The sequence below is a fragment of the Enoplosus armatus genome, chromosome 12 (genome assembly GCF_043641665.1).
Source record: "Enoplosus armatus isolate fEnoArm2 chromosome 12, fEnoArm2.hap1, whole genome shotgun sequence".
Classification (NCBI taxonomy): Eukaryota; Metazoa; Chordata; class Actinopteri; order Centrarchiformes; family Enoplosidae; genus Enoplosus; species Enoplosus armatus.
In genome coordinates, this window is record NC_092191.1 from 14,757,817 (window position 1) to 14,829,905 (window position 72,089).

The 72,089-nt window shown below is 40.2% G+C and overlaps 3 protein-coding genes across 3 annotated transcripts; 2 read left to right on the plus strand and 1 right to left on the minus strand.

Annotated features, from left to right (window-relative positions):
* The first annotated feature begins 1,605 nt into the window (after positions 1-1,605).
* psme4a (proteasome activator subunit 4a) lies at positions 1,606-25,127 on the plus strand. Its single transcript, XM_070915440.1, has 47 exons — positions 1,606-1,802; positions 3,017-3,157; positions 3,360-3,476; positions 6,352-6,396; positions 7,524-7,673; positions 8,872-8,935; positions 9,021-9,095; positions 9,504-9,626; positions 9,726-9,818; positions 11,134-11,399; positions 11,565-11,751; positions 11,847-11,936; positions 12,052-12,116; positions 12,280-12,430; positions 12,552-12,650; positions 12,764-12,833; positions 12,955-13,022; positions 13,142-13,357; positions 14,334-14,491; positions 14,660-14,755; positions 15,116-15,171; positions 15,291-15,347; positions 15,512-15,567; positions 15,938-16,036; positions 16,219-16,281; positions 16,363-16,458; positions 16,611-16,742; positions 16,863-17,072; positions 17,459-17,595; positions 17,857-17,910; positions 17,998-18,127; positions 18,268-18,349; positions 18,439-18,592; positions 18,686-18,755; positions 18,857-18,982; positions 19,077-19,229; positions 19,390-19,494; positions 19,614-19,705; positions 19,786-19,917; positions 20,020-20,228; positions 20,403-20,488; positions 20,617-20,745; positions 21,376-21,531; positions 23,203-23,365; positions 23,453-23,586; positions 23,748-23,888; positions 24,081-25,127. Exons 1-46 carry the CDS (start codon positions 1,606-1,608, stop codon positions 23,880-23,882), a joined length of 5,487 nt encoding a protein of 1,828 aa, XP_070771541.1. The 3' UTR covers positions 23,883-23,888; positions 24,081-25,127.
* Positions 25,128-26,692: 1,565 nt separating this feature from the next.
* On the plus strand, positions 26,693-28,342 carry gpr75 (G protein-coupled receptor 75). The gene has a single exon (XM_070916644.1). It carries the CDS (start codon positions 26,699-26,701, stop codon positions 28,340-28,342), a length of 1,644 nt encoding a protein of 547 aa, XP_070772745.1. The 5' UTR covers positions 26,693-26,698.
* A 1,693-nt stretch (positions 28,343-30,035) lies between these two features.
* On the minus strand, positions 30,036-35,409 carry erlec1 (endoplasmic reticulum lectin 1). Its single transcript, XM_070916037.1, has 14 exons — positions 35,127-35,409; positions 34,900-35,004; positions 34,046-34,126; positions 33,785-33,862; positions 33,623-33,686; positions 33,472-33,518; positions 33,153-33,376; positions 32,829-32,970; positions 32,577-32,738; positions 32,433-32,492; positions 31,795-31,919; positions 31,624-31,701; positions 31,440-31,515; positions 30,036-30,901 (listed from the first exon to the last, which is right to left on the minus strand). Exons 1-14 carry the CDS (start codon positions 35,265-35,267, stop codon positions 30,830-30,832), a joined length of 1,455 nt encoding a protein of 484 aa, XP_070772138.1. The 5' UTR covers positions 35,268-35,409; the 3' UTR covers positions 30,036-30,829.
* Positions 35,410-72,089: the final 36,680 nt, after the last annotated feature.

Here is a 72,089-nt window from a genome sequence, read left to right on the forward strand (position 1 = left end):
TAGAATTCCCAATAAAAGATTTGTTCAAAATAATAAATTATTTCTGAGTAGTTGTTTTGGCCTAAACGAACAGCAGATTTACGTTATTGGAGCAGAAAAGACATCCAAGGACACGAGGTCTTAAGTGGATTTCAAGTCATCCTGTTTGAGTGGCTAAAGGATAAGCATTTATAAAAAGCATGAATGGCGAGGGGAATGCTGGGAACACATGTGCAACTTGTGGAGCAGAAGAGAAAATGGACTAAAAGGAATATAGATATCATTGGATATTTGGTCCAAGATTATGTGAAGAGGAATTATTATAACTATATGCCAATATTTACTGATGGATCTAAAGATCCAGGGAGTGGACATGTTGGAACAGGAGTGAACATACCTGAGTCTGATGTAGTTATATGCAAAATTATTAATGATTATCTGTATTTACAACAGAAATAACTGCTATAATTTTAGGTTTGCAATGGATAGAAGAGGTAAGGCCTGAGAGAGTTGTCATTTGTTCAGACTCTACTGCAGCTCTTAATAGTTTGAATTCAAAAGAAACAATACAAAGAGTTGAAATTAGTACAAGTTTAGTTGGTGTGGTGGGTAATGAGAAGGCAGATGAGATTGCAAAGAAAGCTCTGAAACTAAATGATGATAAAATAATGTAAATAAAGTAATGTAAAGTGATGTTTGCAATGTTCCTGAAATGTTGAGCATGTTATTATGAGGTGTAGTGTATATAATTTACAGATGAATATGGGATATGGATGGGATTTTATGGATGGGTGAGAAAATGAGGCAATGTTGCTGGGCTATCTTTATTTATCTAAAAGATACAGAATTAGATAGTAAGATATAGCCTTTTTATATATTTTTTGTTTGTTTGTTTTCTTTATTTCTTTGATGTAACATGAAGTAGGTAAAGCACTGACGCTACACACTCCGATACTGTAGGTGACGGTATCCATCTATACACGTTGGTTTGTGGTCCGCAATTAAATCAGGGAAGAAGAAGAAGAAGAAGAAGAAGAAGAAGAAGAAGAAGAAGAAGAAGGGGAGGTACTGGGAATTGTAGTTCTTCCAGTAGCTAGCGGATATGACGGGTGTGTTGTGTAGCTTGTAGCTGGGTGTCGTCTGCCGTCTGCTTTGCCGTAGTTGGATGAATCAGTCGACGTTGACAGTCCTTGGGATATGACTGTGCTTTTGTAGTAGAGAGCTAACTTTAGCTAGACCGTTAGCTGGTTGTCAGGTTTTTAGGATTACGTTAGCCGAAAGAGGGGGATTTGAGTGCCAACGCGTTCTCTGGACAAACTCATGTTATTCGTTAGCCTTAATATTTTTACAAGATGGCATTGGTGTTGTTAATATTTTTTGGTAAAGGAATCTAACTTAACTTGAGCTAAATGGCTAGCTGGCGTGTCATCAACTTGTGAATCTCATAACTTAGTCACTGTGTGGGCCATAACAACCTTACGATTCATCAGAGAGGGTAGCTAGCCGGGTAATTGCTAGCCGTTATATTAGCCAGGTGGCATATCAACGTGCACTTGGAACCCAAACGAAGTTAAACAAAGTACAATTTGCTAGCAGAGGGTAGCTAGCCAGTTTGAAATTTGTAACATGAAAAAGGCACAGTCTGACACACTGGGATTTGTTCCTCAAAAAGACATTGTATACAACAAACTTCTGCCGTACGCGGATAGGCTAGATGATGAATCCAATGATATTTTGAGTAAAATAAAAGGAAACTTGGGCCGAGCTGTTCAGCTCAGAGAGATATGGCCCGGTGTGCTGTTTTGGACAAGGAAACTTTCCACGTAAGTATCTCTAATCTTTGGTATTCTAACGTTACATTAACAATTGTTGCTCATTTCATAATGTTTTCGATCTTGAGCCTTTTGAAGTAATCCAACAGTATACAACATTTCTTTGTGTATGTTATGTATTTGGCTGTAGGGCAACAGTGAAAATACACTGTTTATTAGGCTAACAGTTTGTTCTTGTGGCAACGGTACACACTGTGGTCAATGGCCGGCTCAGAAAGTCTGTAACATTATCGTTAGCTTATCTGTTAAGGTGGTGAACGCCTGTGTTGCTTAATAGCCTGGTGTGTTTTTATGGGTTAATAAGTGTTAGCTAGCTGTTTATGTCTAGAAACTACAAACTGCCCACTGTATCTGATTAGTTCTGGGTTTCATAAGTGTCGAATACACAAGCAGTGCAGCTCAATAGTAGGTCATTGTCATTACTGTTATGCTTGTGTTCCGGCTTTGACGTTTTCTCTTAGAAGCAGTAGTCAGTTGACAACTTATCACATATCTCAAAATAGAAATTACAAATTGTAATTATATGGACTTTGCTTTAAGGAATTCTTATATGCACCCATCTTTTGATATGCAGTGTCATGCTTGTAGAGAAGATGTATTTGCAGTGTTTCACCTGGTTTTAGTATCTGTTATATGATGGTTTACCACCAATAGATAACTCATGTCACTCTCCTAGATAAGATAAATTGCAGCAATGTTTTACATTTTATTTTACCCTTCTGCATTTATCTCTGTTATTTAGTAATGAGTCACATTGCACTAGCAAAAAAAAATGTCAATATGACAGTGGATTACTTGGAGTGCTTCATTTTGTTGGACTGGGTTGCTGGGCTGTCTTTAATCCGTTTCAGTCCCCAATGCTGGCGTATTCTTCTGTCCAAGAGTGAGTCACTGCCGGCTCAGAGAGATGGAAAGTTTACTGTGGGGTTGACCCAGATTCGATTCACTGGTATTTTGACATTTTAACAGTGATACACACTTTTGACAATAAGACTTTTGTAATGTTCAATTTCAAAGGCCTCAACAAAGCTTATTCAGCTTTAGTTGTGTTATTTAAAAAACGTATGTACGCTTTTAAAATTTGGATGTCTGAGTTTGTTATAATACTCAATACTCAGCAACTTAAGTTTGTGCTGTTCATACTGCTCACAGGGACCACTTTTTATGCATGTTTTATTATCCCTAAATCTGTACTTCTTATTTAGGTACATGAGACTGTATGGGAGGAAGTTCAGCAAAGAAGACCATGTGCTGTTCATCAAGTTGCTCTATGAGCTAGTGACAATCCCCAAACTGGAGATCAGCATGATGCAGGGCCTTGCTCGGCTTCTCATCAACCTCCTCAAGTAAGAATGGGCGCCATCTGTTTTACTCAACTCAACTGTACACGTGTTATTATAATTACTTCACACTTAAAATGTCACTGTGAAAGATCATTTTGACTGGTTTTTATTTTCTCCAAGAGTTAATAATTTTTTCATAGGGTAAGGCTGAATGATGAGCTGTGTGTTTATTCTCATCTATCTGCATGTCTGATTCATCTAACAGGAAAAGGGAACTTCTGTCAAGGGAGGACCTTGAGTTGAGCTGGAGACCACTGTACGAGCTGCATGACAGGATTCTTTTCTCCAAGACAGAACATCTGGGCCTCAACTGGTTTCCCAAGTATGCCTCTGTTCTTTACTGTTGTAGTTGATATTATTATTTTTTTTTAAAAGCATGCTCAACCATAGAATTTAGGAAAAGCTATTGGAGGAGGGTGCATTCACTACATTTAAATAGCTCACATTTTGGTGGTTGTGTGGTACATCAGATAATGTTTAGTAGCCACATCTGGAAATAAAAATTGTTTTACATTTTTATTTCCTTCAATTACACGCTCAGCAGCCATCAAGCGTCGGCAGAACTTCTGGAGTGTCTTCACATCTGATATTCTTTTGTTTTAAAGTAATTATTGAAGAAATACTGTCAAACAGACCAAATATTTTGGCATGTCTGTATTTTCCCACAGGGACAGAATTCCTAAAAACGAAATATTGATGTAATAAAATGGGTGAAATCACTGAAAAGGAAGTGTCATTGTGGGTAAGATTTATTTGATCTTGGAACTGAGCATAAACAGGGATTACTACCGTGTTGGGCTTACACTGTTGACCAATACATTGCCAACCATTTCTCAATTATCCAGATTATTAGAGTATCAGACAAAGGCCCATACATTTGAACTTTGGTTGGCTGCTTTTTCATTCAAAGTAGAAATCCCTATTCCAAGTTGTTTTCAAATGTTTTCATGTAAGTAATCCATCACTTATGACTTAAAATATTTAATTGAATAGCGACTAATATTTTGAGGGTCTAACCAATGTTACAAAACAAGGTTGTACGTTGTTCACTTAGTTCATTTAGGGCTTTGAGAACTTTACTTTAATGAAATGTAAACAGAATATTTTAGTCTTCATTGATACATACATAGCCAATTTTGTTATAACTTGGGTTAATCTTAGGTTATGGGTTTCAGTAGTTTGAATAAAATAGGATTGTGTTTGCGTAATTGGACCAATTGTTGGAGAACATGGGGGGGGGGGATTGCGCCACATACCCTTCTTAACTGTACTTTTTACAAGGAACAATGTCCACTGTGACCTCTACACTTATCACAGTTTTGGAGGGAAGTTTACATGTCGGTTTACCGGTGCAACACCCTTAGAAATTCTCTATGAATTTGTTAGCAAGCAGTGCGAGGTGCTCTTTTATGGTGCTATGGGAACATTGTGTGTTTGTCACGTAAATGCCTTGCCACAGTAGCACATCACTTTTACGTTACAGCTGATCAAAGCAAGCTGCTTCAGCTGATTGCCAACTCACCTCTTTCGAAACTATACTAATGCACACAAAACATGATACTCCTGATTACTTAATAAATTGTATAAGTTGATGCATAGTATGTTCATATTTTGAGTGATTGGCACTTTGTCGTGTGCTGAATGTGTTCTTTATGCCTTTGTCTCCTTTCACATTCAGTTCTCCACGGCCTCGCTCATCCTCTAAACTCATAATGATAAAATTGGTTCAGAGGTGGTAAGGACAATACTTCTCTTTGTGTTTTTACTTTGAATTCATCGTTTGAGGCACTTTTTTTTTTTTTTATACATTGCATGTGAAAACAAAAAAACTGGACACCCCATATGTAGCTTGTGACAGAAGAAAAACCAAGACTTAATCAATGTTAACATTTCACTCATATTGGAGACTGTCGCACTGCAGCTAAAAGGTTTTTTACCCTTCTCCTATCCCCTGTATCGATTATGAGAGACTGACAATAGACTTTGTAGTTTCTTTTATACAATAATTTTTGTTTCCCAGTATTTCATCTATAGTGGATCATGTGGCAGCAATAAAGTAACAAAAGGACGACCATATTAGAAAGTAATACAGTTTAATGATGTCGCAACAATTGTCTATATTTTGACCCCTGTTCAGGAGAGTTTTTACTGTTATGTATCCCTCCTCTTAGCTTGCTTTAGAGGTAGCCATACCTGCACTACTACACAGCATTTTCAGGAGTCATGGAGGAGCGCAAGCTCTTGTCACGTTTCCTCCCCTCCTGGAATGTGTTGGGGTGAACGTGAGGGTTCACTTCAACTCAGATCAAAGGTCATATAGTGTAGTCTGGGGTCCTTTCTCCTAGAGTGTCTGAACGCTTTGTAATGGGACACTCAGTTTGATTGGTTCTTGTTGTTGGTGGATTCGCAGTGCATGAGTTTGACCCTGATCTGTGGCCTCTGTGTTGTGGGCTTACAGTGCTAAACATTGGGCTGTACCCATGCATTTAGATAGTTGCAGTTTGGCTTGCAGAGTGTCACCCATAATTCAGCTATTGTCAGAGTATTAAATGTGGAGTATGTCAACTATGAAAATACTTGAATGATGTGGAGATAAATGACCAGTTGTTGAGTGGGATTGGCAGGGCATTTCCAACAAAGCATGGCTTGAGCTTGCATGTGAGCAGATCAGTGGGATTGTGTGTGGGGAGCTCAAAAGCTGTGGTTATATCGGTCCTGAGCTTTCAACACTGTTATGTGATCGCATATACAAGTGAAGACCATCTGTATGTGAAGATAATCATGGCAGGAGTTTGTCATGTGTAAGACGTTTTATTATTAGTTGTAAATCCAAAACCTCTTCTAATAAACACGTATTGATTGAATTCAAAGTGACATATTATGAATGAACAGTTAATGTAACTATTATATCAGTTTTAATGGCATGAGGCCAGTCAGGAAGGTCAACCACCACTGGCAACAATAACTATGTTTAATCTCAGTGAAGTGACTGCTGTCTCTTCATGACGTTTTATTACATTTCCTCACTACACAAGAACCCTTAAAGTTTCCTCGTTCACTGTACCAGTCAGGTGTGTAAAGAAGTTTCTGTGTGCATGCAATCAAAGTCAACTTGCATTGGTGTGAAGATTGTTTAACTCTAACTTCAGTGTTTCAGTGGTTGTTTTGACATTCCTCTTGTATTTTGTTTGTTACAGCTCTGTGGAAAATGTGCTGAAAACACTTGTGAAAAGCTGCAGACCGTAAGTACATCTTAATATCATTTATGCGTTTATGCCTGTTGTCTTTAAATTTAGGCTCCCGGAGGGTTTTAATAAGATACTGGGAATTCAGTCTTTTTGAAATTGATTTGAGTAACTTGGCAAGAGATTTAATAATAAGAAGGGATATATCCCAAATTACAATTATGTAAAGCTGAGCTGAGGAAAGACACCCCCTAAATGTAGGTTATAGTTGCTGTAGTGGGTGAACAATCCCAGTGTTGCGTGTTAGGCTTCACTAAATTGCTTCATAATTCCAGAGCTTTGCTGTCACCAGCAGGTCCCTGATGGTGTTCACCCTAGTTGTGCAGATATCTTAGGCAAGCACTAGGACTCGTCCCTCAGTTTGCACTTAGGCAGATAATCCTATTATCTCATCTAATTCTGTCTTGTGTGAGAGTTTCCTGTTCCCCTGTGAGAAGGGAGAGTGATTTGTGGTCAGCTGCTGCGACACTGTGGATCAGTGGTTGGGCAGAGGGAAGTAGCAGTTTTTTTCCCAAGTCCTCTAGAGCATGTGGAATTGCTGAGGAGGCTAGGTGACCTGAAATAACCTGCAGGGTTTACACAAGCGCATAATGAAGCATGAAAATCCCCCTGTGGGACTATGAGCCCAGTGGAACCACAGGATTTACCCTAACAGCTAAAAATGTGCCAGGTGTATGACTTGTAATCTCCTGTCTGTGGAACATTGCGCTCCAACACTGAAAATGCAGTAGCTGCTGGTTCATGTTTATTTCAGTCTCCAGTCTGTAATGTGAACAGAACACAAACTTACAGATGGTCCTGATGAATGGGAACTCAAAATGAAGACCAGATGATTCACAGTAAAGTTATCATATAAGTTCTTATCTCATATTTACATGAATGGAGCCTAGGTTATTTTTGAAGTCTGACAGTAAAGTTAGGCTGTGTGTCTCTGGCATCTGATGAGTTTTGTGGTGTGTGTGAGGATGTGATTTGTAAGGGACCTAAGAGGCTTGTCCATCTTTGTAGCACTCTCTAAGCTGCTCTGCTGGTTGAGATGCTTCAAGTGTCCATGTACTGTTTACCTATTCATAAGATGTTGAATGATATTAATAACATTCTTGTTATTCTCTCTGTTCATACAGATACTTTTCAGAGTCTGCTACTCAGGAGATGCTGGATGAGTGGAGACCACTCCTCTGTCCCTTTGATGTCACCATGCAAAGAGCAATCAGCTACTTTGAGCTCTTTCTACCCACAACTCTGCCTCCAGAGCTGCACCACAACGGGTTCAAGTAAGAAACTTCTCATTCTCTCCTACATATGATTGAGATCCAAGCTATCGCTCCAGTCTGAAGGCAGTTTAGCTAGTTAGCCTTGGGATCTGGTAATAGAATAGCTTATGAAGCAAGAAGAGGTGAATGAATGATGAGCAGATCCCAATGCAGGCGCCATGACTGCCAGCCACTCAGGGCTGGCATGTTGAAAGAGGTCCCTCTGTGAATATGCGAGGAGGCGTATACCATAGTGAGACATTAAATTAATAAAAGCCATTTTGTATTCATTACCATATTGTCTGGGTTTCCATTCCTCCCACATCATTACACCATGGTGTAGAGATGTGGTGAGTGATTCCTTAATACTGACAGAGCATTCCTTAAATGTCACCGCCTACCTAATGCTTTAACAATGTTGCAGAGTGCTGACCAGATGCATCCCTTCATGGCCACTGTCTATCCCTCTAAAATATACACTTCCACTAGGGGAACGAAGCAAGTGATTTGTTGTTGGCAGCAGGAATGCTGGGCCAGAACCGTGCAATACTTTGGAGTTAGCATGGACATGAATTTCTAATTGATATTTGTAGCATCTTGCTTGCCTTGACAAATGTAAGTGTTCCTGGAGGCAAAGAGCTTGGGCAACTCTTTATTTTACAGGTCCATAATTTCCTCTGAGGTTTCCTCCTTGTCAAATTTAAGTAAATATTCATGGGCTGGCATACAATTCAATATGTTGCATTGTATGCTAGCCCATAGACACATTTCACATTTTAGCATGTTCATCTGACCTGCTATGCACTCACCCTTAACTCTAAACTAGCTTAAACTAGAAATTAATTTTTATTAATTCATTGTAATTTTACCAATTGAATATTATCTGTATTTTCCCTATAATTAACACCAAATTTCACAGTATTTTGTAGGAAACTTCTTGGAATTGTTTAGGAAATTGTTCAGAATGATAGACTCATGAAATAAAGCGCTACCCTGACTTGTTTTACACAGGCACACATGCTAAAGTAGCCAGTGAGGAGTTTAAATGAGAAGAAACTGCATTCTTAATGATTCTTAAAGGAAATTACATTAAGTCTGGCCAGTCCCAATCTTCCCCCAACCCTACTTTCACTGAAATTTCCCTTTGACACCTGTCTGTTAAATGTTGCATGCATGTACTGTCGTCTTCTGCTTTTGTAACCATTTGTTTGTCTGACAGGTTGTGGTTCGATGAGTTGATCAGCTTGTGGGTGTCTGTGCAAAATCTTCCAAGCTGGGAGGTGGTGAGTAGATTACATCGTTTGCTGAAAATACAATAGTCAGTATTTCTGTCTTCCCAGTCTAACACGTTGTCCTACATCTTTGCAGCATCTGGTCAATCTCTTTGCTCGCTTGGCCAATGACAACATTGGCTACATTGATTGGGACCCTTACATCCCGAAGGTTTGTTTCATTTTTTTTTCTTTCCACCACCCACTGCACATTTTAATACTTGTTTGTTTTGAGATTTGTGGCACATAACCTCATGTGTGGCCTGACCTGTGTGATTTTGGCACATGGTGTGTATTTCATGGCCACTGCTGCCTGTCAGAGAAACAAACTATCAAGTTTCCTTGTTGATGTTGCTCTTGGTCACTTATGGGAAGTGACTTGCATCATGTTTGTGCTTCAACTGAGTGACTGTTTTGATCCATGCTTTTTGACAACACCAGTATGCATTACTGATAAACATAAATATACACTCCTGGCCTGTTAAACTCAATAAGATGTCATGGTCTTTTGACCAGTTTTACAACAAATAAGACAGACATGTAATATTAGACCCTGATTGTTTTGTTTTTCACATTTCAGGTTTTCACAAGAATTTTGAGGAGTTTGAATCTCCCTGTGGGGACCAGTCAGATGATTGTACCACGCTATGTCACCAATGCCTACGACATCAGCCATGTGGTGCTTTGGGTCTCATCCCTCCTGGTTAGTTCGTTGTTCATAACTTATGTGTTTGGTAAATAATTGCCTCCGCAATTAATATAAAAAGGATTGTCACAGTTACCCTTACTGTCTCAATTTCAGGGAGGACCCAGCAAGCAAGCTCAAGCACAGCTCAGTGGCCTTTTCAACAGTATTACATCCTTCTTTCACCCATCAAACCATGGCCGCTGGCTGGTGAGTCACTTCTTACTTCTTTTTGATGACTGTGGAACTGAAGAAACCATAAAGAAAGTGGACTGTGTCCATTAGACTGCCCATTGGAGGTTCAGTGCTCTGTAGCAGCAGTTCAATGTAACTGACATACAACATAAGCAAACAACCCCACAACTGTCATCACATTTTGAGTCAAATGTAGCAAAACTTTGATTGGTGCACGGAAATCCATGACATCATGTTTTTCCAAGGCCCGCCCACTTCAAACTAAGAAGTAGTGCACAGACGAAACTAAAACTACAGAAATCTCTCAGGTGAAATCACCAAAAGTGGCAGAACATTGATGTTCATGTTGGACCCCATCGCTCATAGTAAGAAGGTAACAGAAAAAATAGGTTTTCAGACTTGCGTGAATGCCTTACTGAGCGTGTGATAGGTGTGAGAAGCATGATAGTTCTCATAAACAACTCTGCAGGAAACCTGAGTCATGAGGGTTTACATACATAGCGAGATAAGAGACATCACTCGTCCAGCTTGTTCCAGCTATGATTCCAGCATGTTGTTAACACAGCATACCGGGGCGCACGGCAGCAGCATTTACGACAGAGGGTGTTGTCACTCGTCATCATTTTTCTAGGAAGCTTCCTGAATCTCGATGGCTGTGGGGTTTTACGTCAGTATTGACTTCAGAAATAACGAGAGGACATGTGAGTGAGACGGTTGCAATGCTATTAAAGGTCACTGGGCGCAGGGCCACATGCCTTTCTGTTTTGAGGATCCCCCTCTACTAGATTTGACACACCACAGGCAGCAACGTGTCCTCATACACAAACCTTTATTTTTGGCAGGGGGCTGAGTTTGTGTGTATTCTAGGCTGTTGCTTGGATACACGTGAGATGTCAAACTTAGCTGCGTACACATATGCATGCAAACAGTGTTTTGCAGTCAACTAAGAGTAAAAAGTACTATTGAAGTCAGGTCATGATATATCATGGGTGACCAAGAAGGGTCATGTCCTTTCAGAGCCTCAGCTTAGCTTCTCATTGGAGGAAAAGAGGACCTTTTAAATCTCTTGTCACTGTGTATGAGTGTTATTCTTTTCCTCATGAAATTTAATTCATGTAACTCTGATTTGTAATTTGAAAGAACAAAAGTTAACCCCATACTTTTTGACAAGTAGACAAAGCTTTGTTCACAGGATAGTGGTTTGACCACTATGTCACCTGTGTCTCCAGATGCCATGTACAGCTGTCTCCATTAGTTCAGACTCCATGGAGGCACACTGTCCGCCTGTGTGTCACCTCTCATGTTTCTGTCCCTCTGTCCTCATGTCCAGATGAAGCTCATGAAGCTGCTCCAACGTCTCCCGGCCAGTGTGGTACGGCGTCTGCACCGAGAGCGCTACAGAAAGCCCACATGGCTAACACCAATACCAGACAGTCACAAGCTCACAGAGGAGGACATCACGGACTTTGTGGAGAGTATGATGCAGCCAGTTCTGCTGGCCATGTTCAGCAAGACAGGCAGTCTCGATGCAGCCCAGGCCCTGCAAAACCTCGCTCTGATGAGGCCTGAGTTGGTCATTCCCCCCGTGCTGGAGAAGTGAGTTTGTGCTGAGAACTAGACAATCTCATGGATAAATCTTTGACCCAAGTTCTGCTTCTAAAGAATCTGGAGCACCGTTGCTAGCTTTCCGCTTTAGATAAGAGACAAGGCCACATTTTGAATTGAACACAAAGGGCTAATTGTTCTCCGTCTCTACCATAGAACATACCCTGCTCTGGAAACTCTAACAGAGCCCCACCAGCTGACAGCCACTCTGAGTTGCATGATCGGTGTGGCGCGGAGCCTAGTGTCAGGAGGGCAGCGCTTTCCTGAGGGGCCCACTCACATGCTGCCGCTGCTCATGAGGGCTCTGCCAGGCGTCGACCCAAATGACTTCAGCAAGTGCATGGTGCGGTCCAGTGTTATTCATGTCTATTCTCTCACTGCATTCTTACTGTATTTTTGGTGCTTTTATTAAACTTCTTAAACTTCCTGTCCCTACAGATCACATTCCAATTTATTGCTACGTTTGTGACTCTTGTGCCTTTGGTGGACTGTTCGTCTGCCCTCCATGAAAGAACGGACTTGACAGAGGTCAATCACTTTTATTTTCCTTCCCTTGTCATAATTAAATGCAGGGTGTTAAATGATCCTTGTGTAGAGCTTTTTCATATATATATATATTTTCTTTTTTTTATTCGACTTTCAGGTAGAAAGAGAGATGTGCTCGGCCTCAGCTGAGTTTGAAGACTTTGTGCTCCAGTTCATGGACAGGTGGGTGGAGTTTTGATGCAGAAGTCATTCATCAGCAGCAGTTGCTTTTAGTAACGCAGTTGGATAGCAATGACATTGCTGCATTCTTTAGGTCAACTGACACCTACAATAAAACAACATTTTAACTTATGGGATGTTTTTTTTTTTTTTTTTATCTGCACAGGTGCTTTGCCCTGATCGACAGCAGCACTCTGGAACAAACTCGTGAGGAAACCGAAACAGAGAAAATGACTCATTTGGAGAGTCTGGTGGAGCTCGGCCTGTCCTCCACCTTTAGCACCATCCTCACACAGTGCTCCTTGGACATCTTCAAGGTTAACACTCACACACTTGTCTCATTCCACATTTTTCTTTCCCTCATTTATATATATATATATATATATATATATATGTGAATGTAAACATATGAACACATTTGTCACATTGTTTGAACAGGTGGCTCTGGAAAAGGTGTTCAACTTTGCAACCACCAACATCTTTGAGACACGCGTATCAGGGAGAATGGTGGCTGACATGTGCAGAGCTGCCGCCAAGGTGAGTCTTGTCCTCTCAAACTCCACTCAAACTCTTCCTGTGGGGCCCAAAGCATAAACCTCTTGTAGCTTATCAGTTTGCCATCTTCATCCCTGCTGTGCTTCTGTTTTCAGTGTCACCCTGCAGAGTCACTCAAGATGTTTGTGCCACACTGCTGCAATGCCATAAACCAAATTGCTGTCAGTAAGTGCTCAACACGCAGGAATAAGCATTTCTATAAGAGGAGGTTTTCAAATGCATGACTCATGTTTTCTTCCATGAGTCTTTGTCATTTGCCTGACGCACACTTTTTTTTTAAAAACAGATGAGGAAGTGTTAAATGAGGAGGAGCTTGACAAGGAGTTGTTGTGGAATCTCCAGCTACTGTCTGAGGTGATTTAGACCACTAGTGGCGAAGTAAATTAACCCCTAAGTACCCGTATTTACCACCACCTCTTATGTATAATCCTGTTCTTCGCTATATTTTTCTCTCTTTGCCGTGTGCACCTCAGGTGACTCGGGTGGATGGTGACAAGATCCTGCCGTATCGTTCTAACCTGGTCCAGATTTTACAGCTGACTCTCCACCTCAAGTGTAAGCAGGGCTACACTTTAGCCTGCAACCTGCTGCACCACATCCTTCGCTCTTCAGCCCTCACCTACCCCACAGAGTACTGCAGCGTGCCAGGAGGCTTCCACCAACCCATCAGTGACTACTTACCCATCAAGGTACTAATATTGATTAGTTAGATGTTTAATCAAAGCAGTATTACATTTTCTTCAACGTGTAACCAACAGTAGTCTTGCTTTATTTATTGTATACATATCTGCCAGGTAAATCTGTGCTTAGAAACTTCTGACCAAACTCCTGTGATGTCTTCAGCATATTTCTCTTATCATCCCCCCAAATGCAATTACAGACATTTGTCCTTAAACCCGGTCAGCCAGGCGAGTCCATGTGGCATTCACTGTGACCTGGTTTGATTCATTGTTTGCTCCTCTCTTTAGACTGTAGACAGTCAGTGAAGACAGCCTGTACTTTGATCCCATTAAGTCTCTGACTTGGTAGAGGCATGGATAGTAGCTCACTTGGCTGGATTACTGGATCCTGCTGGAGGGATGAGATGTCTCACTTGTGGTTACCACAGTTGCCAGCAGTAGTACAGGCCTGTGGGAATGTATTATGGGCTGCGCCAGTCTTTAAGTGGTCTTTAATTAATGCCATTTATGTATATTGATTTCTTTTTACTGCATTGATATACTGTATGTCTAACCACATGGTAAAACTCATACCTTCAACTTTGGCCACTAAACACTCAAATAGTGGTGTCAATTGCGATGCAGTAATTCATGAAGAAGAAAGTAAAAAATATAGCTATGTGCCACTCTAAGTGCAGGGAATTCTTGTGTCTTTTGCCAAAGAGACTGGCAGGTCTGTGTATTGAGATTAAAGCTGCATTGGCAGATATTTAGTTCTTGTCTGGCATATTTCCTCATATGAATGTGACCTAAACCAGATCAGAAAATACCAAATTGTCCATGTGCTTTTTAGCTGATTATAGATTTAAAGCAGATATCTGCGTTGTGCCACAAAAAAACAAATTGGTCCACTTTTAACAAGTGGTGTTAGTGGAGACTGATATTTTTACAAAGTAAGTGATGTATAAAAAGTACAATCTTTGCTCATTGTGTTTATCCCACGCAGGACTGGGGTCGGCCTGGGGACCTGTGGAATTTGGATATCCGGTGGCATGTGCCCAGTGTTGAGGAGACCTCCTTTGCTTTTTATTTACTGGACTTGATCCTCCAGCCTGAACTTCAGCGCCTTCAGAGATTTGCACAGGGAGAACAAGACATGAGCAGGTGAGAAGGAACGGGAGTGTTCACCTCTGCTCCCTTCATAAATTACATTCTGATTTCTACTAAAGTCACTAGCTGTGGACTGAATTCAGTCCATTTTTGTTTATTGTGTTTGGCTCTATAAATTATGTGTGTATAATATATAATAGTTGTTGATTTTGTGTTTTTCAGAGATGATGTCCTACAGAGCCTGACCATTGTTCAGCACTGCCTCCTAGGAGCTGGGGGTCTGATGCCTCCACTGAAAGGAGAGGCCATCCCAGAACTGTGAGCAGTTGCATTCACATACTAAACTCTGTTCTGACCGAGGAAACCAGGGAAAGACTCTGTTGTACAAATGTAGTTAAAAATAGAATTGACAGATGTGCTGAGTTCTTTGGCGGTAAGGGTTGAGGAGTTAGATTCAGTAGAAGCACCTAAATCCACCAGTGATGGCTCATATGGCCACTGGATGTGCACATTTGGACTGACACTGAAAACAGAGAAATCTCCACTGAATGTATTAGTTACTATATGGTGGACTAAATATAGGACAGATGTTTTGAGGAACATTTTTGTTTCTACAAAATTTGTTTCCAGATGCCATTTTAAATGTTAAGTAGTTAAGAACTTGTTTTTTTCCCCCAGGGTCCACAGCATGGTGAATCTAGATGAGACCACCCTCTATACAGGAATGGAGTATGGTACGTATGCCACTTTTTAGGAACTGTTAATGGATGATAAAAGTTTTGCTCACACTAGACTTAAATTATAGGGTTTGTTGGAGTATAATATGACACTGTAATATTATCTCTACCTGCAGATGGATCCAGAGAGAACTACAGAGATGTTATCTGTAGTGTGATGAGACAGCTGCTGCGTAAGTGTTCACTCAGTTATACCACGTCTTAGGCTTGTGATCTCTTTTTGTTCTACAGCCACATCCCTAACCAAGTTGTAGTCACATTCAGCTTAATAGTCAAGCTCACAATATACTGTAGGTCTCTGTCCCGCTATCTGAGTCCCTTTTACCTTTTCTTGCAGATTACATCCTGGAGCACTCTGAAGATGACACCAAGTCTCTTTTCTCCATCATCAAGGTAGGCAGGCAGTAACATAATAGCCTGTATATATTAAAGTCTGAACACTAAGTTGTTTGTGTTGAATATCAGGGTTCAGGCTATTGAGCAACATTACCCTTTTGCACTTTGCCACCCCTTGAACCAGCTTTTCCTCATATATTTGTCTCATGACTACAAATCATTCAAACAAAACAAACACTCACATGATATATTTTGGAAAGCCACAGTGGAGCAGTATGTGTAAGTTATTATATGCTGCGTGGGACAATGTGTAGACTATCACTGACTTTATTTGAATCATGTCTGCTGTTTTGAATCGCTCAAAAGTCTCTAGTATTGATCCTGTCGCCCAACACTAATCAATATTTTTGTCTGTGATACCTTTCAGATCATCAGCGACTTGTTGCACTTCAAAGGCTCTCACAAACACGAGTTCGACTCCCGCTGGAAGAGCTTCAACCTTGTGAAGAAATCAATGGAAAACAGAGTGAGAAATCTAACATTTTATTGTACTTTCATTACTTTTCATCATTATCCTGAAAAGGCATTAAAAATACACTCTCTCCCTCCAAGCTTACATTAGATGCATTATTGACACTGATATTACATTTTATGTTTAAAACTGACCTTCAATTCAAAGTGTATAATGCCTAGCCGTTGTACTTGCAGCTTCACGGCAGAAAGCAGCACATCAGAGCTCTGCTAATAGACAGAGTCATGCTCCAGCATGAGGTAAGTCATTAATAGAGAAAGTACCTTTTCGGGTATCGTTGTATTTTACCATTTATAACTTTGAATCTTTGTGTTTATTAGCTGCGTAAACTGACAGTGGAAGGATGTCAGTACAGGAGCATTCACCAGGAGCTGATGAGAGATCTGTTGAGGCTCTCCACAAGCACCTACAGTCAAGTGAGTTCCACATTCAAGGCATTTATTAGCTTTTTTTAACTGTACAATCACATATTAGCCATTACATCATAAATCAACAATGCATTTGAACAGTGTGCATAATGCACATAAAGTAAATAATACTATAACTGAGACTTTTTATTGTCTTTAAGGTACGCAGCAGAGCTCAAAACGTGTTGTTCTCTGCACTGGGAACCTACAATTTCTGCTGCAGAGACCTGATCCCCCACGTTTTAGAGTTTCTCAACCCGGACAACAGCAGTGTCACACAGCAGCAGTTCAAAGTATGTCAGTCCTGTGTCGTGCTCTACAACACAGAATCTCACAGAAACGAAGCAAAGATTTACATTTTCAAGAATTCAACTTTCATATTTTCTCATAAACATTCTCGTCTTTGTCTCCAGGGTGCCTTGTACTGTCTACTGGGGAATCACAGCGGAGTGTGCCTGGCCAATTTGCACGACTGGGACTGCATTGCTCTGACGTGGCCCGCTGTTGTGCGCTCTGGCCTCAGCTCAGCCATGTCTCTGGAGAAGCCCTCCATTGTGCGGCTCTTCGATGACCTCGCAGACAAAATCCACCGCCAGTATGAGACCATCGGCGTCGACTTCTCTGTAAGAAAAACATTAGGAACACTTCCACAAATGGATCAAAGAATCAAATTGTGATATCTGCCTACCTATAATAGTAGAAGCTCAATAACTCAAATACTCATATCTTGAAATTGTAGGTTAGCTTTGACTTCATAATATATATCAAAGATCATTATCATATGATTTCCATTTTTTTATTGAAAATATGAGGTGAAATTGTATTGATTCCAACATATAGTTTGCTCCTATTCTCTACTGTCAGCCTGATCCTGCACTTCAACTTGCTGTGCAAAGAAAAGACAATATTTTATCAGTGTCTGCTCTCAGTCCAAGTTTAAGTTCCATCCCCTACCACAAGTTTGGACATTATTCTGATACCATATGTTTTATGTTTTTCATCCCTTTAGATCCCTGGCGAGTGCTGTGCTGTTGCCAAACAACTTATGATTACTGGAAATCCTGTTCCCAAGGAGCCAGTTCTTTCAGAGGAAGAAACAACAGAGGGTCTAAAGAGGCAGGAGCTCAAGAACTCTGAGTCTGTTGAGTAAGTTCACAGCAGCAACAAGACAAAGAATCATCACCACACCAAACACCTTGAATACAGCTCCTTGTCTTTAGCAACTACTTTGATATAAAAACTGGCTTAACTTGGAGTCTCCAGTTCACATCAAGGTGTTAGAGAATAAAACACACATGGGCTGTGTTTCAATAATTAAAAGTGTTTAAGATGATGTGCTTTCTCTACATTCAACCTTAATGTGAGCAAGAAAGGTGCAATTGCTAATATTGTTCTACATTTTTGTAGGAAATACAAACAGCTCATCGGTGATCTTCTGGACTCCATCAACAACAGGAACATGTTGGTTAATTTAATATTTACTTTATCAAATCACGTGTATATATTTATAAATTGCTGTATGTAATACCTGCTTTGTTTCACTTCCAGGCCTTGGAAATTTGAACACATTTCAATTGGCTTCCTGTCACTGCTGCTGAGAGATGACCACGAACTCCCACCAGCTGCTGTTACATTCTTCGTCAAAAGCCTCAACCATGACTCCCTCTATGTCCGCAAGGTGTAGCATACACAAATTTATAATATATGTAGTAGTAGTAGTAGTAGTAGTAGTAGTGCTGTGATTCTCAAACAGTGTGTGGATGCATTCCAGTCTTTCCTGTGGACATTTTGTTTGAAATGTCTTATTTTCTCCATTAGGTGGCGATATCAGCTGTGGCAGGGATAATGAAACAAATAAAGAGGCCACATAAGAAAGTCCCTGTCAGCGCCTCTGAACTTTGTAAGCATCATAAGGTTTTATTTGTCTTGTGTTTTTGTATCTCATTTTCATTCCAAATTTAGTCTCTAAAACTGGCTAATCTTTGGTAGGTGGAGGAAAAGAGCTAAGTGGTATTGTAGCAGGGGACCGTCTAGACAACCAGTGGCTCCAGTATAACAGCAGCAGCCTGCCACGCACACAGCAGGACTGGGATGGCTGTGTGTTTGTGGAAAAGACTCACTGGGGATACTACTGCTGGCCAAGGTTCACATTTTAAAATGCCTGTTTTTTCTCAGTTCCGTCTTATTGTTTTCTCTCACCTTGTTTTTATTTAACATCACCTCATTATTGTTGTAGAAAACTGATGATGTATGCACCGCTGGAGGAGCAACCGAAACAGAACCTGACCAGAGAGGAAATGACAGAGGTTTGTGCATAATCATACCCACACTAGGAAAAATGTAACACATTGCGTGAAGTAATGTTGACTGAATCTAGTAACATTCATTTTCATGCCCTTCCTAACAGCGGGAGCAGATCATCTTTGACCATTTCTCAGACCCAGTATTCATCAACCAGTTCATCGAGTTTCTCTCTCTTGAGGAACGTAAGGGCAAGGACAAGTTCAGCCCTCGCAGGTTCTGTTTGTTCAAGGTGAGATTCCCTGAGAGTAGTGTGTTTAAAAGCAGAAATCAACTTAAGTCAGCCAATAAAGACATTAATTTGCTGCCTTCTCCTGCTCTTCCAGGGACTGTTCCGCAATTTCAGTGATGCCTTTCTTCCTCTGCTACGGCCGCACATGGAACGCCTAGTGGCCGACACCCACGAGAGCAAGCAGCGTTGTGTTGCGGAGATCATCTCTGGACTGATCAGAGGCTGCAAGCATTGGAGCTACTCTAAGGTATGGATTTGAAACTCGCGTAATAAGGTGGCTAGATGGCCCACGTTCTTTGGGTCAGTCTCCGGGCAGTCTCCTGAGTCACCTGAATTTATATGGTCTTTCCAGACCATAGATGTTACAATGCAATCAAACCAGTATATATGCTTGTGCTCTTTTGCAGGTTGACTGCCTTTGGGAGCTGTTGTGTCCACTGCTCCGTACAGCCCTGTCCAACATCACAATAGAGACATATGCAGACTGGGGCACCTGCATTGCCACAGCCTGTGTAAGCTCTTGCTCTTTTACATCCCTTGTGTCTTTTATCCTTTTTTTTTTTACCCTATCATTTGTTAAACTTGTGTCACTCATCCTTCCATGTGACTCTGTTGTCTCTGTCTCGTACAGGAGAGTAGAGACCCACGCAAGCTTCACTGGCTGTTTGAGATGCTAATGGAGTCTCCAGTCAACGGAGAGGGGGGATCCTTTGTCGATGCCTGGTGAGTACAAAGGTTGCTGCCTTAAGCAGATGTTGATGTGACTGACAAACTGTGATGATTGTGCTTCTTTTTCTTTCCAGTCGTCTCTATGTGCTGCAGGGAGGCCTAGCTCAGCAGGAGTGGCGTGTTCCAGAGCTCCTCCACAGGTTGCTGCAATACCTGGAGCCCAAACTCACACAGGTCTACAAGAATGTACGGGAACGAATTGGCAGGTGAGGTCCTCTTTAACGGATGAATGTACTATTTGTCATGAACTTTTTAAAACTATATTTTTTGTGTCTAATCTTATCCTCTGTGGTTTGGTATCCTTCCAGCGTGCTCACGTACATCTTCATGATTGATGTCAACTTGCCATACACTCAGCCGACCACCTCCCCGCGCATCTCAGACTTCACAGAGCGAATTCTGTTGCAGCTGAAGCCTCTAACCGAGGGAGATGAGGAGATCCAGAACCACGTGATTGAGGAGAATGAGGTGGGAGAGCAGGATGAGAGGACGCAAGCCATCAAGTTACTCAAAACAGGTGGGTCGAGGATCTACCACCAGACTCAGCCGTCACAATAGATACTGTTTTCGGGGGGTTTCTTTGCAATGGTTGAAACAATTAGGAGTTAATTTTAAGCAGAATTTATTTTTCCCAAACATTCCCAATTAAACCAGAGATCATTCTATAAACATTAATAATTCCTGTCTGCAGTGCTGAAGTGGCTGATTGCAAGTGCTGGCCGCTCCTTCTCTACTGCTGTCCCAGAACAACTGCGGTTGCTTCCCCTGCTCTTCAAGGTGAAACACTCACTCATTCATTCACAGCCTTGATTTTCTGGCTTCATCACTACCAACTTTTCTCTTAATGTATACACCATAAAAGGACTTCAAATGACGCATTGACCTATCTCTGTCCTCTGCTCCAGATTGCTCCAGTCGAGAATGATGACAGCTACGATGAACTGAAGAGGGACGCAAAGACCTGCCTGTCTCTGATGTCTCAGGGACTCCTCTACACAGAACAGATCCCCATGGTCCTAAGTGCCCTGCAGGAGGTGAATTATCTGGCAGCTGTGGCCACTTTTCACCTGCATCACACATGACAGGGCTTTTTATAGACCCTCACATCTTCTAACCCATAAGATTAATAAGCAGAAAGATGAAATGTTCAAAGGTAATGACACCTGATTGAGTCTGCCCTGCTGAACATTCATTCTTAAATTAATCTGCAACATGATATATTGTGTGCATCTCCCTAGAGAATAAATGAGAGAACCTGAAAAAGGTAACTGTTCTGGAGGATTCTCCGGTGATTTTCTGATTGGTAGTATTAATGTAACAGATTTTATTTAACATGAAAATAAAGAGAAATAACCAACATAATATGTGAAGTCAATTAACTAATGATTAGAAACTGAACAGTTCCATGATATGGATTGGTGTGACACACATGCAGAGATCGACTGTTTGGGCTTGTTCGTGCTCGTGAATTCTGGTTTAACTGTTGTAACCCATTTGATATTGTTTACATTTTTGAACGGAGTGGCATTCCCCAATAGAGGAGCTCCATTACAAAAAAAAAAACTAAATCGTGTACTCATCCAGGGTACAGTCTGTTCCTCTTGTGAAACAAATGCTCAGATTATGTTATTGATGTGGGATGGGATTGTTGTTGTGTGTTGCAGATCGCTGGCAGCAGCTCCTGGCACGCTCGCTACACGGTGCTCACATACCTCCAGATTATGGTTTTTTACAACCTGTTCACCTTCATGAGTGACCAGAAAGCAGTGAATGATGTCCGGGCTCTTGTGATACGACTGCTGGAGGATGAGCAGCTGGAGGTAAAAACCATTCATTCACAACTGTGTAACATTAAAATCATTCAAAATGTGAAGCTGAAACATGTAGTCAGTCTGCCATAGCCGTCACTGGAAGATGGCAGATTATATAATAATCGCTAAGATATTGGCCAATACGTGTTGTTGTTTATGCTAGCAGGCACTCTCACTGTCTTTCAGCTTCACTGTAGTGATTCAGCACCCTCCTCCCGGCTCTCCACTCTCTTCTCCCCTCCGGTCCTTCTAGTTGTTGCTATGGAAACCACAGGCTGCAGTAATCTGTTGCTATGGAGATAATGTTCAGATTGAAGGAGGATGAGAGGGATGGAGTAGAGACAAAGGAGAAGTGGGGGATGGATGGAAGTAGCCATTTTTATTTGGCCTCTTAAATTAACTTAAGCCTGATTTATAGGCCTCAGCTTTATGCCACTTCTGTTGCTCTCATTTCTTCTTCAGAATCACTTTTATTAGACAAATACATATGTTCACAGAATTTGACTAGCTGACACTGGTGCCAAGACACATTTTATGCATACAATGACCCCTTTATTTTGTTAGATTTTAAGTAACCCATGTCATAAAAAACAGCTAACTTAACCTTATCTAACTTCCTTTTTAAGAAAAAGAAAAATGTATAATTTAAAAAATGCACCCAAGAGCTGTAACCTCTTTGCCCAAGTGGTCCCATTTAATCTTTCCTCTGGAGAACACTGCTCATACATCTGCATAATACCCAAAAGTTTAAAAGTTTACCCTTTTTGCTGAGAATTTCACTACAGAGAATAGAGACATAAAATGTGCAACAGACCATTTTATCTCCCATTATAGAAAAGTACCCCCCCCCCACACACACACACACACACACACACACACACACATACACACATACCCCCAGTCCCCAGCTGGCTGCTATTTCCATCCAGCTGGCCAGTGTACACACTAGTGGAACACCCTGCCTAATGATTGTTGCTGTGGTGTGTCGTATACAGTGCAGCAAGAGGTTGTCAGTAAGGTGCTGGGGCTTGTGTGTTAGTATGGGCAGTAAAAAGACCAGACAGATGCTACGCTACTTAAATTATGCCATGATGGCCAGAATATAGGATGAACCTTTAGAACACCTGTATTTGGAAAAGGATAAGAAATACTATGAACAAGGTAGACAGGCTCAGTGTATATATTTGGCTTACTGTTACATGCATTGCCACATTTAAATTGTAATGAAATATATTAAATCAACCAAAATAAAATAAACCTATCAAATTCTAAATCTAAATAAGATAAATGTTTTCAGAGCACCACATAACCAAGAAGGGCGTCTCACTGCTGTAATTGGACTCGATATTGTTATTGAGGAGGGAAGTTTGTGACCTGTACAATGAAAACCAGTTGTGATTCACACACAGGGAGGGTCCCAGCCTTACCCTCTCTTCGTATATGTCAGCCTTAATTCTAAAGTTTATGGAATTGCAATGTAGGATAAAATATAATTCAAGTATCCAGTTAACAGACACAATTGTGAAGCCATATTCCAATTAATTATGAGCAAAGTCTGCTTTAGTTTTTCAATGATTTCCTTTCAGGACATTATTATGTTAATTACTGGCAGCTTTTTAATCTGCTTTTTAATCCATGTACTTTAACGCCCCATCTCCTCTTTCTGCCTTTGCTTTCTAGGTAAGAGAAATGGCCGCCACTACACTCAGTGGCTTCCTTCAGTGCAATTTCCTGTCCATGGACGCCCCCATGCAGGGCCATTTTGAGGCTCTCTGCAAGACTTGCTTGCCTAAGAAGAGGAAGAGGGAGCTGGGCTCTATAGTGGACACAATACCCTCTGCTGGTAAGGAACATATCTAGATTTAACTACTTATGTGATGACACACTTGGTATACTTTTCTCTGTCATTTTAATGGAATCCCTCCTGTAGACCTGGTGCGGCGCCATGCTGGTGTTCTCGGGTTGAGTGCTTGTATTCTCTCCAGCCCATATGATGTGCCCACCTGGATGCCCCAGCTGTTGATGGACCTGAGCGCTCACCTCAATGACACACAACCCATTGAAGTATGTGTGAAGGCCTACGAATCACCTTATATTGTTGCAGTGGGATTATCTTTCAACCTAATTTTTCCCCAATTGTCGGTGTGTGTGTCTATATATATATATATATATATATATATATATATATAATCAATCAATCATAATTTGTGTTTGTGACCTTCCAGATGACTGTGAAGAAAACTCTGTCAAACTTCCGGCGGACTCACCATGACAACTGGCAGCAACATAAGCAGCAGTTCACAGATGACCAGCTGCTGGTCCTGACTGACTTGCTGGTCTCCCCCTGTTACTATGCCTAACACCTGGTAAATCATTTGAACTTCACACTGTTCTTCAAAAATAAATATCACTGAATGTGTTCACAAGCACACTCAAAAGACATTCAACTTGATTGTCATTCATTTCTCAATACTGTCAAATAAAAAATCGGAATAAGGGAGAACGACTTGAGCCATGTTTTTTTACGGATATGTTTGTTTGTGTTTCCCTTGCATCAGTGTGGGACAACCCCAGATTTACAGATACCAGCCTGCATTGGGGAGGAGACTCCAGATCTTGACTGATGAAACACCCAGCATCACCCTAGAAGAAGAGTGGCACACAAAGCAACTGAGTTGTGGCACACAGAAGGATTGAAAAGTTGTGTATTTATGTATTTAGCTCATTTACATTTCTACTATACTTAATATTTAAGGATCAATCATAGCAGGGATGAAAGACCTGCAGTTTGTAACATTACTGTACAGTTTTTTTTTCTCCTTTATTTTGATTTGTTTGTGTGCATGTGCACGGGTGTATGTGTGTGTGTGCGTTTATGGGATGCTTGAAGACATCTGCCAGTGTCCCACACATTTTCTCAGGATTCTATCCCAAGTATCAACTCTGAGCCAACACGATGATGTCCAGTGTAGGACACACTCTTTACTATCTTCCAGTAGTGAAGTGTTTGTTACAAGCCACAGAGAATTGGTCTCTAGATTAGACTCACACCTGCAACACACAATGTTTGTGTGGCTGTTTGATCTATATATGATTATATGCATCATGTATGTTTATATATCATGGTATAGCAAATATGCACAAACATATTTATTTATTTATTTGACTTTTTTGAAGTGCTAAGTTTTAATTTTTTCATAGAACGTATTTAGATATTAAGTAGATGGCTGAGCTTTTAGCAATGGAGCCTATTCTCATCTACTCGTGCAGAGAAAGGGAGAGGGCGAGCTCCCCGCTGCTGTGCTGTGTGACAAGTTTGCTGTGAGGACCTGAGCACAGTTTGATTACCATTTCATGTGTCTCGGTGCAAGAAAATAACCAAACCGCCTGTCCATAATTGTGACCTCTTCCCTTTTATCCTCGGTTACATTGAACAGAAATTCCTGTTTTGCGTATGTTTTCCCCTGATGACTTGAAATCAGTCTAAGCATTGAAGCATTTAGTACCTCACTTATGGATAGTGTAGTGCCAAAACTGCAGTGATTTTTTTTTTTTTTAGATGTACTGTTTGCTTATTGAATGAGATGACAATAAATTGTTTGTAACAAAACCTGAATTTGATGCTTTTCTTTTAATTGAAGTTGTCTCAAAATATTTTAAATATTATATGTAGTAAATGGACCAAATATTCACAATTGGGGGAAAAAATGTACAAGGGGATGTTTTTGAAAGTAATGACTATCATAAAAACAGGCACTTAAAGATTCATTTTCAACTTAAAATTGGGTCATGCTGGTAACTTACCTAAACCAGAGAAAACGCTGTGATTGTAATGTGATGATACCTTTTACAAATATTTAATTTCAGTAAGTCAGACCACATGAATACATGTCCTGTCCCTGCTTTAAATATTCACTAAGAATCATCACTACGTGTCGCCTAGCAACCACATTGTTGAGCTTCTGCTCCCAAGGACGGCAGTGAAGAGCAGGGAATGGGGAATTAAAATCATTTCTAAATGTGTTTTATTTTGCCGAACAACGTCTCTCAGCTGTTATAAAGTCAGTGTAACCCTTTAAAATGACCCTATCCAGCTTAAATACTATGGGGCCGCCATTTACCGTAAAAACTACAGTATGTTGCCAAGGGGGGAAAAAAAAAACGTTTGCTGCGGTAATATATCCGACGTGTCGCAGTATATTGTGTAACGGTCTCCTTCAAATGTTTTGACTGTAGTAAAACTGGGGGAAACGGCCTTTCTTCCGCTGTTAAATGATTATAAGGGAGAAATGGGGTGAGTTTTTACAGATGCCGGACTACTTGAATGCAGTGGTTATGCTCATGCCCAGATACGTAGGCAGTGACTTCATACTCATTTTTCAGCGCACGTCCAGTGGCCGTCGCTCCTGTATAAGAGTGGATATATCGCCAAGAAAACGAACATGCTGTCGTCCATTTGAGCCGTGTACGCGTTAAAAATGAATACAGACATGTAAGGAAACGTATTTTATGTCAATGTTTGTCAATGGGCTGCTCTGCTTTTGAATATTTGCTGTTGAAAAACGTTTTTTTTTTTTGTTTTTTTTTCAAAGCTGCGGTGCGTTCACTTACAATCATACTCTTAAATGAAGACGGGCTGTATCAAATGATGATGATGATGATGATGATGATGATGATGATGGACGCAAGATCGATTACAGATGGTAGGTTATATTTTCTCATCCTCATCAGTATAGCGTGTCCACGCCATTTAACCGCTTTTGAAATCTAGACACATGAGGAAAACAGTGATGTATACAGTGATTGGGGGGGGGGGGGGGGGGGCGGGGGTGGGGGGGTAAGGTATAATTGGCCAAATGCAGTGGTGCATAGCTATAGCCTACTGTAGATTGTGTCTAACATGTAGTGCATCACAGTTTCTTATTAAGTATGTACATATTAACACTAAATTGTAATTGAACCACGCATTTCTCCCTTTCATAAACTGTGAATGTATTGAATGTGATCTACTGCACAATATAATAGCTAATGTATGACTGTATCCTTTGTAGCACTCTACCAAGGTGGCAGCAATGGCGGAGGCAGCAGATACTGTGATCATCGTGTACTCCTTCTACATAGAGGAATAATGTTGAAATCGATGACTTTGGGATCCTCCTAAACTGTTGATAATACAATGAACACCACTGTTACACCATCAGACCTGGTGGATGTGCCAAGACAGCAGAACTTCAATGGCACCCTGGGCACACAGACCCCGTCAGGCTGGGCAGTGATCCACACTGCTACCTTGACCTTTTGCTCTCTGCTCCTCGTCTTCATCTTCTTCCTGGGCTCATATGGCAATCTTGTGGTGTTCCTGTCCTTTTTCGACCCAGTGTTTCGCAAGTTCCGCACCAACTTTGACTTCATGATCCTCAACCTCTCCTTCTGCGACTTGTTCATTTGCTGCGTGACTGCTCCCATGTTTGCGCTGGTGCTCTTCCTGGATGCAGGGGGAGCGGATGGCGTGTCCAAGAGTTTCTGCTTCGCCTTCCACCTGACCAGCTCGGGCTTCATCATCATGTCCCTGGAGACGGTGGCTGTCATAGCTTTGCACAGACTGCGCATGGTTTTGGGGCAGCAGCCCAACCGCACTGCCTCCTTCCCTTGCACGCTGGCCCTCACCGCCCTGCTGTGGACATCCAGCTTCACCATGGCAGCCCTCCTTACCATGCAAGCATACCCACGTAGAGATGGACCCTGCTTGCCCCACTTCGGCCTGGGAGGTGGACAGGCCAGGGTCGTGTTGTATGTCTACCTGGCGGACTTTGCCTTTTGTGTGGCTGTGGTGTCTGTATCCTATCTGATGATTGCTCAGACACTGAGGAAGAATGCACAAGTGAGGAAATGTCCCATCATCACTGTAGATGCCACGTGCCCTCCACCCCCACCACCTCTCATTGCAGCAGGCTTCGAGAGCATGCAGTGTGCTGTTCAAGGCCCCTCTCTGTACCGTAACCAGACTTACAACAAACTGCAGAATGTTCAGACACACTCTTATGCCAACAAGACCAGCCAGCCTCTGGTTCCAGGTGCTGCCCAGGGAGCCACCTGCTGTCAGCTGGTGTCTACAGTCAACTTGGCCACAGCCAAAGACTCTAAGGCAGTTGTCACCTGTGTAGTTATAGTGTTCTCTGTGCTGCTTTGCTGCTTGCCGATGGGAGTTTCACTGGCACAGGATGTTTTGTCACCAGAAAGTAGCTTTGCACATTACCAGTTTGAACTCTGTGGCTTTGTGCTCATTTTTCTCAAGTCGGGCATCAATCCCTTTGTGTACTCGCGCAACAGCGCAGGCCTCCGCCGCCGTGTGCTGTGCTGTATTCAGTGGGCGGCACTGGGCTGTCTCTGTTGCAAGCAAAAGACTCGCTTGCATGCGATGGGGAAGGGCAGCCTGGAAGTCAATCGCAATAAATCCTCCCATCATGAGACCAACTCAGCCTATGTACTGTCACCCAAGCCACAGAGGAGGCTGGTGGACCAGGCTTGCGGGCCCAGTCACTCCAGGGATTGTGCTGGTAGTCCAAAGGCCACCGGTGTGCGCAAACCTCGCCCCCCGAGTACCTCTACACCTATCAACACCCGCATCGAGCCCTACTACAGTATATACAACAGCAGTCCCTCTGCAGGGCCCAGCTCCCCCACCAGCCTGCAGCCTGTCAGCTCTCAGACATTTGCCTTTGCCAAGTCTTATGTAGCCATGCACTACCACACTCACCAAGACACACTGCAGGACTTTGAAAGCACCTCAGTGCACCAGATTCCCATTCCCTCAGTCTAATCAAAGAGCTGTTGAGCAGAACGGTTTGGACAATCTCACCATGGCTTTAAATCAAATGTGAATCAAAACAGGAACCTGAAAACAGCCCTTTTTATGTATTTGGAATCTGTATTAACCTTTTGTTCTCTTCTACAGTGGAAATACATGTTAAGTTTTCTTGAGTGAAAAATGAAAGAACCAGAATTATACTAAAACAAGCAATAGAATTGTAATGGAGGTGTCTGTTCCAAAAAGTTATTTGTTACTGAATTGACTTTTTCCGTTATAGATACTGCATTTTCACATAAATCTCTCCCTGTGTTGCACACGCATGTGCTATTATAACCCAAGACTCTGTACGTTTTCATTGCAGCCAGAGACTGCAGTTGCTGGTTTCAGTGCTGCCTCCTCTGTGGCTGCAGCTGCAGTAGCGTGGGGCTGCTATGAAACCCTGCACAGGCCCACACATGGCTGTCGATGGCATGTGGTTGCACTTTGATGGACTTTTGCTTCTTAAGAAAAATGTATTTGTGAACCTCATACACTTTTCAACACAATAAATGTTTGGCAAGTGCAGTGGATCTGTGCTTTCACTTTTTCGACGAGAGATAAAACAATTAATCGATTAGTCGATTGACAGAAAATTAATCTGCAACCATTAATTGATTAATCGTTTCTCTCATTTTTCAATTTGGAAGCCTTTGTCATATACGATAGTTAACTTAATATATTTGAGTTTTATTGTTGGTCAAACAAAACAAGACATTTGAAGACGTCACCATGCACTCTCGCAAAATATAATGGGCATTTTTCAGTATTTCTGGATATTTTGTAAGACAAAACAATTAATCAATGAACTAAGAAAATGACAGATAAATCGATAATGAAAATAATCATCAGTTTTAACATTAATTGGCAGCAGTGTCATTGGCTAATGAAATGGTGTTGGTTGCTTTACAGTATCTCAGGCCTCATGTCTGCTGGGGTTAAACACCGGCCATTGTGCTGATGTTGAGAAAATGAAAACAACATATTTGTGTTATCTTACTCCTATAAAGGGATGGTAACTCAGGGCAACACAACTGTTTGAGCTGGCATTTTCTGTCTCACCACTAATGCTATATTATTTTGATATATTCATGTAAAAGTGTTTTAGCTGCAGATCTTCCACCTGTTGACATTTTATTCTTGACATTATAAATTGCAGCTGCAGTTGAAGTTTTGCAGATTTTCAGTTCAGAGCCAGTCTGCTATCTTTAATTTAATTTTAAAATGACTGAGATTGGGAATACAAATAACTGCAGTGGCTACTCAGTGTAAATTTTAAATAGCAATCATTCTTTTACAGGTCCTGTTGTTTTCTTTTGGATAAATGAAAAAAAAAATGTTTTCATAAGTGGAAAAATTGATACAATACACATAGTGTCAGCACCCTCTGGTGGCCTTAAATTTACCATAGCAACTTACTACAACATGTCCTTCAATGGAGGATCAACATACTTTCGGAGGGAAATAACAGACTTATTATTTTACATGTGCTGCAGTTAGATGCAATGTCATAGCAGATGCCACAAGAAAAACACTAATTAAAACTCTGTTTTGTAAAGGTGATGACAGCCAACTAGATATCCCTGTAATTATCAAGCAGAGACATTTGTTGCCATAATGTCTTTATATCTCAGTCAAGTCCAAATGTTTTTTTCAACATTATAAATGAGGAGTCATGTTTTAGTTTTATTGTTTGCTGCAAATGCATTGTTTGTTTGTTTTTTAAATTCCTGTGATACAGCAGTGATCAGGATCCCAGTGTGCATCTTCATAAAACCACAGAATACCTCTTATAGGAACCCACAGACATTCTGTACATCCCACAAACTTATATGAAATTTTAATCAACCACTCACACTTTTGTTCCACAGCAGCCTCTAATGCATAAGTTACACTCACTCATCCTGTAAATTAACACCGCACACGTTCTCACTGCTGCAAAACATTTTCGACTACAAGTGCCACAGTCAAGCAGCTTATCATTTCATATCTCACAAACAAACACACACACAAATAAAGACCTTAAAGACAATAAAACCACCATGAATATCGTTGATTCCCCTGATGAAAACAAATCCCCTGATTCATTACTCCTTTTCTTGCAATTAACCAACACAAAGTGAAGCATAGATATGAAGTACAGGAAATACACCCACTGCCTTGTGGAGTGAGGCGTCTGCCACATTTTACTGTGTTTTCCATAAAGTCTGAGCTAGCTGAGCGACGTAGCATTGCCCATAGCACAGATCAAGGCAGGGGCTGGGGCTGTGCTCCTAGGCTACATGAAGTCCAGCCTCAGGATCAAGTTTAACCTCAGTTTAACCTTTTGGCTTTTAGCACAGTGTCATGGGCATCTCTCTTCCTCTTATGATGTGTCCTCTCTCTTCCAAGTGCACCGCTCTCTGTCTGTCCTCTCCTTGTCCTTCATGTGCCGTTGCAGTCATATGATCTTTTGTCAGTTTAGCTGGAGATTGACAGAAGTCCATGTTCATCAGCAGTGTCAAGAATCCTGCATATAACCGGAGACTCAACCTAAAAAAAAAAAAAACAGCAGCTGTCATTCAACTCGAATGTGGTGCCAATCAGGGTTGACCTCCTGTCTGTACACAGCCAGTATAGTTAGATATTAGAATCAGAAATACTTTATTGATCCCCGGGGGGAAATTATACAATTATACATTAGAACTTTTAGTCTTCCTCCCTTTCATTCATTTTCAAGGCAACATTTTATGCTGCATAAATTGAAATTTTTTCAGTCAGACACTTCGAATTGTAAAGCAGGAAACACACAGGTGGAACTAATAAACACTAATGATTGCAATTAGTAATGCTATTAATTGTACCTGTGTTCGACAGGTTAAAATGTCTGCTGTGAGAAAGGATGATTCAACTTAAGTTTCACTAACTAGATGTAAATGAGTAATAAATTGGTTATAGATTGAAACAGCTTTTTCCTTTTATTTAGCTTTCAAACTTAAGCAGGGGTTAGCACTCTAGCTAAGCTTCAGTGTTAACCTGACACACTGCTTCTTTTCAGTGACTGTGACTCACTGGTTACTAGTGAACTTACCCCAAGGATGTACTGACAAGTCTGAGGCTCCAGCATATAGACAGTGACAGCATGGGGAGACTCAGACTCCTTACACCTGACAGAGAGAAGTGAAATGAGATGAGTGAATCACCTGGAAAACATCGGGCTAGAGTCTGGCTCAGGGTGGTCGACACATGAACCCCCCCCCATGACGCTCACTCACTTGAGCTTGACAATGACTTGTCTGGGCTTCCCTGTCAGATCACACACATCCCCGTGGCCGTAAAAGTGGGAAACCAACCTAACGCAAAGCAGAGAAAATGAACAGAGAGAAAAATCAATAATAATCTTTAATTTGCATCTAGGTTAGGGTTCAAAAATATGAATGGCCTACTTGACTTTCTGCACTCCGTCATCTTTGAGCTGGTAGGATCGGGCGACGTTCTTCTTGGCCCAATCAATATGCTCCTCAGCATTCCAGCTGCCAACCACCACAGTGTTCTTTCCCTGCTCTTTCTCCTGGGGCAACCAGGGAACATTTTCATCACTGTACAAATGCAATCTTATATACCCAACAATCTTACATACACAATTACACAACTAATTAATTAACTTTTCCATATTAGACAGTCAAGTAAAGCTGAAACAATTACTCGATAAATCAGTAAGCGAAAGATGGCAAAAGTTCCCCAGTTCCAGATCCTCAATTGTGAAGATTTGCTACTTTTATTTGTCTTATGTAACAATAAACTGAATATCTTTGGGTTTTGGACTGTTGATCAGACAAAACAAGCAATTTGAAGACAGCACCTTAGGCTTTAGGAAACTGTGATGTGGTATTTTACACTATGTTTTGACATTTTATAGACCAAATGATTTATCGGGAAAATAATCGGCAGATTGACTGATAGCCAACAGCCAAGTTCAACAGCTCAAACTGATACTTGAAGTACATTTTATTTTTTATATATTCTGCATTAATGACCCAGCTCCCCCACAGACACATTCACACTAGCAAAGAGGGACCCTTACCTCATGGTACTGATGGACATGCTTTCCGTAACAGAATTCATATTTCCACCACCCTACACCCTGAAACACACGCATTAAGATGATTATATGCCACTGAATAGTTTATTTAACATTGGTCAGGTGCTATAGATGAACATGCCTCACCCCATGCAGACAGTACGAGCCACTGAGGAACTCCTTGATTAGCTGGTCATCTGTCAAACGAGAGATGTGAGTGGTGCCGACAGTGACCTGAGTCTGCCCTCCGACAGTAATGGGTTTGTGGGTGGAGGTGAAGGCCTCCTCCCTCACTGGTGGCGCCTCCTCCTGTAGCATGTCAAAGATATAATTGAGCCAGGCGTCGTCAGTACACGCAGTACCTATTTTTCCCCTCTGTCATTTCTGTGCACGTCTCACCTCTCTGGTCTGGGAGGTGGCGCTGAAAGGTGGCTTGAGCTGCTCCTCTTGCTCCTTGTCCAACTGGGTGAGCTGCTGAGGCCGCAGAGGAGAGCCTGCCAGAGCCTGGCAGAAGATGGCGTTCACCGGGGAGGACTTGAACCTGCAAGGAATACATGTCAAGTATGGAAACAGTAAGATGTAAGCAGGAATTTAATCTGCTGGAAAATGCAGTTTCTGTAGACCCCTGACAAACAGGAATGACTCATCTTAAAACAACATTTCATAATTTCCAACATGCTTCTAATACTGTGGCATACTCTGAGCACATTTGGACAGATCTACCTGTATTTTGGGTGCGCACAAAGCAGCGGCGTCAACACCACCACCTCATATTCACAGGTAGTGACCTCAGCGACGGACAAGATCTCATGCTTGGCCTCTGGATGACAGACGTACAGCACAGACGTGGAGCGAGCTTGGTTCTGTTTCAGCACGCAAGGAGTCCCATTCCCCATCTCCAACGAGAAGTAGGGAGTCAGCTGACCTTCTATATTCTTACTGGGCACCTGGACACCAGCGGAAAAAGTGACGGTAACAGACAAGAGATGACAGCCAGCCTGGCAAATTTGGTTGGTTACTGAAGTTTCATTATTACACTTACTTCTGTTTCAGCTTCTGATTTGACATCTTCTGCTTCTTCAACTTTATCTGAAAAAATTAATTCCTAGCTTTAGCACAACAAGGAAAAGACTAATACCCTCAATAATTAAAATAAACAAAACATATAAAATTGCATTCATAAAGAAACTCACCGGTCTCTGTTGACTGGCTCTTCTGTGCCATATTCCCCAGGAAGTACTCTTGAACACTAATTTTCTGTGGAAACACACAATTACCTTCAGTACATATTGCACTAAGAGCTGGCCTCTCACTCATGTCATCTGAAAATTATTCTACGCACTCAAAACACTGACCTGACCAGTCTCCTTCTCTTCATGATACTGTCTTATATGCTTTCCATGGCATACTTCATACGTCCAGTATGACTCAATCTGCAATGTTGGCAAGCCAAGAGCAAGTTCACAGTCATGAGTAAAGTCGTCAGTTCAGCACAGCAGCAGAAAAACAAGTTAAGTTTTTAGTTATGCTCTGCTAACGTAGCATGAAACCGGTTTCAGCCTCTCTGCTGAGAGAAGCAGGGAAATTAGACAGAATGGAAACTTGAGAAGTCTCACCCTGTAGGAGCAGCTGCTTCGTTTGAATAGTGGCTCCAGCAGTTCGCCCGGGCTGAGTCCACTGTACTCCTTATCATCATCCTAAAGCAAGGCAAGGCAGCTTTATTTGTACAGAACATTTCAAACACAGAGGCAACTCAAAGTGCTTTACATAGGCAGACGGAGAAAAGCAATAGAATACATTCAAAACAATAAGCAATAAATACAGTTACAGTGCAGCAATAAGTTGTAAAGTTACCCCCTGTGCAACAAAGGAAATAAAAGTGCAGTAGAGAAACCAATAAATCAAAGGCACAGAAGAACAGCAGAGTTTTAAATTTAGATTTGAAGGTGGATAAAGTTGGGGCACATTTGAGATAATCAGGAAGTTGGTTCCATCTGTGAGCAGCAGAGTAGCTGAAACTGAACCTGTTTGGTTCTGACTCGAGGTACAACCAGCTGACTTTTCCTAAAGATCGAAGAGCCGTACTAGGTTTATATTCTTTAAGGAGATCAGAAATGAATTTTGGCCCGAGATTACTGAGTGATTTATAAACTAGCAGCAGCACTTTAAAATATATTCCCTCAGCATAGGGAGCTGTATCAGTAAACACAAGAGAAATAAAAAGCACAACATACATTAACATCATGTAATTCAACTGAACTGAACAGACATGGCCATCCACACCTGATGGATGCTATGTAAACGAGGGAGAACATGCTTTAGAGAATTTAACATCCTTGCATTAACCCAGAGGGATCTTTGCTTTGCCTGACATGTTAATATCTTGTAATGCGTTATAAATAAAGCAATAAAGAAAGGTTCACGGCTACCTCTATGAAGGACCTCCTTGACACTTGTTAATCCTGCTTACCTCATCTCCAGATGCCAGGGAGGGCAGGATACATTTATACTTCTCCTTCTCTGTTGTTGTCATGATGACAAAGTCATCTTCCTTGTAAAGTACACCTGAAGCTGGCTGAAATCCACAGACAAACGTTTGTTATTTACAGTTACAGCTACACAGGTGACAGTAACATCTCCCAAACCTCTCTACATCTGCTCCCCTAAGAAGCGCTGTTACTAAAGGAGGAAGCATACCAGCGTGAATTCAGCGCCTGGCCAGTTGATTTTGAAAGGGATTTCGTCTGTGAAGGAGGGATACCCGCCTCTGTTTGCTGAGACGCCGCTGCAGACCTCCAGCAGCCCCCCAAGAAACACTATCAGCACCCCTGTCGTCATCTCTCCTGTCCGGCTGCAGAGCTCCTACAGCCCGCTATTCGTGGAGGACAACAGCCTGCTCACCTCACACTGCCACCGGCCCGAGTGATGAATTAAAATTACTGCAAAGTCCGAGGAAGTCTGGTTTGACAGACGTGAGATATGACTGTTTGAGGCGGATGTCAATACAGCGCAAAATACAGGAAGTGAACTGTTTACTTGCCACGTCGTGTTCCGGCCGCGCGTCCGGCTGAAATAACAGCAGCGCCCTCTAGTGTCGACGCGAGGCACTGACAGAGAGTTTGATATCTGGAAAGCAGAAGAAACAAATGAAACCCTTGAAACGCTGGACATTGAAAGTTATGGGAGCAGAAGTTAGACCAACTTTTTAAATTAAACAACAGTTGTAATGTATTATTGTTTTGTTTTTGTACCATTTTCTCTACCATCCTTTGCCAATTCTGCCTCAAGCCAAAAATGTGGCAAGTTTCCCCCTAGGAATCATATATAATATGAATTTTACATCTCTGTATCAATTATGTGTACAATAAAAGTTCAGCTTGCCCTTTTAATGCCTAAATTTTACTATGCAGGCTATATTGGAGCATACAAAGTCATGCAATCGAATCCACTGAACTTTATTTCAAATTCTAGAGAAGATCCCAAAATGTCCTACAACCAATCATTACATTACCAAACATAAAAAGTCAGACTAACTTTGTGGAATCAGATGATCTTTCCACCCATTAAGCTAAAATGGGAAAACTGGATGTTATGGTGTTCATGAATAGTAAAACATTATCGGAATTCAAAAATAAAGGAAATACAGTACAATATAACTTATATCAATTACAAGCCAGTACCAAAATATGTGTGTATGACAATTTATCTCTCTAATTTCTGGTGGTATGATCTGAAATGATGCTGATGAAAATGAACAGAGCTATTATCTATCTCAAAATGCATATTAATACACAAGGCAACTGTATGTAGTTCGCCGAAATGAAACAATTAATGGCACTGACTGTTTTCCAAAAGGGCTATAAACAAAGCACCATGTCCTTCTCTAGGTGACCAATGAAGAGGGTCAATACTATAAATATTTCACAGATCTTTTGAGAAGCATATTTACTTCTGTTTTATATTGTTTTCACGGGTAAAACACAATTTCCCCTATGTCTTGCGAAACTTAACCACATCCTCGTATGCTGACAACTGTGCTCATAATGCTGTTATTGAACGCACACAGCTCGCCTGAAGCATTTGGCTCCTTTTCAGTTGAAATACATGAGAGAGGTTTCCAGAGGCACAACAAGAAAGGGCAGGTTGCCTCATCTCTGCCTCCCAGTGGATGGATTTGGAAGTTTTTTTGTGTCAGTGAGTGTGCTGCATACAAAGAGCTGATGTTCTAGGGTGTCTCACAATTATTTTTATATGGACTCCATGCAGAACTGAAGATGGAAGGCAGTGTGAAGATACACAGTATAATAGATCCTGTTGAGAAGCTGATTTACAGAGCATTTATATTGGATATTAGGTTGGTTGACTTATACACAGGCAATGAAGAGAGAAGCTCTGTGCCAACGTGCAGTGTCCTTACTCTTTTATCCTGTGACTCTGTTGATTCAGCACTGCTGGGTGTCGAATGGCATTAAATAATCTCCCCACTACCTGAACAGTTCACATGGAAACAGCTTAACAGGAAAATATGTGGTGTTGCATTTCACTCTCAGATGGGGAAAATGTACAGAGCGCCTTGAACTGATGGACACACAGAGTATGAACCTGAGATGAGGCATTTCTCCACCTGTTGGTGGAGCTGTTGATATGGGAATGTGCAGCTCAGGAAAACGGAGAAAGGAGAGAGATTATAACAGAGATTCTGAGACAAGAGTGAGAGGATTAGGAGGAGAAAGGGATATGGAGCAACAGGAAAGGATACAAGCAAGAGAACATCCCACAAGACTGACAACCACTCCCCTCTGCTCACATACACACAGCTTCTACTCACACCCGTCTCCTATGCACATACTACATATGGATGTAAATATTTATGGGCACACTAGCCTGTATGTGTTCATATAACATGTACTATATGTGAGATAGATTCAATAAAACAGATTAGATAATAAAGTAGATAAATAAGTAAGTGCAGACAGATAGACAGGCTATACTGTGTTTCCATGGGAACTATTATTCTCCCATTTAATTATTTATAATGTATTCTAACTGATTTTGTTTCCTCTTTTCTGTTCTTGTTTCTTGTTTATCTGATAAACAAGAGTGTTATTTTGTATTTGAGTGATTGAAACTAGACATTTTCAATTCTTGGTCTTGGAAAGTAGTTTGAGAAAAAGAAAACCATAACTCAAGGTCCACTTGCAAGTTTATTCTGGGGCTTTCAACTGCATCTCACAGTCTTCCACAGCAGACAGAGCTGAGTTTGCTCAGTTGTCAGTTGCCATCATAACTGAGCAAACTTCTGCTGAGGAACACCATGAAATGCTGTTGAAAGCTTTAGAAAAAGCTAGTGAGTGGACCATTAATAATGATTAAACATTTTGGAAAATACACTTGTTCATTTTCTTGCTGAAACTTAGAGCAGAAGATTGACACCACTTTCATGTCTGTATGATGAATATGAAACTATAGCATGCAGCCGCTTAGCTTAGCTTACCATAAAGACTGGAAACAGGGGGAAACAACTAGTCTGGCGCCATTAAACAGCAAATTGTTGTTTTTACACTCCAGTTGTTGTACTGATTAAACAAAAATATATAACACGTTAAGTAATGAGCTTTAGGGGTGCTAGTAGGCATATTTTGTAACCTTTGGATCGAGCCAGGCTAGCTGTTTCCCTCTGCTTATGCTAAGCTAAGCTAACCGGCTGCTGGCTCCAGCTACATATTTACCATACAGACATGAGAGTGGTATCGATCTTCTCATCGAACTCTCAACAAGACAGCTGATAAGTGTATTCCCCAAAATGTTTAACTATTCCTTTAAACTGATTTTTAAGCGTTACAGATTTTAAAACATGTACAGATCATATATAGCTACGAATATGAGCACGTACCATGAATCAAGGCTGAGTCCTCAGTCCTGCAGTGGCCTGGGTTCAAGTCCTGTCCGGGCCCTTTGCTGCATGTCATCCCCGCTCTCTCTCCTGCCTTTCCTGTCTCTCCCTACTGTCACTGTCAATAAAGGAAAGAAAATGGCAATATTGAATGTCCTGAGACCTAAACAGAATTGGTATTTGAGATACAATCAGCCAAAGTGAGTCAAAACTTCTTTGGTCTTTCTTCCTCCGTGGATGCTCTGACTTCTCTGGAGCCTGACTGGCGGGAACTTACCTGAACTCACCACTTTGAAATGAGCATTTTCATTTATTTCATTGCCATCCATGGGGTGAACTTGATTTGCATAGATGCCTTCCACACACACTCACCTTATGCATAATTGATACAACTGTCATCTCCCCAACCATAATAACATCATTCCAAAGGGAGCAGAGAGAAATGAATCTTGACATTTGAAGGTCTTGAGCGAGATTAAGATATCTCCTGAGCTGTCACCCAAAAATACACATAGAATATGTCAGACGTCGGATCAATATTGTCACTTGTGCTGGATTTTCTTAATGACATTCAATATTGATTTGAGTGAAGCCTTTCTACATGTTGTATTTCTTTTGTAATCTATATAGGCTATCCCTTGCTAAAATAGTTTTTTTCTTAACATTTCCCTTCAGACTCTGACTCCATACAGCATGTTTGATTAATCAATTATGGTTCATTGTAGCGTTCACATTAATGCTGCACACTTGTCAAGTGTATTAACATTACATTACTTTTTTTTCCTGCTGCCTAAATCACACAGACTCAATTTTTGTTCTGATTTTGTTGGAGTGATGAAAATACCAAAAGGCTCAAACCGTCAAACCGTTCTGGTTAATCTTCTGGTAGGTGTGTTTACCAGCGTAAGGACTGAAGTGTCAGAACATGTGGTAAACTTCCTGATATGCATTTTAAAGCATGCTTGAGCAAACTCTCCTAGGTTTGTCTGCTCTGCATGTACACAGCTGTCACCTGTTGTGTTCTAAACTAAAACACTGCGTTATAGGCTAAATTAATCTGATAAGGGGGCTACTGCTTGAATAAATGATGCAAAGAAGCTAAACAAAGTCAACAAAGTTGGTGAAACATGAAAGAAATTGATTTAACCATGCCAGTGGATCAGAGTGCTGCTCTTGACATCCCTGCAGAGAAGGTAATGAGAGAGTATTTTTGTTTGGATGGATCTGGATTGACTCCAGATATTCACAGAGCTGGCCCTCGCTATATTTGCCTGTGATTGAGGCTTAGCTCTTATATGAGAATATCTGAGGGGGGTCAGTAGAGACAGAACATCCCAGAGTCCCTGAATGCATCACAATGGCACAGAGCCCCTGATTAAATTTATACAGTAGAAACCTGTAGCTGTTAGTTTTATATCAATTAAATGTTGAGGTTCCAGTGTGTATGCTGGGGTGTTCATGGGTTGACCCCATCCTTACACAAATACAAACTTGGTCTTGGTTATTTGGATGTGATATTTTGTATTGAAAAGCTTCCCAGCTTGGGGAAACTTCCAATTACAGCTTCATCCCAACTAAAGCAGCCCATCCGACCATGACCATTCTCAAAGGTGACCACGGATGTTTATGTAAATACTGTCTGCATTGTCTGAGCTTTAAGCTGTTTCAGAGAGTCTTGAGATGCTACGCTCGAATACAAAAGTCAGTGAAACCCCAGAAGTACGTTTTGTCTATAAGCAAGAACAGAAAGTGGGTTAGCTACTTGAAAATGCATCCTAAGCAGTGTGCATAAGCTAGAGGAGCTTATAGGGAAGCTAGGGAGACTTTGAGAGTGAAAGTCATTTAGTGTTTCTTCACAGTTTGAGAGTGATCGACACAAATACTGCAAGGTAAGGAGCAGAGCTCTTGTCGGACTGGACGGAGGAGGGAAACTGAGATTCGGTGGATATTTGATCAATATCTGCCCTTCAGAATCTTAAAAACAAAACATGAACATTAGCCGCAACGACTACTCTATAATGCAAAAAATAAACAATTCGTAACACATTTCTAACATGCTGATCCAGCTTCATTGGATCCAAACAAAAAACACTTATGCAATATTGGACGCAAGACACTGTATCTTTTACTGTTCCCTCTAAATGATCATATCTAAAAAAGATCACCTTAGCTGTCCACAACAACCCACATAAGCTATTGACAGAGCAAATAAATACATTCCTTTCTCAACAGTTCTTTATCCTGCCGATGAGAAATGCAGTATGTTCAGCATTTACTGAATCATTTATATTCGATCGGCTGCTTTGGCGCTATTGATGCAAAGAAACCCTACACTATCCATCATCATTTGAATGCAGCCACAAGTGGCACCAATTTGGACTGCAGATGGGTTTAATTGGCTGAGATATGTGAGAGATGATGGCTTCTTCCATTTTATGTGAGTACACTGTCCGCCACCTAGCTGATGTGTAAAGCATTCACTACACCAGACAAGTGGATGAAAGAAAGCAAGTTAAGGCAATAGTTTAATGTATAGAATTTGACCTTCAGCATGTGTACTTCATACCTCAAGATAAGTAAGAAAGTATTTAACCTCCTAAGACCCAAGCTCTATCTTAATTTCTCTTTGCTATTTGGGCTTATTGGGACCTGATAAGTATAAAAATTAAGCATCATCTGTTGACATGATGTGGTTCTGCATACGGGGACAATTTTGAATTTCCATATAAGCAGAATTAAGTATTATGGTATAACCCAAAATGTGATGTCCACGCATGTGGATGCCAGGTCTTAGGAGGTTAAAGATCATGAAGCTACAGCAAAATAAATGTTCATACTAAATATGCAAATACACCATTGAACGTAAATGATTGAACCAGCCTAACCTCACCTAACCTAACAGGGAGCTGCATAAATATGATTGGACATTATCAGTCAGCTGATACCCAGGCTGATGAGTGATGCCAATCAGCTCATGCAGAACAGTGTCATTGTCCGAAATAACCCTATGCTTCATATCAAGCATTGAAAACCAGTGCATATGTTTAACCTTCATTATTAGGTGCTACAAATGTCCTCCAGTGTATAAATGCAACTGTAAAATGTGTAAATCAGGACTCCTGGCTCAAAACCTTTGTATCTAATACTAAGCACATGAGTCACAACACTGGTGCTGAGTTAAAGTTAAGTCTTGATGAAGTCCACTTGAGTTAATCAATTATTATTTGCTCTTTCGGATGGTTTCACATTTAATGAACCATATGTATTTGTATGCATATCACAAAATAATGTAGGCAATGGGTGATCGCTGTGCTTAGTATGCAGAACATTCCCCCCTGTAACACTTTGTCCCGATGTTCTTTATATCCACTGCAAGTTAAGAGAGGGACTCTAATTGAGATTTGAAAATATAATTGAAAATTAACATTCATGTCCTAACAAAAAATAAATTGGTAGTCAACAACATTTCCACAATGCACATCATTCTGTATGTCATCCGATTCATTCAGGTGTATTTGGCTTTGTGAAAGTCGAAACTCCAGTATTACACAGTCTTGCACTGTGCGTCTTTGTATGTAAGTTATTCAAAGTCTCCCCCCAGGGGTCCAAAACCCCTTCAATGAATGTTCTTCCTGTCTCCACCATATGCAATGTTTACTTACTTTCTGTTCAACGATAGAGCACAAAACACAGAAACTGCGTGTTTCATTTTCACTTAGTGTGCACAACTGTCGCAGCTGCAATGCTATTTCCAATTCATTTTCATTCAACACTGCACCTTTTTTCTTCTCAGCCTCCAAAGTTTTCCCAACTTCATCCTTAACATCAGTTTGCCGGCAGTCACACAGCCACAGTAAACTATTTAGTAAACAATGTATGGTGTTAACACTCAGATGAAAAAGACATGCTGAAATTATATTGGCAGGCTGGTATCACACTGCCTCTTTTCCAAATGGCACGACCTTTTCATGATCTCAGTGCTGTCAAAACATGACCTATGTGCACAGCATCACGTAGTCATTGTGTATGAGTTAGAGTCTTTAGACAAGGCACAAACCTTGCCTTTTCAAAATCACTTGTCAATAACAACATTGTGAGCAAAATAATGATAAAAAACCCATCAATTTTATTTTGAATTATGTCATGACTTGACCATATTCCTGCTACCAGAAGTTATCCAGCTCCCACGAGTCTGGTGTCTTAAGGTGTTTTGGTTAGAATAACGGAAAAAATAAAATAAATATTGGTTGAATGGTTCAGAAACACATTTACTCTCAGTCCTTTGGCATTGATAGAGGCAGTGACTGAATCTCTAGTGAATAAAAGAAAATTCAATTCAAACACCCACATAAAATCTGTTAATGTTTTTTCCGGACATTCTCACACCTCTTTTTTCGAGTTGAGAAACTTAGTAAATCAATAAACTTCTGTTATACTTCTCGGGTTTGTGGGTGTAACCTGTGGGGATTGCAGGAGGAGGAGGAGGTTGAGAATGGGCAGCTTGGCTTCCCTGGTGGGTCAAGGTGAGTCTGTTAGCCTGATGGCTTGTTCACTCTGCAGATGTCACCTGGTCATTATCCTGAGGCAGCCATCTGCCAGTTGGTCCTGCCGGGCCCGGCCACTCAGTCTTCTGGGCCCTGTGTGACTGGTGTGATCCACGCTGCTTTCTCTTTCTATCCTGACCTGTTACTCCACCTGCCTCCAGTGTCCAAAAGGCCAGGCTGGTCAGGGCCAGAGGGAAGACAGAGGACACACACAGAGAAACAAAAAATCAAGCTTTGAAGTCTCTGCCACAATGTAAACTGGGATACATTAATGATGCATCTGCAGCTTTTACCTGGGCTCCCCTCACAGCTGACTGCTTGGCTTCTCACCCTCAGCGCTGCCGGGATGCAGAGGTACGCTGCCAAAATAAACTCCAGCCTCCCCGATCGGCTCTCCATTTTCACTTGCCAGAGGTTTTACCTAGAAAGTGCTTGATAATTCTATTTCAAATTATCTATTGAGAGAATCTTCAGATATTAAAGCTAATGAAGGGAGTCGTTATATCACAAAGATAATTGTCAGCCCTTAAATCTTCCAGAAAGTGTCTCACGGCGGGTAATTATCTTGGAAAATTAGAGCTTACTTTTGGACACACTTAATCATGCCCTCATTCAAGGTGTTGGATTTGGCTGTTACTTCTGCTTTTAAAATGTAATTCTGACTTGATTTTAGGTTAACCTCCATGGCTCATTACAATTTGATTTAATTTCTGAAGTGAGGAAAAGAATCTTTTCGGATATCACTGAGAAATTAGATTCTTCAGTAGATATTTTTTTAAATTTTTTGCCCATAGGCCTGATTACACACATGAATGTGATCACATGCACATTTGTGATGAAAATGTTGACTTAATATAGTTCATGGTTGAAAACTTATTTCCAAGAGTGAGATGAGAAGATCGATAGCACTCTTATGTCTGTGCATTAAGTTTGAAGCTAGAACCCGGAGATGATTAGCTTAGCTTAGCATAAAGAATGGAAGCAAGGGAAACAGCTGGACAATATGCGAGGAAAGAGAAATGTAAAAATGTAAGAAAAAAATAAGGGGGGGATTTAGCTGGAGTTATATGCTTTAACTTACAAGTTTGCCATCACAGTTTCCTAGCAAAGACTGTCAAGAAATGACAGCATGCAACTGTTCCTAAACCCAGCTAGAGAACCCAGCTAGCTGTTTCCCGCCAGTGTTAAGCTAAGCTATGCTAAACTAAGCTAAATTAAGCTAAGCCAGTGGCCTCCTGGCTCCATCGACATGGTATCAATCTTCTCATCTAACTCTCAGAAATTTCCCAAATCTACTATTTCTTTAATTAATTTTAAGCCTATTGCAGGGAAAAATATGTGAAAAAGGTAAAGCAAATAAGGAAACACAACAACACATATTTAGCTCGTACATTTGTTATAGTAATAGTTCTTGACTAAACTGAAAATTGTACACTCATGTCTGTGATTGCTTAACTGTATATCAAAGATGATGCATAGGATCTCATCATTGTAATTGTATTTGATTAACCATTACGTAATGTTTTAATTCATCACTGCCAATGAGAGAAACATTGTACCTGAAATGACAGAGGGACAAGCCTTTGCTGAGAGCAGATGTTAGTTCTCACTGGTAAAGAGAAATGCTTTGTCTACTGTTGAATCTCAGCTTCTTGTCACACATTACAACGGTGCAAAACCTCTTAACCTCTTAATATGTTTGAACTTTGTTTAGGCCATGAACTTTTTTCCAGCCCTGCCGCGTCCCACATGCTGATATCAGGGACTATTTGAGGACACATTCACAGGTAACCAATCAGGTAACACCCATAAACACACTCATCTTCTGCCTGCCAGTAATGTCCAGGAGGCTTTCAATTTATTATCATCTCCACACTTTCATCATTTTGCTACAAAATACATTTACTGGCTAATACACGCACACACACACACACACACACACACACACACACACACTAATACACACTTGCACACCTTTGATCTTGTAGCCTCGGTGATTCAGCTATTTCATCTTCGACCCAGTTTGAACTCGGGACCTACAGTAATGTACTGGACATGAATGGCTGCGTAGGCAATCTGCTCCTCCTTTCCTTCTGTTGTTTTTTTTTGGATCAATTATGCTGTTGTTCTGGAGGACGGCACACCACAACTTGAAACTTGGCTGTGTTTCCAGCCCCTGATATAGAAAGGAGAACCATGATTGTGGGAGGCCCACCCTCTAACCTGCCTGTACCCCTGGCAGCCAGAATGGACCAGCTGGTACTGTCAGCAGCCATGACAGATGACCTGCTGAACAGATACTTTTAGCTCATGATTCACCCATCATTATACAAACATACAGCATAATGTACAATGTACTGAAACAAAGCCATCTTTTGTTACAGTAGCATCTACAAAGAGTATTACATGCAATTCAGGCCTAAAATATTTATTTTAAAGCACTACTGTAAAGAATCCAGGGCGATTTTTGCTCTGTTTTGTTATTTGTTGGTATATTTTCCTAATTTCTGAGTAAAAGTAGCCAAACATAGATTATTATTATGAAGATACTGTCCATGTACACTGGAGTTCAACATAAAACACTGTTTTCAACTATAAATGGTAAATGGCATGTTTGAAAACCTGAATAAAAGGGAAGAACAAATTCCCATTTTCAACACAATGTTCAGCACCAGCCACCAACATTAAATCATAATGTAATGATTGATCATGTTGTGTTTTATTTCAGAGTCTCACTTCCTTCACTGGAAACGCTCTTGCTCTCTTACAGTATGTTTTTGGTATCACTGTTCACAATCACCGCCCACACAGATAACCTATGGCTGGATGCCATATAGTTTGTGCCCATTCCGGGGCACAGGCTGTTAAAGGGCATGATGGGAAAACAACGCAGGCAGAGGGGGAGTGTTTAGGTGAAAAAAAAAAAGTAAATCAAAACATGCCATGCACACTGTGGATCACAGACTGATTACATACAGCAGTATATATTTATGCATTCAAATGTCAACTGTTAAATTGTTTCTTTCCTCCTGTACTCAAAGGCAAAACCCAAATTAGAGAATACGTTTATTTTCTCATTTGCTTTGTAATTATGACATTATCTCTTTGCAACAACCCATAATGTTCTAGATAGACTTTAACTTCTCCTGCATCCTTTAATCCCGATAGCACCTTCATTTAATATATAGTATCTTCATCAGTGACTGATTACTCTTGCTGTAGAAACCAAGTCAAATTGTACATAAAAATGTATGAAAGTTGTATGGAATTGATCTATTAAGTATTCAATCTACATGAACACATCTAGTGTGAATGGAACAACTTAATGTAATTTAATTGTATTAGATTGTAATTGTATTTCAAAACTCAAGCCAATTAAGACTTAACTAATTCAAAATCTTTATGCTGTATTTATCCTGGCTGGTGCTGTGTATGAAGATGAATATCTGCTCTGCACATAGCAGCCATTAAATCCCATCCTGTATTAAACTGCTGTCTGTTTAAATAATATGCTGTCTGTTGATATGATATGATGTGATATGAACAGAGATCAGTGTGAGCAAAGAATGAATTGGAACTGCATAAATATGAATTTATCAGGCTTACATTGAGCATCCGAATTTAAAGGTCTTCAATACAGCAATTTGAAATTGAAAGCAAATACTTGAAATTGAATGTGACAATTATTGAAATTAACCAACGTATAACAACCAACAATTACAGTCCAATTCATATTCAAATGTCTTTTATTCAGACTGAGCTCTGAGCGCGTGAACATCTGGAAGGAACTTTCGTTTCCTGAGAGACAGCTGCCTCCTCCAAGGCTGCCGACAGTGGTCTGACACTCTTCACTTAGCCAACTGCAAGCCACGTGGCTCTGTGCCTTTCTCATCTCCACAGCCAATGAACAAGTCTTCTTTACACTTGGTGAAAGGGATGCAAATTGGGTCTTATAGCTGCTAATACTGTGTTGAACAGAACACTCTCATGGGTTTGTTGCCTTGCATATAAAACTGTGTCCTGCCTCCTTGCAGGTGCAAGTTTTTTTGTGGCATTTTTTGGACAGTAAGCTGCGGTTGTGCAGAAATGAGGGAACACATGTGGACACAAACCAATACAAAAAAATGGCCTCTAAAGTAGCATAGGGTTGATTTCCCTGACACAGTGTCAATTATAGGCTTCACAAAGCTGCAGGGCACATATATTGGACTGCATATACTGTGCAGAGAGTGTATGTGTACATGTGACATTACATTAAACAATACAACAAAGAGACACTAGTGGTAACTTTTTAGACTAAGCGTAGAGAACAGGGGACATAATACAAGACAAAAACATCCTCTTTAGGTTTTTTTTTTACCTTAACTTTACTTAACTGAAAAGTAAACAGAGAAAGAAAATACAACCTCAATGCAAACAGTTGAGGACATGGAAATGTATACGAAGTAACAGAGGTGACCTTGGGATGAATGCAGGTTGTCAGAGATAACATACTGAACAATATGAAGGTTCCTCAAAGTATTGATAAAATTCAGACTGTTCATATATATATATATATATATATATATATATATATATATATATATATATAAACTGTGTATAAACTGTATATATAGGATATACAGTATAGATTTCTTTCATATTTGTGTCAAAGAAGAAAGACCCAAACACTTATTTTGCTTGCAAGGTTTGTCATAATTATATTATATACTATACTATCATCGTAGGTGCTCTGCTGACAGTAAATGTGAGATTAACTTAGTGAACCCATCCTGTTTGTGTACACTTAATTTCACAGTAAGGCTAGCAGTTTTAAACCATGATCCAGAGAAATCTTCTTATAAAGTAAAGATAAAACTTATCAATACTAATATCATTTACTGTATTATTATGGGACAAAAGAAACCACATTAGCGAAACATTTTAGGTTCACAAATGTCCATTTCCAAAGAAAGATGTTATTTTCCTTCAGCGTTTTGTAAATTGCTCTTAATGAGGCTACTGATGAAGATGTCATACAAGCCTTGCTTGTGCCAAATGAAAACCTATAAGAGCTGATTTACCTGCTGACAAAACAAAATACAAAAATTAGTCACTCACTTACAGTAAAGACAGGCCTTGAATTCATTTATGCAGGTGTGCAGAGAGCATTCATATTGATATGGCATACAGTGAATTATAAATAGAGCTGCACCACATTTAAACCACACTACGTTTATTTAGTTTATGTTCTGTTTTCGTGTTTTGTATGATACAGCGACACTTTGATTCCGTAGTGACCTCCTTAGAAACATCTGCATGTGAAAATGGTTCCCTCGAAAACTCACTTAAGCCTACAATCAATAACTGAATTGTTAAATACACTCAGGAATGGCTTATTGAGTTTTCCAAGACCCTAAGGAAAATTTCTGACGTGCTAATTTGATTACAGTTGTATGGAGCCGAAGCAAGTGTCAGCAACATGAAAGCAACTGTCGGGGGAAATTTCTTCACATGGAAACTGCGGCTCTCAACTTGGCAGTTTGCTCATTTGTTTCTCTCAGGAGATAAGCATGTAAGTGTGGATATCCACATCACCTGTAGGCACATTATGTCAAATGTAGCACAGATGCTCTAAATAAGGGCGCAGCAGGTCTCTACAATAATGTAGGAAATCTATCTTTATACTTTATAGATGCTTAAATGATTTGTTAGTAGTTTTTCAATTAATATGAGTCCAACTTTGGAGTCATAAGAGTGAAGTGATCCCAAAAGAAAAAGAAAAACAATAGCTTAAATTAAGCAAATGCAAATGTACATGTTATTACAGTAAAGGATATTGTTTAACAACTGTGTGTGGATTTTACTTTCACTGTGGCACTTCAGTGCTGTAACAAAGACAAAACATTGAATTAATGCATTGTCGCATAAAACCAGCGAGCCACTTCCTGTTATGTGGACAGTTCCACACTTCCTGCTGTATGAGCACACACTGTGCAGGGCTTTTAAGACTGTGCATGGTATAAAGAGCACACACTGTAATTCCCCTTAAGCCCTGTGCATTACAAAAGGCTTTATGAACGAAAAACCCAAGCGATCCACCACAAAAAACAAAGCTCCGTTCTCATTGAGGAGCTGCAACCACCTGAGAGCAAAGCAAAACAAGAGGACCTTTTTAATGAATAAGATATGCCAGTGCAGTCACACCGGTCGGAAAATGCACGCTTTCTTCATATTGAATTGGACTCTGACATTAAAGGGAGACTAAATAATAGATCTTATTTGAAGAGTTGTGTAAACTCTACCAGCATGCCACTGTTTGCCCCCTCTTACTGGAAAATCCCTCTTTTTGTCTGAGCTTTGAAGAATTTTCTTTCCTCATACCTTGTTGTAGTCTATATTTAAGATTATCATTGATGGGACACATAAACACACAAGACCATCACTAGAACATAGGGAGTATTTACTGGCCTCATTACAACATTTTATACTGTGTGACAAGTTCTTGTACTTAAACAACAAAACAGGACATTAGTTTCAAAACGACCCATGTGACTGTTCCAAAAGTTTCTTATATGAGTGTTTTCTGAACTGCCACCATTATCACATGCTTTGTACCCTCTCTAATAGGTTTTGTGGCAGTATGACAACATCACTACTGCCTTTGCAACATAAACTTGATTTACACTTGATGCAAGGGGCAGTCCCGCCATATGCTCCTACAGTGAAGGCATGTCCTTTTTATACAGTAGTTAAGCCTTTAATTTCTCCTGTTGGTAGCACCACCACAACGCTCAGAGTACATACGGTACATGGTCAGGCCTTATTGTGCTTTAATTATATTCCATAGTAGCTGTGTTTACATTCTTTCATTTGCTGTGATGGTGGGTTACACACGTTGACCAATCACAGTTCTCGCAGTGCTCACTTGGTAGCTCCATTGTGTACTGTAGTTTGAGTCTAAAGATTTAATAAAATCAGAAATAAATGAATGACATTTCATACTGTATATCATGTACAATATATGTTTTCATTTGTTTAATTATTTCAAGATATTATTGATTTGCCAGCTATTAAATCTTGAACATGACCCATGTGCTGTAACATCCTCTTCTTGCTCTTAAATGTGGCGTTTTACATTTTAAGTCTGTGAAATGAGATGGAAGATTTTACTTCCTGCTTCCTCAGTCTCACCACTTTGGAGAGTGTCAACACCTGTATCATCTAGCTCGGAGCGGAATGATCATTGTGACAAATGTCTACATTAGTGTGCAGAATTAAACACCGCACAAAATTCAAGACATCGGAATGTGTCTCACTTAATGTGTTCCTTAGGGGTGGTACCCCTTTGTATTAAATGAGGCAATCAGTTAATTTTAAAGTTAAGTTTAACATGTTCTTTTTTTGTTCTAATGAAGATAAGGTAATCTGACTCAGTAGTGATTCAGCATCTCACTGAGATGTCCCCAAAAGCTACACGTCTCAGTAGGGTGCCTCATCCTAAGTTAAATCTTATTTTTATCTTTTACATTTCTACCCGCCGTCAAGTTACACTTCTATCTGATGAAAGTGAAATTTGACAGCCAGAAGAAACTGAACTTCACGGTCACTGAGAGCTAACAGAGAGAATACAGAATCCAATTGAACATTGGGAGTATGTCTGATGATGTTTAATGATGATATTGTTCGAAATTGACTTTCTTTAAAGGGTGGCCACACCCTCAGATTCTGCTAGAAGTACGAGTATGATTCTTCAAGCCAATGATAATGAATGCCCTCATTCTGATTATAAAAGCAACCAGAGTTGTGATTTGTGTTGTGATGAACTTGAATTTGATCGTGACATTCAAATAATTGTAATATCACTATGGGCTGCAGCTGAACTCTTATGTTTTTTTCCCCCTGCATTTACTTGAGTGCTGTACTGAGATATCAACACCATCTTACCTCCATCTGCCTCAGACTCGGTTCCTACCTGCCCCAACTACCAACGTATCCATATTGGCTACGAGGAAATCAAGCATGTTCGAAATCCCAGTGCCAATAGATGATCATGTACATGTAGCCTACATGTACAACAAAAGGAATGACTGACAGCAGCTCCTGTGAAAGCTTTTTTTATGTTCATCTCAGCTGCTTTGAAAACAGACAGTAATTTGCTACAGAAGAGCCGACCACTTCGACGGGCGTTATGAGTTTGGCCAGCGTGCCTGCTTTACACAAAGAATACATGATGAAGCTAACTTTCTGAGCAAGTTCATTTAAGGACTAAACCTCACTTGAAAAGTTCTTCCTCTGTCAAAAAGCAATTTTCACATGTAGCTACTTTTCATATCCTCCAAGGTGTGACTGGCCTCCAGAAACACAGAGTAGGTTTGGGGAGAGAGGGAAAATATGAACCAATGTGTGAGTGGGGGGGGGGGGGGGGGGCAAACCCTCACAAGGTCCACAGAGCTGCCTGGTGTGATCGGCCTCATTGAACAGACACTCTTTCTGTGACATGTACACAACTACAGTTTCATGAATAATTCATCATTATTTTTCTGTATTACCTTGTTACTCTGTCTCCCCCTCTCAATTTGGAAGACACTTGTGTTTTACGTTAACATATACAGTGCATGTTTACTCCATCTGTATCGAATTTGGGCTTTAATATAAATAGATTTGGACTGAAAAGAGAGAAACTATGAATATGAGCTCTTTTAGCTCCCAAGATGTGGAATGGAAATCCTTGTCCATTTTATTCATGAACTTTGCGTCTGTCTTTGATAACATATCCATCCATTTGATGTGTAGATGAGAGACTGTCTTTTCCTGTCACACTGCATCATTCATCCATTTAATCTCTATCAAAGAATGACCAAAATCAGGGGGAGCATCATGAGGGGCTGTATAATACAAAACAGTCTTATCACTAGATACAGGATATGGCTCTCTATGCTATTAGGATGTCATATTGAATGAGGAAGATATAATTCAGATTGTAAGGATTAACATTAAGGTTGACAGAATGCAGGGAAAAAAATCCTACAAAGGGCCCCAGTTCTCCATTATTTATCTTTTCGAATGGAATGATTCGCTGGTGTAGATTAGCTTTGAGGCCACTTCTTTGAAAACTTTCCAGCTCGAAGTTTCAGTGATGCAAGTATTTCACTCACATGATGATACAGTGTGAGATAAAACATAAAATGGTGGACTTTATTCACTGCTAATTGAGTTACAAGTTACAGGAAATGTCTTAGAGGAGTTAATCAAAACATGGTGACCAGAAAGTCATGTGAAGTTTGATTCATAACAGAAAAATAGAAAATGACATTGTTTTTATTAAGAAAAGGAACAGTATAGTATTTTAAATACACCATTCTGCAGGACATAGTTAATTAACTTATGAAAGTGAGGAAAGTTAAGTGAGACGACAACGATAATGAATCAACAGAATCAGAATCAAAAATACTTCATTGATCCCTGGGGGAAACAAGCCCAACTCCACTGATTACAGCTAGTTGCTGAATCCTCCAAAACAGAAAACCCATCAGCTGGACAGAACATTAATTAAATGATTTATTAATCCACAGACCAGTGTCCAGGTTCAATTGGTCCAAAATGTCTGTGTTGTAGTATAAAATATAATTTATGTCCTTTGTAAGGTATGTCATAAAATATGCTGTTCCTCTAAGAATGAGGTAGTGCCCCTCTTTATTTTAAACTCAATGTATCTGAGGCATTCCAGGAAGGGTTAGTTGTTTCTGTTCAGGGCTAACAGCTTAGCTTAGCATACAGACTGGAAACAGGAAGAAACTACTACCTCTGTCCCAAAGTAACAAAATCTGCCCACCAGCATCTTAAACTCACTAATGAACACATTATATTGATTTTCTTACGTCTGGACAGCACCAGGCGAGCTGTTTCCCCCTGTTGCTAAGCTAGCCTGCTGCTGGCTTTAGCTTCATATCAATCTTCTCCTCTAACTCTTGGCAAGAAAGCAATAACAGATAACACAGGCCCACTGATGCTGTATGGTGGAAACTATAGTGTGCTCACTTGGCTTACAAGATTTTGAAAATGAATTGAATGGTAAATAACTGCATTCACACCCTGCTGTGGGCAAAGCTCTGGGATAAAATATGCAACAGGCAGCAGGGGGGGATCTGAATCTGGAATAAATGTTTACTTCTTGTTGCTGCAGGGCTGCTGATGTGCAAAAGATACAGAATGACAATTTAAGTTTCCAAGACAGGCTCCATCAGTCAATCTGCTTGGGCAGGTGGAGGAATGATATTGGAGGAAGTGTTACAATTTTCATACTATACATATTAGTGGCAACAAAAGCTGTCTGCACCAAAAATTGGAGTCGTGGACTCACCAAGATGAAGCTACTTGGAAGAACACTCTGTTGTTGCCAAAACCTGCCAGGATCAAAGACCTAAACAGAAACAGCCATCGTCACTCTCTGGCATCAACGTGTTGCTGAGGTAGAAAGTAGCATCCTTGCGTGAAATGTTCATGAAACCTCTACTCCAAAATCTGTTCCCACCCTCTCACCTACAAATACAGTAAAAAGTGCTTAATCAGGCTTAGTAATACCACACATCGAAGTCCAAAGACCGATAACAGGAAATGAGGCTTAAATCCAATGAATGGGGAAAAGTTAAGAAAAAAAATCTAATAAACAAGTATAAAATAAACACCCAGAAGATAAATCACAAAATTGTATTATAGTACACAGAATACACTATGTCTTGATATCTAATGTGCAAAAAAACAATATGCTGTATATTAACTAGGGCTGTTACTTACTAAATTTGAACTAACGTTTGAAGGTGGGAAAAAATCAGATTAGATTAGATCTACAATGATTTGATTGAATTCAAAATTCACAGTGCACGAGCACACCATGCACTGCCTTAAGCAGGGCCTGTTCCTTAAATGTCCATCGGATCCAGGCCCTGTTGCCTTATTTGTATTTATGTTATTGTTGTTCTCTCTGCTACGGCAAAATGGAGGAAAGTAGTGAGCCATGCAGAAAAGATAATCACACCATATCATCTGAAAAGTAATTTTGTGAGAGCATCATATGTTCATTTTCACATACAGAAAAAAAGTGGTTAAAGGTAAGGCTGTAAGGTAAGCTAAGTGCCCTACAGTAACATTAGCTTTACAGTAACATTAGCTTTTCACACAAGTGAGACAGTGGAAGCACAGCAGCTTCACAAAGCAACATTAATTCTACATTGTGGTTTAGGATTAGGCTAGGTGGGTTGCTTTCAAATTAATTTGAACCAAACAACTACCAAGGAAGGTGAAACAAACCTGATGACCAATTCGCAAAGGTTTATGGATCCATATATGGGTACCACTGCGGTTCTTTTGTTCTCAGGAGGGTTGTGGCCTTCAGTGTTGGAGAACGGTCAGAGAAGAGGCAGGCTCTGTTCCGCTGTGTTCCAAGAGCAGCAGACCCGATCGATGCCTCTTTGAACGCCTGCACTATCTCTCTTTTCTCCTGCCTCAGCTCGCCAGGGGGGAAACAGGCTTCTTCATCTGAATCGTAGCCGTCAGAAATGGCTTTGGTGAGGTGTTGGTAAGCTGCCGGTTTAGCCTCCTGGCTTACTCATTTTGGGCACATAACCACTCTCTGCACTCACCAACATGAAGCTCAGAACGTCAGGGATCCCGCTAAATAAACGTGCACCAAAATGCAGTCATGGTCTGCCGCTGCCAGGGGAATGCATGTGTCATCTACAGTCATTGCAATTCAGAATGACATTTCTTCCAAAAGATTGCCCTGCAGCACACATGCCATGTTTGTTTACACATGAATAACCCATCACTCCTCATGTCTGTTCACTATGTCAATGACGACCGGCCCAACTGTTGAACCATATACAGGTTATACTGTATACAGAACAGAAAAGACTGTTTATTTATACAGTATCAGTGGCGGACTCAAGCTGTCTGAGGGTCAGGCGTGAAAAAAAAATTAAAAGGGCACCAACGCACAGAAAGTCAAGATGCATTTGTGGTGAAACTGTTCCAAAACCTGGTTAAGATTAAAATAGTTTTATACTGTGACCATGTATGTAACTACTGCACCCCTGAACTGTTTAACCATTTAGAGGCCCTTGGAGGCTATATGGCACTTCAACACATGTTCTCGCTTTATCACGTTTTCTTGCACATTGTGCCACCTTAGAAGGCACTATTATGTATTATCTGCCATTGGGGCATTCAAGAGGGCACTTTTGCAGTGTTTTTTTTTAAATGGGGGCACTGGGGCGATCTTTGACCCCTGAATCCACCTGTGTACAGTATTGTCATATTTAGTGTAACTTTTTAAGGGTCAATAATACATAAACAAAATGATCTTATATTAATTATTAGCAAATGGTATTTTAGCTACAACAGCTAATATAGCTAATGGTTTATTAAGTTATTGCTTACACATTTCACAAAAGTAGGTGTCGAAATTCCAGTGGATTTAAATTCATATCTGTCTTTATGATAAATTTCACTGTTGCACTACAATGTACAATGCTTTCTATTCTTTTGGTCATTCGTGTTTGTTTTTGGAACCATATGAATCATCCACTGACTGATATGCAAATTCCTGGGCTGATGTTGGGCACCTCAGTCTGACTGTGTTGTTCCTTCACTGTTACTGGCAACCTGTGCTTCTTCCTCTGATAAGCGAAGTGCTCTTAATTCTGAGAAGTTTGAGCATCATACATACCACTGATGTGAGATTGAGCACATCATTCAGCTCAACAATGAACTCATTTGTTTACCATTAATGTTTCTGTGCATCAACCTTTGGACAGTGGGTGTGCAGCCCCCAGCCAATAACAATGTGCAGGGTGTGAAGACGGGACTCTATAACAACAAATCCTTTGTTAGTCATTCATGGATCCTTAAAGGATAAGGCTAGTGTTATTCTATATTTTTTCCTACTGACAGTATGAGATTTCCTGCCCTGTCTGTGGCACTCAGCAAGCCCATTTGTACCTACTTAAGACATGAATCTTTAAACGGTTCACAAATATATAATTTCATCTTCAAATAAGGCAAAAAAACTTTCTAAAACAGCTTGGCAGTGTAGTTCTTAGCAAATGTTACTTAAACAGGGGTAAATAGGGAATTTGTTGGGAACTATTTTCAGCTGTGGATTAATACACATTTGGTGCACTAGTGATTATTTACATTAGCAGGATGGTGTGTGTGAGTCTCAAAATAAACTACAGTGCCCACTTTCACTACCTAAGGAACATGTCACCCAGTGCAACAGTGTGGCTCATTGGTGTGTTTTAAATAGTTTTTTTTTCTCTATGTCACAGGAGGAAAAAGCTATATCAGGCTTCATACACAGACAGCCATTGCTAGATGGCTCAATTCATTGATGGTGCCAGGCTTTTCATGGGATTTGTTGACAATATGAAAAATATAGATTACCACCATATAACTCTTAATCTAAAAGTGAATAAATTAGAGTTACAAATTAAGAAAACCACAAATCATTAAAAATTGAAAGATGCTATAACATCTTCAGAGAAAGTGACAAATTATTAAGTTATCTATAATCAAATATCCACATTACATCATGTACATGCCAAACAGTGTGATAAGCCAATCCTCAATTACCTGTGAAGTATCATTTGATAAAAACAATGGCTAAGTGATTAATGACCTAATAATCACCATTTATTAGTGATCTTACTACAAAGTATTACTTGGTAAATGTTGGGTGTAAGTTGATAATGGCCTAATTATAACTAATGTACATGAACTGTGTATGTAAATTAGCAATAACTATGTGTATAGAGTAATTACGTGAAGGATGGCAGTAATGGCAAACATCAGCTATTAAATAAGTTAACACACATCATGCCAGTTTTATTTGGAAGTTGATTCTTGCAAACAGACATGCTGAGAAACACAACGACAGTGAGTAGATATTAAAAAAGAGCAAACATGATCTGTACATTTCCTCTGATCTCAAATGAGGTAGAGTCTGTGAGCAGAATACTGACTTGTCTTGCCTCCAGGCAGCACAGCTCATTTGAAGAAAAAAAAAATGTAAATAACAATTCATGTTGTTTGCAATTATGGAAATGGCTGCTTTGTATTTGCAGCTTGTGATTTATTTGAGATCCAATGTAAGCCCTGCTTCTGCCCGTGGTTAGTATGTGCTCATAGCCAATGATGTGTCTCTCTACATCCTTGTGAAGGAGCCTGTGGTGGGTTAGTTTCTCAGGTTGGGGCGACCCCTCTGCTTTCCTGAATAGCTGCTGTGCTGGGTTCAGTGGAGTTGAAAGTCTATCGGATTTAATTGATGGAGACCCTCCAGAATCAATGAGGCTAGGAAAGCAGGGCAGCCCCTCTCTTTGGCAAGCCAGGAGGCCATCAGTGGGGGAGGCAGGATGAGGGCTGTGTGTTATGTTCATGCGTGAACCTGGGGCTTCAGAGTAATGGTGTGTGTCTACCCTGGTGCCACGCCACATAAACTTAGGACCTCCCTGTCAGATCCAGACACAGGGCCTACGGCAACGCACAGGAGGAGTCTACAAAGAATAGACTTAACATCCCAAATGCTTATTTGTTATCACGTGGGTGTCACGATTAGGACACATGAAATGTCACAAAAACTTCAACAACATTTTTACTCTCTATGATTTAAATACCTTTTGTGTTTTCTTGCATACTTTGCCTTAATGCTACCAGGAGGCCAAATTACTTTTGTTGAATCTAACATTATGAATGCAGTTTTATACATTATGTTCACACCTTTAAAATAGTACGGACAATATAGTGTAAAATGGGGGTCCTGTAAACCTCAACGAGCCATAGTTGACTGTTTGTAGTCACATTTATCTTGCAACAGTGGGTCTCTAAAAGTCCTAGAAAAGCAAATGGTGAGTGGAGGACCCTCTGACAGTTGCTAAATTGAGCGAGCACAATTATCTGCTATGGTTAGAGGGCCAGCAAGCAGCACTGGCAGTATCCTCAGAGCTCCTCACTGCAGCATCAGCAGTGTCAATGGACTGTGCCCAGTCCCAACGTGGAGCATCTGGACGGCCAGTCACACCACATCAGAATGATCAACGAGCAGTCTCGACAAACCGGAAACCCGACCTGTTTCACAGGGAGTGATCAATCACGACCTGGAATCAAATATTTATTTAGTCTGACTGAAACCCTGGACAAAAACAGTGGTAAAATCTGCTCCTTCACTGTTCTGGTAGAGCCATTCTGACTCTACTGTGCTGTGGAACATCATGCCTATAATGCATGTGTGTAGTAGATAAAAGCAGGATCTACTCCATGTATTGATCAGCACTTCTTTGTAATCTTGGCATATAATTGTACAGATGAATTTCGCACAGAGTGAGAGAGGTTATAGGAGGATCAACATATCGCTGTTGCAATGGCTGGAAAATGATCAATATTCCAAGAAGCAAACATCCCTTTCAGCTCGGAGTGCATAATTAGCTATTATCATCTAGTGATCTGGTTAGCCCTTGATTTTAATCAGGTGGTGGATGGTTTTGCACAGAACCTGGTGAGGACAAAAACACCCTGTTTTAAGGTAGGACAGCTCACACTGTTACTGCGTGTTTATGGCGGCTAAATTAATAATGGAAATGTCAGGCTCTTTGATCAATGCTTCGATCAGTTGATCAGTTTGATGCGTGTTTACAGTGTAGGTGTGTGACTCTGTGATAGATGATGGGGGTGGAATTCTGATGGCGATGGAAACTGCACCATGTTGTTGCGCTTATAGTCTTTCAGAGAAAAAACACAAACATAAACAGTACAGTCATCTTATGTCTTAGTATTCTTATCTAACACATCTGGCATCTGATGTCTGCTATATTTTAATGGTAAACAGCAAGATTTTCATACATGCTGACATTAATTTGGTGTTATGCTAACGTTACTACTAATGTTACTTGTGTAAGATTAGCGAATATGTAGTTAATATATACTTAAACCTTCTAATGTTAGTTGTGCAAGGGTCCTGTGCTTTTAACCCATGCTGTCCAATGATGGCTTTTCGCTACCTGCAAGATCTAACTTTGTGTAGCATTATTACTGCTACTAGATGGATAATAACCACTATATTGTATGTAAAATAACTAGGATTCAGGTTCTTGGCTGAACTATCATTTTGAGACAACCCTGACAACTATCAAAGTTTAAAATCTCTGGTATCATCTATTGCTTGCAGAGAGCAAGTAAACTATATGCATGACATCTGGAATTACCATACCATGGGCCTGAGGCTGACAAAGAGTGTGTATAATCACCTGTCAGCTGTGTAGCTGGTACAACAGCCTCAAGGAACACTGGAATATTTTAGAGAAGTCAGTAAATGCAGCATTGAAAGAGAAATTACAAGAACAGTGGTTGCCAAAGCCAACTGACTGTACTTGTACTTGTATATAGTTTCATTTGGTCCGAAGGTAACGCAAGAAATGATGTGGGAACTCGGCAATCAGGAGTAAATCAACTTTATTTGTTATCCTCTCCATGAAGCCTACCAACCTCCATATCCAAACTAGATCAGCACCAATCATATAAAAGCATCCAGTGGCACAGCAATCAGCACCAGAACCAACCTAGCTGTTTGGGAACATCTCTTAAAAGGAAACCAAAGCTGTCCCATGAATGTACTTTTAATTTGTTCACGTCTACATGAGCAGATTTACGTGTTGTTCAAATAGCATCTGCTGTTATTTTTAGGCAACTTCAAATGAATGTTTCTGCATGTCATGAATTACATTTACATAAAACTGAAATGTCTGAAAACCTTCCCCGACCTCGCCATCGCCTCTCTGAGTGGGTAGACAAATATACCCAACCTCTGCATTGCCAGAGGTGCTCCTGAGGTTGAGCTTAATGTATAAAGATGGGGGATGTGGAGAGCATGTAGGATGAGACGTTCCTGAGTTGCACTGGGCACATAAATAAGGGAGCAGCACAAAGCTATCCCCCAGGACTGCTGTCAGTTGGCATCTTAACACGCTGGATACTAATGAGAAACAATGCTGCATCACGCACCTTATGCAACATGCAACACCCAGATGGATTGGGTCTTTTTTTTTTTTTTTTACAAGCTTACAGTAAGATGGAGGTCTGCAGCATGATGTTTGCAACAGACACCTAGCATATAACCAACATACAACCTACTACTAATACAATTACCCCAGTTCTCATACATAAGAGCTAGATTTCAAGATCACAGGTAGCTTTTTATGAAGACGTGTCTGTATCTGTAGAGAATTAATACACAAACACACAGAAACAAACAACAACAAACTCTACATACTCTACAAACACTTTGAATTCTACATAGTTTGTAGTTCCATTTGAAAGCTAAAAAGAACGTTTGCAGTTTAGTCATGAACTGTACAAAAGATTAAACTGCTCCATGCAAACTGTATGGGACGAAATTCAAAATGAAGGTATGTTATCGTTGCAGTAGTGGTTAATGTCCAATTACTGCTAGTGTGGTGTGTTTTAGTTTGTTCATCATTTCAGGAAAGTTGTCGCAAATCAAGTCAAGTCCTCTGTGAAGGATCATTTTACTTTAGAGGAAACTTTACATCCAATTACAGACACCAGCTTTGCGGCTATAAAGTGTTGAAGGGATATTAAATATAGATATGTAATCAAAAGATTCGTGAAATGCTTGCCACATAATGAAAATAGAGTTTGGTGATAAGTACACATTTTACTGTGTAACTATTCCAGATTTATTTTATGAAAAAGAAAGTCCCAAAAAGCTTAATCTTTACAACATCATTAGGTGAAAGTTTCTACAAGACTTAAAAAAACCCTTTAAAATAGTTTAAGGATAATAATAGTAATAATAATAGTCTAACTTCCAGCATTTTAGTCAAAACCCTCTGGATTATTAAGGGAATTGTTTGATAATTTGGTTAATGTGCTCATTTTCTTTCTTGCCGAGAGATGAGAAGATTGATAACACTCATTTACTGAGCTTTATAGTGAATTTCAGCTCATTGTTTAGCTGTCCTGTCTGTAACTTTACTGTTTTGGTTCACTCTGTGTCATGGCATTGTTTCTGCCGCAACAAGCAGCTGTTTTCAGCGGTTACACTACCTGCTCAGCACCAAACAGCAGACAGACACAGTTGCCAACTAGCTGGTGAACATAGTGGAGCATTTAACAGCTAAAAAGCCAGATATTTCCCTCAGGAGTTGGTAGAGACCAGAAACAGACATAAAACAGAGTGAATATTGGACTTACATTCATCAGGTGGCCAGAAACACGACTTAAAATGAAAGCTAATGTTGCTCCATAACTGCTGGGTGTGTAAATAAGCAATTGTTTGCTATCAAGTTCACCACATCAGCTTAAAAGATGATGATACGTCAATGCTGTATTCACAACTGGTTTCCAAGAGGCCAAATAGAAGAAGACAATATATAATTTGTACGGGTTCTAACTTCCAGCATTGTAATCAAAACCCTCTGCTTTATTTAATCTAGATCTTAACTTTTGCTGGTAGTCATAGTGTTCAGGTTGAGGAAATGGGCCTCAACACAATTGAGAGAAATGCTGTCTGTGGGCTCTGACTTCGTGCAACCACTTTAGCATGGCACATCTGTTCGGATCAAGGTTTCAGGAGAGGACAGGCTTCCAGTTAACATGACTGTGCGGGGCCAGTCGCCTGCAGCCAGCCACGCACCACTGACACAGAAAATACAATAGTAGATGCTGAAATACAATCACAGAGGAAGAACATATTCAACCAAACCATAAAGGTATAGCTGCCATGGAAACCTATACACGTGAACTTCTCATAAATAAAGTAAATCTTCTATAAATGTGTTGCTAAGAGACGCAGACACACATTAACATTCATTGCTGTTCTCTCCGTGTGCAAATGAAACTGATCAGACAGTAATAATGTAATGGTGCCGAATGCAAACAGCAATTGTAAACAACAGAGAGACAACGGATCAAGATTAATTCAATTTGAATGGAAGGCTTGGCTTAATGCAATTAGCACAACCTTAATGCTCACTGTTTGATGGGTTCTCAGAGGGCCTGAATCTGTTCTTGTATTTTGTTATTTGAGACTTGGAAATTCCCCAGTGACGCACAGGCAGTGGAAGAGCAATAACTGCTTTTCACAGCTTCAGATCAGTGGAGCTCTGATGTGTGAGATGACTGTGGCGGAGAGGGCTCAACGAGCAGAGGGGGGCGAGGGCTGCTTAAAGGTCTGTCTGAGAACCAGACAGCAACAAATTATATCTGAGACGTTAAAGGAGAATGTTTTGCTAAATGTGACATTGTTTGAGTCTGTGACAACAGACAGTCAAGACAGTAAAAAAAAAAGGATAAAAGATAAACAAAACCTCTGTAATGTAACAAACAAGTTAAAAGATAAATTGATCAATTATTGTATACAGCACTTGCTAATCAGTTATCTACTGGTAATAGTTAACAACATGAACATCAACCAGTTGGCCGGACCAGAAATTTTGGCCAAATTCAAATGCCAACAGCACACCACAGGATAGTTGAAAGATGAAGTAATGAAGAGTAATTTCCACTGTAGTTTTGATTTTGTTTATAAATAGTTTTTTGGCTGTACTCCAAAGAAGACATGTTGTAAGTTTAGCTTTTTCTGGTATCTGGCAGCATGTAGACCCAGACGGTCTTTCAGTCTGTCTCAGTTTCATACTGCAATTGCTGACAACTAAAAATGACTACTGACATCCTATAACCTGATTTCTGCGTGACTTTGAATTCAAACAATCACCTCTTGCAGCTGTTCACAGACTTGTGTTGGTACAAAGGGAGCAGTGTAAGTACAAACGTAGAGATAGAACTCTGGATTTGTCTTTTTGGATGCAAACTTGCGCACTGCTAACCTTTATGTCTTTAAAGTGTAGTGACACAGAGAGATGGAGCCACTGGCAAAGACCAGCTTTTGCAAGCAGAGAGTTGCTGGAGTGTGGGCTGCAGTGAGCGAACACAAGGGCTACATGTGCGGTGACGCGTAATAAAGACACGTCAGAAAAAATAAATGTTACATATGATCACCCGACTCTGACACTAATGCTCGTTTACTAATTAAATATAAAAGGATTTCCTTTTCTGCAGATTACGGGGATTACAGGGTACACTAGGCAGGCAATCAAATGACAAATCTAGTAGCCGTATCAAGATAATCCGTAATCATCTGAACTGTGCCAACAATCCTTTTCAAAAAATGTGAAAGACATCATGAATAAAGGAGTATTATTTGTATAACAAACGTTTGCCCCTGTACATGGAGGAACTCCAACTCTTCTCTTTTGTTTGCTTGTCAGATTGACACATGTGACCTATGGAAAACTGTCAGCAGGTACAGAGCCAAGCTTTCTATAAAAAAATCATATCACTCAAGAGAACCTACTGAGTACTTAAAGTTCTGTTATTCTATACAGTACACAATGTGCACAACTCATACTGCACCACAGCAGTTTCATATCATTGAAACACTGATTGTGTGAGCGAGACATGGTTTATATTATTCCCAAATATTCTTGGAATTGTCAGGTAAAACAATCAATGTCATTAGTTGTTTGATAGTAGCAGGCATGAGCATTCACACTCTTCTATACAGCACGTAAATCAATGCTGAAGTGAAAACTAATTTAAAAAGGAAGTCACATTTTCAGAATCTCTTTGATGTGCAACCAGGAGCGAGAAAGCTGTTCCAGGGCTGCCACTTTTGTGTAGCTTGGTGTAAATCTAAAGTGTAAAGAAAAGAAGGTGGAAAAAAAACAGTCGAGGTTGATTGTCAGCGTTGAGTGGTTGTTCCTGTGAAAAATAATTTAGATGAGATTAGATGAAAGTGATGTGGGTTAAAACTCCTCATGTTTCAGCGCGGAATGCCAGGAAGACTCGAAAATCACAGGAACATTTCAATCCATTATTGTACAGTGTAAAAAGGATAATGGTTCAACTTTAGCTAGTAAATAAGCGCCCCGCAAAACTGAAACGTTGGTTTTTGTGAGTAAAAAGATTTAAAGACCGTGTGATTAGATTAGTCTGTGAGACCTTTAGCTGAAACTCATGAATATGTTTGAATATGTTTAAATATGTTTAAAGCAAGATTTGCATACATCAGCTTGTCATTTACACCATTCACTAGATTTGTCAACAGCTGTGACATTGCCCACTGCCCACTCTATGGAACAACTAATCTATACTGGACCAACATGGCTCTGAATCTAGTTTTCCGCACTCTGATCATTTGGTGCCATCATTTAGAATCTAAAGGGAGCCTACTCCCTCAGTACAGCTATTTGTTGTATTTACAATGATTTTGAATTTTAAATTCAATGTAAATGTTATAATTAACTAAGCCAACTCTGCCCTGTCACTGCATTGCCACATCCTGACTTCTCTGGCTTGAGACTTAATCTTGAGTCAACATTTTCATTTTCATTTCAACTTCCAGTAAGTGGATGTCGTTCTAATTATAGCAGACAGGGAAAAAAAAAAGAAATCCTTGAATGTCTTTAAACAGTGTTTTAAACCGCAGTGGTGTGAATAATTTTAATTACTCAGTTTCAGGTCATTACTCATTCATTTATTCATGTATTCACTGCTTTACCTGATAATTACTTTACTTGTTATTAATGGCCATGTAGGAATTGAGTCAATCCCAGCATGCATTGGGCAGAAGGAAGGAAAGCCCCAGTTGAGAGGTTGCCAGCCCATTGCAGCAAATCACTGTTGATGAGGTAAACACACCATGGTGCATTTGATCATGAACAAAATCTTCATATGTCGAGAAACACTGATTTAGCTAATAAAATACGTCAAAATGAAAGACATGTACCATTCTCATCCTTGAAATGTTACCATGGTCTGGCGATATGCAGATAGTAAAAAAAAAGAAAAAAAAGATACCTTCATCTAAGAAATTCTACACTTTCATCTGACACCAAGGGCATATTAGATCAAATAACAATGACTCTCCCTGATCAGTAGGCAGAATGCACCACCCAGGAAGCAAAGATGTGACACCTGTCAGTGGCAATGCTCGAGCAGAGTCAGTAGCTGACTGGTTATACGCCGTGGACTGTGAGAGCCGGGGCTGCTGAGCCACCATGTTCTGGAGGCCTTTGATCAGTCTGCATCCCTGGCCAGTCAGATGAACAGGCACCGAGGCAGAACAGGCCCTTTGAAGATCTCAATCATCTGTTACTGATAAGGCTATTATGTTGTTGCTCTTTGCCTTCAAGGCCGTAATCAAATGTGACAGAGACTGCCCTGCTGCTGCTCCCACAGGGAGGCAATGAGGTGTATAGCAACAGGATTCAGAAAGGGGAGGCTGAGGGTGGGACACCCAAAGAATTATTAGATGTTTTCATTTTGGTTGCGAAAACCTGGCAACAAGCTGCAGTGCTAGCAACTAAATTATGCTAGTGTCTGCAAGTGAAATCCAGCTAGGTGTCAGCTGGATACAGTGCAGTTTCAGTGATACATGATATGTGTGGCAACAGAATGTCTCCATTCCCAGGGGTTTCAGGAGGAAAATTGACATTTTTCTATGTTTGTGATATCCTGCATCTGCTGTGCTGCAGGCTGTTTAGAAAGCAACAGGTGCAACATGTATGAGCTCATACACGCATGTCGTTACACTTGCTTATCAAACTGTTCCCTTTCTTTTAACCTGTGGCTTTCCGCTTCGAGCTGTCAAACCCAAGACCGCTAACCCCCAAAGAACACCTTTACTTCAGGAGAATCAAAGCCCTCTACAAAGGGAGGGCTTTTATTTTGAAACGACAGCTTGAATAAATCATGAACCGCTCTTAATGAATATGCCATACATGTGTTGGGAAACTAGTGCTCAGCTGCCTTTAATGTGTTATTAGTTGTCTCTCGGATGAAGTCTTATGCATAATTCTCTCAGCTACTGCCGCCTCTCTGTGTAAACATGAATCAGAATCAAACAAAATCAGTCAGATTAGGACTAATTACTGTCTGTATCATCCTGACTGAGCAGTGCTGTGTGTTGTATGTTTAATTATTATTTTTAAAAAAAGGAAATATCCTCTAGCTGGTGAAGAATACTGAAGATTTATTTTTGCTGTTGGATGGTTTTTGTTCAGGTGGTTCATGTAAGCATGACGCTGCGCTGAGCTCACTTCTCCTTTATCTTTTTATATATTAAAACAAATCAATCTTTCTGACATCACGAAAGGCTCAGAGAAAACAAGAGGAGAATAACAAGCACGGGGAAGACTTAAGAAAAAAAAAAGAACCAGTTTTCCCTCTAATCTTCTCCATCACACTCCTAAAATCCAACGGATTAGGCCCTGCACCCCTGAGCTCACTATCATAGTGGAGACTATTGGTGCATGAAACATCTCTTATCACCTTCATTTCATTTCTGCTATTCATGCCAAGCTTTCTCGCTCAGGCTCTTTCAAATGGATGCTGTACAACTCACATTTTTAGGAGATCTTTCAGCTGGGCACATGCAGGAGTTTTATGAGGAAGGTGGCGTTATTTACTTTTGAAATTAGTGCTTCAAAGAGAAAAAAATGGACAAGTTCAAATCCCCTGCTGAGAAGAAAAAGACGACGGTGGTCGGTAAACAGGACAGACAAACACAAGTTTAGGAAATGGGAGGGAAACCAGGCAGGACAGAGCTGAAGGTCACCAATCCATCATCTGCTTGTTAAGTAACTAAAATGGAAATCAAAGAACAATAAAACAGGGAATCAATAGCGGCTGAAGCTGGGGGATCAGACCCACTCCTTTGACAGGGATTATCAGCCAAGCTCACTGGCTTTCAAATGGCAAGCAAGGCGGAGAGCTCCGCCAGCAATGCAACTAGCCACAGCTATTTCACGCACATTTCTCTCCCCTCTGTCTCACTGTTCCTCGAGGCAATGACCTTTGCAGTAATATTTCCATAGACATGCTGTTAATGGACAGGGCTGACATATAAGTATGCTTTGCAAAGTTTGACATCAAGGGTTATATAACAAACCGCAGTCATTGACAGTGTGTTCAGGGGGCTAAAAGTGCCTGTGTCTATTACAGATTTTGGTCTCAGGGCAGTTGTTTGCTCACTTGATGAGATGATTAGCAGTAATTATATAATGACATCCTAATTATGTCATCATTACAGAGTTGAAACATAACAAAATTCAGTGATGATGGTTCTGTTGATTGTGATTGGCTAATTGTTCCTGACTGAATCTTTTTTTGTCTTTATTGCTGTATGTTGTTGAAAACCCAATTTCCTCCTTTTTTTCTGTACTGGCAAACATTTTTGATTAGACAATACAAGAAATTTCTCTCCATTTGTTAGTTATTTGTTTATATAACGTGATATGTTTTACATGTAGTTGATTTCTGAGGTTAAAACCAAAACAGTGATCAGTTTGCTTCATCATGCTTTTATGGTGAAATGTTTACGTTTTTATTTTTCATGCTTTGTAACACACGTGACAATCCCTTGATCAACCGCAATGGAAAGGGTTGCCGTTTTACACAGACATTTGAAACTTTAAGAGGCATTTAAATATCAAGTCAAATCAAATATGTGTGTAATCAATTATTATCACGATAACTTAAGGTACTGAGTAATGTATCTGACCAAATTATAAAATTTCATTTTCATCTCATCTAAATGCAGCTAATTCAAGTAATTTTTCATTTTCAGTTAATGTATGGCGAAAGTTTACCCTTCATGGCCATTACATAATTCATCCAATTTATCAAGACCTGTGCTCTACCCCTATGAGTAATGGCTAATCAATAGCAGTAATGATCATTAATAGTTTGCATTAGCTATAATCTCGTATTGGTTTTGGTTGAATGAGCAGCCTAAATAGGCATTTGAAAGTTGTGGAAAGTCCAAACACGTGCAGATATGGCCTCCCTCTCTCAAAATGCTGTTTGTTCTTCTACTATTAACCCTGTTTACAATACCATACATAATAAATACAGTGCAAAAACAAAGTACAATGAACAGCATATCATAAACTTACACAATTAAAATTTAAAATAAAATGAGTTTAAAGTAGGTTCTGAGTGGTCTCTTCTGTTCATTTGGCCTCAAGTTACTTAACGCTGACTCTCCAGTCAAAAGTGTCTGATCAACAGGTCCTCTACATTCTAGTGAGAGTGCAACACTTTCATTTTGCATTCAGTTTGATTACCGAAAACATGGAAACTTAATTGCACTCATTGTTATGCGTTGTCACTTCACTGGTCAACATGCTGCTGAATGTCAATGAGCTCCTGATAATTCATGTCTGTGCTAAACACTCCGAGGGAGAGAAAGGCAATTGCCCAATGTTGCTCCAAGGACACAGAAGTCTAAATTAGACTCTAACATGTGCTAAATGACAATAGCACTGAGGCTAGTTGGAAATTGGGGTTGCAAATTGTTTTGTAACAATTCATTCTTGACAAATTAGGTTAAATTTGGCCTACAGTGTCCAGTTTAATGTCTCTTTTCTTCTGATGTACATGGTCTTCATTTTCTTTTACCAAGACTAATATCTGTACGGTTTACCACAGTGAAGAGTCTGGAATGATTACTGAGCCAACAAACAACCTTTCAATACAGAACTACTTGATAAGAAATACAAATAATGTATCTTCTCTGTAGTTGCTATACATTACTTCCAGTTTCCAACATTACATACAACAGAAGTAGGTTAAGAAGAATGTGTTTCATTAATAATTCATTTGTACATCCCATCTGTATGGTGGAGTAAACAAAGCTTTAAACCTCCATCTGTACAGTGGAGTAAACAAAGCTTTAAACCTGGCATGTTTGCATGAACACAGAGACACGTACTCTACTATTGATATATGATGATCAGGCTGCAACTCTCCAGGGTGATGATGGCAAGAAGTCAGATAGCCAGATTAACAATGCGGTGAGACAACATAACAAGCATAACACCAGACAATGACAATTTCACCTTTAAGTGATCCAGTATATTATTATTGGTAGAATTACATCTTTCAGAGTAACAGCCATTTTAGTTTTCATTTAAATAGTAACATCCACAACCTGGATAAACCGCACTTCAAGCATGCAGACTCTTTAAGTCTGAAACATTATTTTAGCCAACAAAATTCAAGGAGCTGGAAGTGTTTTTTCAGCCCTGAGTAGTGTCTGCAGATCTTCCTCTCACAATTTATACCATTCAAATGGTTGGTACAGCCTGTATGTGGCCTGTGAGACAAAATCCAGGCACCTTCTGCTGCTCAAGACACACGACATTGCTGTCGAGTGAAGATGGTATATCAACAGTTTTATCACCTTGGACTCTCTCTTATCAGATGTTGGTGACCTTACAGTAAGAGGACATTGCTTACAGAGATTCCAGTGAGTGAATGTAACTGAAACTGAATGTGAAAGGGCCAAAAATACGTTTTTGAAAAGTGACCCCCATCCCTTAGTATGGTGTTACTTCTGACTTTAATCAAGCTTTCTTTAATTTAAATTGTATTTACCTACGCACTCTTTTCAGAAGTACTCTTCATGAGCTCACAGCTGAACTGATGTTTTTCTTTTTGAGCGGTTTTCTATCACAAAGATCCTCTGCCAGCCAAACACAACTGAAAATCCACCCAACCAGGCTTGGGGTAAATATTCATGTGAGGTTATGTAGTTGGCTAGCTGATGCCTTTTACATATGGATTACTGTGCAGCTGAATTCACAGATTTACTTTAGCTGCAAACGCACAAGAAAAATAATATATTGTCAGCCATTTCCTTAAAATGGGGAAGCACTGCAGCAGCCGCTTTGTAGGAATATATCAGGGATAATGCAGACCATCAGAGAAGCAGTCAGGTCTTTGGGCCAATGGTCCATGAGCTGTTTAATGAGGACTCAGGGATTCTTCCTCAACAGCTCAAAGGGCCATATGGCTTACAGCATCTGCTCGCTATGAGTGCATGTGGCGCTCACAGCTCAGGGCAATCGTAACTATAGCACCACTTTATGGTAGCTATACAATTAAGTGTTCAGAAAATATGCAAAACACTCAAAAGTCTCAGCATCATCAAACTTTACTCTTCAACTGCTTTTCCTATCTTTGGTACAGAATGCTTGGAGGTCTGATGGAATCCAATCTCAATTTCCTGCTTTACGTCAGGTGACCTTCAAACAGAGACATTCAATTCTTCAATACTGGTTTGGATTGCAGTGAGGCAAAGTCCTCTAAAATTACAATCATTTGCACCTTAATCTGCTGAGAGTCATGGTGACAATACATACAGGTTTCATTTCCTCGTTATATCCTTGTGAGATGGTTATTATATGACGATAGTAATTACCATGCCATCATGTTTTATTTTTATGGCATCATCCATGCAACCAGTTGGAGAGTTACTCCTGTTCAGCAAACAGTATGTGAATGGAAGCAGAGGCAGTGTGCAAAATACAGTTAAAAGGTATGAAAACAAGGTTGTGTGAAAGTGGTTTCAAGCATTTTCAACAGCATTTCAACTAAAGGAAGATTTCTCTAAAACTCACACCACAGGCTTTAAATAATTTGCTATACAACTAACATACAACTAACCCCTAATTTACAACTGCTGCTTTAAACAGGTGTAAATAATTGATGAAACATGATGTTTCACTTCTGTCATGCAGTTCTGGGATTTCCACAGTGTCTTTCACCCACATGTTTTGTGCAGCACAGTTTAGAGTGCCTGTCATTTTCCCAAAATTTCATCTGATCTTCCTTCTTGTTACAGGGGAGCAGTCGTTAACAGTTGTTACTGTACTACAATGCGATGACGACTGATGTATTCCTGTACTTTTATCTGAAGACGGTTTTCTAGGACGTACAGCAAGCTCTGTTTCCATCAACGCTGGAAATAAAAAGGCACAAGCGGTACCTAATCAAGAATGCTATCATGCATCTGCTCTAGACAATACTAAATCCAGCCTTTGCCACAGATACACAAAGCAGGGCAGGCTGTTCTACAGAATGAGAATGTCATGGCTCACAAAGAGCAGAGTGCCCCATTTTCGTCAGCCAACTGTGGAATTGTGAGATATGAAATGAAACCCCCCCTCTCTTGCATCAATATAGTGCAATTATGGGCTTCAGAGAAATTGCTCATGCAACCAGGCAATCCATATTTTTGTCACTTTCCACATCTCAAATGCAATCAGAGACACAATAGGGAAATCTGGATACTGGCTAACACATTGTGTCTTTGTTGAAACTGAAACTAACATTTGCACACTCTCTAAACACTGTGAAGGACCTGCTGTCCTTTACTGTATATGACTAGCCAGAAAAGCTATAATAACCATAGCTAACTGCATTAATTCTGCGAAAAATATTAGATTTTTGTTGAAAAAAAAAATGATGAAGGAAAAAGGGAAATTGATAGAGGGCATGGATAGAGTGCTGGGAGCTTCACTTTTCATGGTTCTTCAAAAATCATACACCAGAGTGTAATGAAGTCAAGGCTTGATCAAAAACTTGGAGAGAGGTGAAATGGAGCAGAACTAAGCATCTGGAAACAGCAAAGAATAGTTCCCTCAAGGTGCTCAGTGTAACCACTGGAGAACAGGGCCAGTTTGCTTGGTCTCTCCTTGGGAACGTAACTGTGATTAATGGCTGCTATTTAAATAACTGTTTGTTTTGCCACGAGAGGACACCAGTGTGACTGTGCAAGGCATTTAACAGAACTGGTATTTTTATCTGTGTATAGTTTCTGGTTTTGGTGACTTCATGCATGCTCTAATACCTGCAGCGTCCATGCAGGTGAACAGATTCACACTCGGTGGATAGTTTTTTAAAATATTTTTAAAATCTCCACTCCACATCACGGATGGATAATTCATCAATGCTAATTTGCTGGGTTAATTCATTCAAAAGGTTCATTAAGAAATTTAACTAAACAAATTAGCATTGACGTGTGACCCGTTTTCATCAACATCAATCGTGGTAGCAGGAGGATGAAAGTTATGGACGGCTTTGATTTCTCATGACCTGGACATGAGGTCACTCATTAAGCCAATCGGCCATTCCACACTCAGTCAAACGAAGCAAATCCACTTTACTCGTTTTAATATATGCCAGCTTTCTTTCAGTTTTTCTTTATATACTGTATATATATATATATCCACATACTGCATTGTCAGTGTTTCTCTTGTCAATTCCTCTTCCTGAAACCACCCCTCCCCTCCCACCCACAATCATCAGACATGTCCTTGACAGTCA

Bases quoted from the DNA above. Each gene is read 5' to 3' on its own strand.
- gpr75 (XM_070916644.1), top strand. From the start codon at position 26,699: ATGAACACCACTGTTACACCATCAGACCTGGTGGATGTGCCAAGACAG.
- erlec1 (XM_070916037.1), bottom strand. From the start codon at position 35,267: ATGACGACAGGGGTGCTGATAGTGTTTCTTGGGGGGCTGCTGGAGGTC. The intron at 33,377-33,471 runs GTAAGTGTAATA...GCTGGTGTCCAG, and splicing joins AATCAGAAGCTGAAACAGAA to GTGCCCAGTAAGAATATAGA. The intron at 31,702-31,794 runs GTAGGCCATTCA...GCTTTGCGTTAG, and splicing joins GACGGAGTGCAGAAAGTCAA to GTTGGTTTCCCACTTTTACG.
- psme4a (XM_070915440.1), top strand. From the start codon at position 1,606: ATGAAAAAGGCACAGTCTGACACACTGGGATTTGTTCCTCAAAAAGAC. The intron at 19,918-20,019 runs GTGAGGTCCTCT...GTATCCTTCCAG, and splicing joins GTACGGGAACGAATTGGCAG to CGTGCTCACGTACATCTTCA. The intron at 23,587-23,747 runs GTATGTGTGAAG...GTGACCTTCCAG, and splicing joins ATGACACACAACCCATTGAA to ATGACTGTGAAGAAAACTCT.